The 71,644-nt window shown below is 39.8% G+C and overlaps 3 protein-coding genes across 6 annotated transcripts; all 3 read left to right on the top strand.

The window, feature by feature from the left end:
• The first annotated feature begins 18,554 nt into the window (after positions 1-18,554).
• slc25a48 (solute carrier family 25 member 48) lies at positions 18,555-30,932 on the top strand. Its single transcript, XM_026185045.1, has 7 exons — positions 18,555-18,991; positions 21,155-21,198; positions 21,734-21,805; positions 22,787-23,039; positions 24,830-25,120; positions 28,043-28,176; positions 29,529-30,932. The coding sequence occupies exons 1-7, from the start codon at positions 18,937-18,939 to the stop codon at positions 29,631-29,633; spliced, it is 954 nt and encodes a 317-aa protein (XP_026040830.1). The 5' UTR covers positions 18,555-18,936; the 3' UTR covers positions 29,634-30,932.
• A 1,948-nt stretch (positions 30,933-32,880) lies between these two features.
• On the top strand, positions 32,881-47,915 carry LOC113032241 (NLR family CARD domain-containing protein 3-like). 2 transcript variants are annotated; one of them, XM_026185024.1, is made up of 17 exons: positions 32,881-33,303; positions 33,412-33,520; positions 33,627-33,749; positions 33,828-33,938; positions 34,217-34,288; positions 34,394-34,525; positions 34,646-34,717; positions 34,954-35,061; positions 35,431-35,515; positions 35,637-35,850; positions 38,110-39,913; positions 40,020-40,193; positions 40,406-40,579; positions 45,640-45,813; positions 46,074-46,244; positions 46,357-46,403; positions 46,563-47,915. In XM_026185024.1, the coding sequence occupies exons 2-17, from the start codon at positions 33,438-33,440 to the stop codon at positions 47,144-47,146; spliced, it is 4,128 nt and encodes a 1,375-aa protein (XP_026040809.1). In that variant the 5' UTR covers positions 32,881-33,303; positions 33,412-33,437; the 3' UTR covers positions 47,147-47,915. The 2 variants fall into 2 exon arrangements, with proteins under 2 accessions (XP_026040809.1, XP_026040819.1); XM_026185034.1 differs by lacking the exon at positions 40,406-40,579.
• A 3,716-nt stretch (positions 47,916-51,631) lies between these two features.
• Positions 51,632-62,930, top strand: LOC113032224 (NLR family CARD domain-containing protein 3-like). Of its 3 annotated transcripts, none has more exons than XM_026184994.1 (10): positions 51,632-51,809; positions 51,916-52,029; positions 53,941-54,004; positions 54,161-54,371; positions 54,531-56,322; positions 58,126-58,299; positions 60,145-60,318; positions 60,840-61,013; positions 61,449-61,495; positions 61,622-62,930. In XM_026184994.1, exons 1-10 carry the CDS (start codon positions 51,697-51,699, stop codon positions 62,179-62,181), a joined length of 3,423 nt encoding a protein of 1,140 aa, XP_026040779.1. In that variant the 5' UTR covers positions 51,632-51,696; the 3' UTR covers positions 62,182-62,930. The 3 variants fall into 3 exon arrangements, with proteins under 3 accessions (XP_026040779.1, XP_026040796.1, XP_026040787.1); XM_026185011.1 differs by adding an exon at positions 56,447-56,616 and having other exon boundaries at positions 58,122-58,299; positions 61,449-61,685; XM_026185002.1 differs by lacking the exons at positions 51,632-51,809; positions 51,916-52,029 and adding an exon at positions 56,447-56,616 and having other exon boundaries at positions 53,626-54,004; positions 58,122-58,299.
• Positions 62,931-71,644: the final 8,714 nt, after the last annotated feature.

Genomic DNA, 71,644 nt, shown 5'->3' with positions numbered 1-71,644 from the left:
ATCTAAGCTTTGTCTGTCAGGCATAATGTGTTTCACTTTAATCTACGGTCCATAAAAAGACACAGGATACTATACAATTTTAATAAATGCCTGAGAATAAGAAGAGAAATGTGTGGAATGTGTTATTTATGCAACAGCATTGCGTGTTTTCCTAATTTCCTACCCCAGTGATCATACTTTCATGTTTTCAGTGTGACCCCTTGTCGAGGTTTTGTCCTTTCTGTTTTCCAGGACACGGTCATTAGTGCTGATGATATTCTCAGCAGACACACTCTCGGTAAAATAATAAGCAAACAAGAAAAGTATTCTTCTGGAAAGAGGAATATGTTGACCCAGAAAGCGCTGAGAATAGCAGCTAAATGCTCGCCGTGTGAAAAAGGATGGTCTCAGGCTGACATGTGAACAATCATTGTTTGTTCGAATACACGCTGAGCTTTTAAGGTAAAAATGGAGACTGGTCTAAAAACAGCCACCTTGGAATTTCTGTCTTCTCGCTGCCGGCAAATGCATGCGTTTTCCTATGGAGCACACTTTTATCCATCCAATTTGGCATCGTGTTTCGGCCCTGCTCTGCCTGTAAACACTGCAGCACTTAACCTTTGAGCACAAATGGCTCACACACCACAGCAAAATTCAACTTTGTGCTGCTTCCTTTTTCTTCTCTCCTCATCAAAAAGCCTCCTTTCCAACGTTGCGGCCAGCAGAGTCAACACATTACCCCCCCCCCCCCCCCCGCCCCACACACACACACACACATGCCCTGTGCACACTATTCTTCTACTACTGTCACTTTACATTAAGGATGCTCACCTCAAACAACCTGCTGGGGGCTGCAGCAGCAAACTGGTTTTACATCAACACATCTCTCACTCACACACAGACACACACACACACATAGATATTTGTTCCCCAAGCATATGTTTAATTTTCCTGCATTGTAAAATTCACATTTCCTATTAATGATGTATTGGATTTCAGGTCCTGAGTGACTGACAGTCTCCATCACACAGTGTGAGAGTAAAAGAGAAGCAAAGAGCAAAGATTAGAGGATTGATCAAATTTAAATTTTTACTAATTAAATAAGTTAAACAGTTACTGAGGCAGGTGGTCTTCCACTTGTTTCTCCTTTCTGTGAAGAATTGGAAAAAGTATATAAATGTATATCCAAAGACACTTCTAGAAATTTAAATTCATATCGCGCCAATTCATAACAGGAATCACCTCAAGGGTCTGGATAAGGTAAAGCTCACACAGTGTTGGGGAAAGCCCTAACAATCAAGCAACCCTGTATGAGTGAGCATTGCAACAGTGGGAAGGAAAAACTCCCTTTTAACAGGAAGAAACCTCTGACAGAACCAGGTTCGTGGGAAAAACAGAGGTTTGTAGAATCTGACCCTCGTGAAGGATGTAAATGCTCCTGTTCGCAGGTCCTAGCGAGCCTCATCCATCTGATTTACTGAATTCGTCTTCATAGGCTTAGGAACCATTATGCAGTGTCCTCTCATCTGCACTCACACCTTCCTCTGACACCTCTCAGCTGTTTCAGACAAACGTGTCTGCTGCTCTCAGAGTTTGACACGTCTTACAAAGGCCTCCGGTGCCATACGTCGCTTCAGTACTAATCCTACAGGAAATTAATGAGAGATTACCCAAGCAGCTTTGTTTTTTGCGGAGCTCCTCTAAGAGACAAACCGTGTGGTATTCATCTGATTGAAATCACACTCAATCAGCTTTTGTTTTTCTGTGGTAGAGAACAGAAAGCTAAGGTGAGATCCCACCTGGCTCAGAAGCAGCCGCACCTTTGAACACGCCATGCACATCATCACAGTGGAGGCGTGGCCTCTCTGAAGGGGCTGGCCTGTGAGTCAAGGACATTTATTATTACTGTTTATTGGTGAAAATTCATGATTGGAGTTGTGAATTATTGGCACCTCAAACAACATGTGTTTAATAATCTGAATGGTCACAAACTGAATACTAAAGCAAACACCTGGAAAACTCTGATATCAGGCCTCTCACGCTCACATTTTTATTATTTACTGACTAATTTTTACTGTGAAAAGAAATGTTGAATATTTTTCCTTGCAGTTTTCACTTAAATGCAGTTCTGTGGTCTGCATCCAAGTCCAAGGCTTCCATATTAAACATATAAATCACACTGTGACTTCCTTTTTTGTTTCAGTAGGTGCATCTTTTTGAGATAAACAGTTTAAGGAGATGAGAAAATAAGAACTAGAAGCCGTTTGGTTCAGAAAAACAGATCATTTTTCTTTCTCTTCACTTTTTATATCTTTGATTGGATGCTGTAAAAGTCCCTCTACGTTTTCTAGTCTGTTGAGTTAATGATCAGTTGAAGAACAGTTAAATTCATCGCCTGAGTTCTTACCACCAAGGAATGAGGGAAGACGTGACGTTGTGCTTGAGGAGTCGCTCTCCAAGTCGTTTTATCGGGCTTTCTCGCTCTCATGAAAGAAATTCCCTTCAGGACGGTGAATTTCTGAGCTCAGCTGCTAGCTCAGATCCTTTGACCTTGACTTGTGGTTGAAAAGATAAAGCATTCAAAAGGCAGCTGAAGTTTAATTTATACATGCCTATGGTAACAGGACAACCACTGACAAATATGAATAAATATAGATATAAGTTTAAATTAATTATCCACTCAAAGATCTTCACGAAAAATTATTTTTTCATTTCTAACATGCAGCATGTGAAACATTAAAATGATCTGTTTATAATACTTTTTTCTGCTGCTGTTGTTATCTTATTTGACCACATGAGAACATCTGAGGATCTTATTAAAAGTTCACTAATAGAGCCAAGCATTAGAGCCACAGGAATTATATTATTTCCCATTAATATAATTCCTGTGGCTCTAATGCTTTTAGAGTTGTTCACATACCCATCCACTAACTTTTCAATTTTTAATGTATAAATAGAAACTTTCTGCATTGGCATTGCAAATAAATCCAATTTTGCTCCAATTCTCCATGTATTTCACTTTGAAAAGTACAGAGTAATAGTAAAGTATCATCATGGAGTAAGTGTAGCATCTGTACTAACTAAGAAAATCCTCCAGCCTTAGATTCATACTGCTCCTGGAGAACTGCACTCAGACTTATTCATTCTAGAAAGTTCCCTTTTAAGCTGATATGGATCAAAGCCAGCTTTTACCTGCAGGGACAAAATGCAACAATATTCATGTCTGTGATTCCAAGGCATCACAATATTAGAGCCTAATGTTATTATGTTATTATCATAACGAACGTTATGACATTGTTTGTTCCGCTCTTGGGTTTGAATGCAGTTCAGACTGGTTTGTGCCACACGTGGAATAAAGGCTGGGACGTTTGGACGATCTGTGGAGGTTGTGCTGATTGTCAGCAGTCTGAGAGCAGATTCATTCTGTTAATGTGATTTGACATGTTTTTTCCACTGTTGGCTTGTTCAATAATAGATTAGAGACCACTGTAAGTTCACTTGGTACTTAGTTGCTGTTTCTTGGAGTGGGGAGAGCTGCTGTATATGTAGGCTGGAGCTTTGGCTCCTGGTGAGATTCATTTTGACAAGGGGTGGTGCTGAGGAGGCCACGGTGACTGAAAGGGGGTGTAGCCCAGTCCAGAGTCACTTTATCAGTTGTTACATTTAGTACTGGATGATCGTCTTGAAGTTGTTACTTTTTCATTTTAGCGTAGTTTATTTTTTCTGCACTTTTGGACAAATTGATAATTAAGAAGCATAAATAATCTGGTAAATATCTGGTGAAATGCAAGAAGACAATGAATTAATTCTGAGGGAACAGTAAGACTCCTGCACCGTCCGTGACCTGTAGAGGGCAGTCCCCACATTTATATGGAAAAAATTACAGGACAAAGTCTTAAAGTGCACACAAGAAATAAATGATTGACAATTATTATTATTAGAGATGCGATATTACGTACTGACCTAAATTACTGGATCGGATATCGGAGAGAAATAAAAAATGTAATCCAATCTGAAGTATCACAAAATCACCTCACAAAATGCGTTACTTGGCTTGGCGCATCGGAGCAGTATGTGTCACGTGATAGAGCGGCTGTTGTCTGCGAGACCTGTCGGTGGTCTGTTGGAGCCTTTGGAGGCTCGCTACCAATGTTCCCTCTAATTTTTCACATAAACTCCCCGAGCGGTGCCTTAGACACCTGTGAATAACAACAGACGTGTGCACTGTGGTCACGCCAGCATTGAATCCATCCAAGTTACATGGTTTAGTAAAATAATCAAATTACAGCATTTACATTTATGTTTGACTACTTACTGCTTTAGCCCACTTACAATGAAAATTTAAAAAAAATCTTGTTCATGACCTGTGTAGTAAGTTAACACTATTGGGAGTAAAAATAACTTGAAGTCCAATTTTGAAAACACAACTTATTTTTTTATATAAAGCTCTGACTTGTATTATGAGTATGAGTCTGTGGTCTGGGAGAAAGTCCTGTGACTCAAAATACAGTATATAATGACCAATGTTGGGCAATTATACAGTTACTTCTTCAAAAAAGTGACTGAGTTATGCAAACAACAGCGTTTTTTAAGTACTCTGTTTGCCTAAAAATGCAACCAAGGCATTTTTTTAAATAAACATTTCAAACTATTTACAGAACAATCAGGTGTTCTGCATCAAATTCCACATCAGCCACGCTGCTTTGCTAGCTAAAACACTATTTTCGGCACATAACGACGCTGTCACAGCCTGTCGACGTTGATTAGCTGCATATATACAAATGTGAATCGCATCATTGGCTGGACTATGGGATAAGGTAGCATCGTTCTAATCCCATACGGGAGCAGCCAGTCACTTACTGGCTAACACTGCAAGACAGAATTGTTAAAGTATTAATTTTAATTTCAATTCAGGTTAGATTTTTTTTGTGCGCAACGCAGATTTTCTGTGCGCAGAGACCGTGCCAGCAGTGCGCAATTGCGCACGCGCGCAGCTTAGAGGGAACATTGCTCGCTACATGCTTCCTAACCGCAGCATTTCATCTCGGCGAAAACTGTCCCAGAGAAGTAAAGCAAGTGTGTAAGCTCATCCCTGAATGTTTGGATAGTATTTACACGTTAAGCTTAACAACTGATATACAGGGAGTGCAGAATTATTAGGCAAATGAGTATTTTGTCCACATCATCATCTTCATGCATGTTGTCTTACTCCAAGCTACATAGGCTCGAAAGCCTACTACCAATTAAGCATATTAGGTGATGTGCATCTCTGTAATGAGAAGGGGTGTGGTCTAATGACATCAACACCCTATATCAGGTGTGCATAATTATTAGGCAACGTCCTTTCCTTTGGCAAAATAGGTCAAAAGAAGGACTTGACAGGCTCAGAAAAGTCAAAAATAGTGAGATATCTTGCAGAGGGATGCAGCAGTCTCAAAATTGCAAAGCTTCTGAAGCGTGATCATCGAACAATCAAGCGTTTCATTCAAAATAGTCAACAAGGTCGCAAGAAGCATGTGGAAAAACCAAGGCGCAAAATAACTGCCCATGAACTGAGAAAAGTCAAGCGTGCAGCTGCCAAGATGCCACTTGCCACCAGTTTGGCCATATTTCAGAGCTGCAACATCAGTGGAGTGCCCAAAGGACAAGGTGTGCAATACTCAGAGACATGGCCAAGGTAAGAAAGGCTGAAAGACGACCACCACTGAACAAGACACACAAGCTGAAACGTCAAGACTGGGCCAAGAAATATCTCAAGACTGATTTTTCTAAGGTTTTATGGACTGATGAAATGAGAGTGAGTCTTGATGGGCCAGATGGATGGGCCCGTGGCTGGATTGGTAAAGGGCAGAGAGCTCCAGTCCGACTCAGACGCCAGCAAGGTGGAGGTGGAGTACTGGTTTGGGCTGGTATCATCAAAGATGAGCTTGTGGGGCCTTTTCGGGTTGAGGATGGAGTCAAGCTCAACTCCCAGTCCTACTGCCAGTTTCTGGAAGACACCTTCTTCAAGCAGTGGTACAGGAAGAAGTCTGCATCCTTCAAGAAAAACATGATTTTCATGCAGGACAATGCTCCATCACACGCGTCCAAGTATTCCACAGCATGGCTGGCAAGAATGGGTATAAAAGAAGAAAAACTAATGACATGACCACCTTGTTCACCTGATCTGAACCCCATTGAGAACCTGTGGTCCATCATCAAATGTTAGGGAAAACAGTACACCTCTCTGAACAGTGTCTGGGAGGCTGTGGTTGCTGCTGCACGCAATGTTGATGGTGAACAGATCAAAACACTGACAGAATCCATGGATGGCAGGCTTTTGAGTGTCCTTGCAAAGAAAGGTGGCTATATTGGTCCCTGATTTGTTTTTGTTTTGTTTTTGAATGTCAGAAATGTATATTTGTGAATGTGGAGATGTTATATTGGTTTCACTGGTAAAAATAAATAATTGAAATGGGTATATATTTGTTTTTTGTTACGTTGCCTAATAATTATGCACAGTAATAGTCACCTGCACACACAGATATCCCCCTAAAATAGCTAAAACTAAAAATAAACTAAAAACTACTTCCAAAAACATTCAGCTTTGATATTAATGAGTTTTTTGGGTTCATTGAAAACATGGTTGTTGTTCAATAATAAAATTATTCCTCAAAAATACAACTTGCCTAATAATTCTGCACTCCCTGTATTGAGCCACCGCTGGACTGGCCATCGGAGTTCCATATTGAGGTGAAAAGGGCGCGATTTGTCACGTACTTCAGCTAGAATTAAAAAAAATAGATTTATAGAGTTATTCTGTCTTTGCTGCGCAGTTGCATCTACTTCCCTCATTCACTCCCCCTTCCTCTCCTGTTATTACTTCAAACATGAAACTGATCAATGATCAGCTGATCGGCTTTTCTGCCCAAGTCCCGTCTTTCTTGTTTGTTTATCGCCCACTTTGCGCTAGAAAGAGGAGATCAGCGGATAAACAGCGGCACGTTTAAGCGTGATAAGCTGTTGTTAGAATGTATTTAATATTACTTTCTAGTATCAGCTTCGGTTTGCTGGAGCCACAGCTGTAAAAGCTGCTGGTCATGATGTCAGTTTGGATATCATCAGAGCTGAACAGGTGATGGAGAAACAGGTTTAACTTTTAGGTGACATTAATGAGTTGAAGGGAAGTTATGAACGGTTTCTGACAGACAAATAACACCAGGATCCTTTTCTACATAGCTGGCTGCTGGTAACTGTGCAGGGGTGGGTCTAGCAAAGTTTTGCCAGGGGGGCAGGTTGGGCATTAACAGGGAAATGAGGTGGGGGGGGAATAAATATTTTTCAATGTTATGTCATTTAAAAACTTTGAATAAATAATTATCTGAATCTTACAACAAAATTGGTCACCTGATTAAATGTATAGAACTCCATTATTGTATATAGTAACTAATAAGTCTAATATACACCCTAGTAAGCTATAGTACTTTTTCCTTTGGGAAGGTACCATCTGTGCAGTCTGCAATTCTGTTGAAGAAAGATGTTGAATCTATTTAATTATAGTAGAAAAATAATTGATTCCTGTGCATTTGTTTTACACTTGCATTAAATTAAAGTTGATTACATCGATTAAGGGCAGGGGTGGTTCCCTAATATTTTTGCTGGGAGTTGGCAACCCTATTAGTTAGGTAGATAAGTACTCTTTAAAATACCAGAATAGGGAGGATGGTGTAGGTTTAAAATTATTAGATTGATCAGTGTTGCTGAACTATAAAATGTTTTGGGTGGAGTGTATTTTTTGCATACAGGTATAACAGAATAGCTTCAAACTTGAGTATGAACTTATACAAAATGCAGCAAGATATTTATAAAAAACAGTTTTATTGATTACAAAATACGCTATATCGGATTCATATCAGTATCGGCAGATATCCAAATGTATGATATCGGAATCGGTATCGGACATTAAAAAGTGGTATCGTGCCATCTCTATTATTATTATTTATTAATTATTATTGGCTAATGATCAATACACACATGTTTATTAATACCAACTGTCTCCCATATAAACAGTAGAGTATAAATATAAGTGTCCTGAGCTGTAAACATCAAACGACAGCATGCATCAGTAGTTTTGCTGAACTATGCTGAGGAGTACAGACCTTCTGTGTGTGTAAGGAAGTGGTTTGGACGATGACACTCGGGTGAATAATGTTATTACTACATGTAGTTTGCTGCATGATTAATATTATTATTATTATTAATTTTACGTAATATTAAAATGCTTACAAATAAAAGAAAAATGCCCAAAAGCTTAACAGATGTGCTCCATCTTTACAAGCTGCAAATGAAAAGTTGTACTTCTGTTTTTCTTTTATCAGAATTTTTTCTAATTGTTGTACTTTGTCTAATTCATGAATACTGTGCATACAATGATGTGTTTGTGTATAAATAATTTTTTAAGGAGTTTATTTGGAGAAAACCATTAAATATCTCTCCTTGTTACTGCGTCACTGCTGAGTTTTGGATCAACTGAGGGGGTTTCAGGGAGGACAATGAGAAATCACAACAGTCCAATCTCAAAGTAAGAAATGCATCTCTGCATTCAACCGGACTTGAAAGGTCAGCGTGATATTAAATGCTCATCAGAGAAGTTTGTGTGCAAACAGGTTCACTGTGATCAGTTGCATAATGGATGTGATTAGCAGTCTTTGTATGATGGAGATGGAAAATGAGTCTTATTTCTTGTTCCGTTGTCTTTTCTGTGATGAGCTGAAAGACATGCGTTGCAGCACAGCTGCCTCAGTTTCTACTATATTCCTTTGATAATAAAATATTTAGAAATGTAGAAAACACAGCAGCAAGTTGAGTTTCCTTGACGTGTAAATCTAAAGCTTGAGTTAGATTTCTGCAGGAAATTTAGGACCTAACTTATGTAGCAACTCCTTTTATGCCTACAGGGAAACTTCTACATCCTCCAAGTCACTGTGGTACACGTGGAAGACACCAGCAGATGAAGGTTATTTTTACCACCAGGGTGTAGAAACAAGCTGCCAACTGCAAATCTAGGGAAACATTCCCATTCAGCCCCATCAGACCTCTTCATATGTCAGCATGTGTGACTCGTTAAACTGTTTGTATCTGTGAGGTGTAGTGCACACTGACGCCTCTGGGGGGCATCTGTGTGAAATCTTTAGTGTTGATTATCTGATTTTAATTTCCTGCTGAGCGTTTTCTCTTTTTTTCTTTGCATTTTCCCACCTCTTTCTCTGTTGTCATTCCCCTGTTTTGAGGAATAATTACCTCCTTTCTATATATTTTTAATGTCTCACAGTCTGAGCCTCAAATAAAAAATTTACTCTGTCGCCTCAGGACTTGGGCTCATTAAACCATATTTCAGTCCATGTCATTTAGGAGTCTCACGGCAATGAGACTGCACCTCATTTTAGGTTCCGGTCTGCAGAGTCTGAAAACCACCCACACGTTAATAGAATTCATGAAAAGAGCCTTTTTCCTGTTTCAGCCGGACCGCTCAGACAGGAGGGACATAGAAGAGTCAGGATTGAATTTATTTAGGCTCAAAGTCAAATTTAATTTTGTTCTATAAATGCCATCAGGGGTTCATATTTTCTACAAAGAAAGTGTTATATCATCCAGTGAATTAAGTATCCATGAAAGGACATTAAAAGGAGCATGTAACCTTGCTCAAAGAATGAGTTTGTTCACATTACCATGCCATGAATTACATCCAGGGTTCATAAACAGTCGGGAGTCGTAAAAGTTGTAGATTAGAGCTCACAGCATATCGCATATCGAGTGTTGGGAAGGTTATACTTTTAAAATGTATTCCACTACAGAATACATGCCCCAAATGTATTTTGTAACGTATTCCATTAAGTTACTCAATGTGAGTAATGTATTCTGAGTACTTTGAATTACTTGACATATTGTCATGCTTTTTACAACTACATAAATGTATTATTTCTGTGTGATTTATTACTATTACTGAAGGCTACTCGCCACCGAGCTAACATTGTTAGTTCATAGACTGTTAGACTTAATGGATAACATTAACAACGTGCTAGCTGCAAATAATCATGTTCAGTTCTGAAAACAATACCAACTAGATTTTAAAATCTTAATATAAAATGAGTAACAGTAGGGTGGACATTAGGTAAGGCTGCACTTTTTGTAGTGATCTCGTTCTTTCTGTCTGCTTTCAGAACAGCAGCTAGCAGGTTGTAATGCAGCCTTCAGTAATAGTAATAAATAACACAGCAATCGAAGATACTCAAGTGGCAGATAACCCAGGTAAGCTACCACAAGTAAAACAAGGGAGCTGCAACAGGCTAACGTTAGTTTTTAAAAATGAACTTACTTCCAGATATTTCTTTAGGTTGGAGTCTTTTGAGAGAGCAGCTTGGTTGCTCAGATTTCATCCCTTTCTTCTTTAAATGTGAAGTGGTTTCTGATTTTCCAAGTAAGAAATGCATTCCTGCTAGCTCTGTTGTGCTGGCCCCGGGTCCGTGGTGTAACTGACACCAACAACATTAACAGGACGCTTACATTAGCGCCTCTTATTGTGTGGTTTTTTTGGGGTTTACACCTGCATGGAATTACCAAAATTAGAGAGGGGATAGCATAACATATGAAACATATGAATCCATTTATTTCAACAAAGTAACTGTATTCTGAATACCAGCTTTTTAAACAGTAACTATAACAGAATACTGTTACTCATATTTTGTATTTTAAATACGTAACGCCTGTACATGTATTCCATTACTCCCCAGCACTGATTGCACTAAAGCTATCAGCAGGGTCCTCATACACAAATTTAAGCACAACGGAACTAAATGTGAGAAATGAAAGTATTACTTTATGGAAAAGGTATTGATTACATTTCAGTGACTAAACTAAAATCTAAAGCTTTATTTTCTTAAAAACGTTGACTTATTTACTCACTTTACATTTACTTTACATTTTTGAGAATATAACAGAAAAATTCAAGCTGCTAAATTGAGATTTTGAGATAATAACCCAAAGTTTTGACTTGTTGACCACATTTTTGTTGTTTTAATAACTGAACCAAGCTTCTATACTGTAGGTATGTGCATGTTATGAAGCTATAGCTTCTGCATAAATAGAGAAAGGAACAAAAACAAAAAGCATTTTAATACTGCTTTTATTTGAAATAATGTCAATTATTAAGCGTTATTAGGCAATGTATGTCTATGCAGTAAGCGTGGATAAATTTCTTCACATTTCTTCCAATAAGGACATTTCTATACCAACATGAGTTTACAGGCAGTGTGCTTTTAAACCCATGCTGCTTCTTCAGGACTCCATGAGTCATAATGTGTATTACCATTACTTTATTTACTGGATCACTTTAGGAATTCCTCTGGAATCACATGTTCTGTCGCAAGAATGCTACTACGGGAGGCGGAAAAGGTCATCCGTAATTGAAAAAATGACATTGAAGAGGTAAAACAGAAGGATAATTAACTGGCCCCCTGAAACTCAAAGATGAAGTTATTCTGCCCTCTAGTGTCAGCAGGAGGCAGGTACATTTTACACTTATTTTTCTTTTCTATTATATAGGCCGTGACTTGCTGACGTTTACTATCATGTCACCGCCTCGCTCATCGAGCCAGTCACTGTTTAGTCTAAATTTAAGAGAATGACCAGTTATCACTTATATAACTCAAACACTTCAGCGGTTTTGTTCCTGTTCAGATTTTGTGGAAGTAAATGTTTTTGAGCCAAATCAGAGAGTGTTTGTACCGGTTACCAGGTCGGCTCACGCTGATGTGATTAACCTGGATGCAGCAGTGTTGAGCGCCATACATTTGATTGGAAGAACTATGATATAAGAAAAAGATTCAGTGGGTTAGATCATCTATTATAATCTCTGGAAGTCACATGATGCTGTGACACAATCCACGGTTTTTAGTGTAACACACACACACACACACACATATTTTCATATCTTAGTGAGGACATCTAATTGACATAATACTTTCCATAGCCCTAACCATAAAAAATGAATGCCTAACCCTCAGCCTAAACCTAACCATAACCTAAGTGTAATCCTGACACTAAAACCACATTTTGAACCTCAAAAAAATGCCTTAAACTTGTGGGGACGGGCATTTGGTCCCCATAAGTAGAGAGGAATGCCAATTTTCTGTCCTCACAAAGATGTCTAAACATGCACACACACACACACACCATATTTTCTATCTGTCTGACCATCTTCCTGGTGACCAGTCCACCTTTACCAGGTCCATATTATCCGTCCAGCTAATACAGAAGGAATTTAACGTTTTGTAATTTGGTCATTTGTAGTTTGATTCCTTCCAAAAATGTATTCAATTGGAAAATAGCATGTCACTTTAATTTGTTCTGTACATCTCCTTTTTTCTATGTTCTGATAGAGGGAGACACTTTTACTTTAGAAAACCTTTATTTTTCAAAAAAAGAATTCATACAATAGGTTTCGAGAATAATTGTGGTGAAGTCTAAAACCTGTTTTCTCTCGCTGAGCTTCTGTATTCAGAGAAACATGTCTGCATAAATTCCTTTTGCCATTCCCAGCAGTACTGAGTTTCGAGTTCCTGTGAATAAAGCTTTTAAAACTGCTGTCAGCCTCTGGTAAATGTGACAAAGTTGTTTGTGAGTCATAGAATTTCTCAACTTTCACAGTGAAGAAATGTAAAAATGAAGTGATCACTTTGTGTAGACACACTGAGAATTGCACTTTGTTCTCTTCATCACAATGAACGCGTGAAGTATTTTTTATTAAAAAACTATTTTTAAGACTGTGCGGTTAATATTTTTCTTCACCCTCCCCTGCACAGCATTACCCTCAGGCAATGGAAAGTTTTTGAGCCACTTGTCCAGATAATATACTGGAATAACTGCAGCTTCAACAAAACAGCCAAAAAAGTTTTCATCTTTCTGTGACAGCTGGCCTGGATGGCATTCATTCAAACCTGTGAAATATGGTTCAAATAATTCACTCTGTGTTTCTGCTGCCAATGAAAGTTTACCGGTCACTCATTTAAGATATATGAGACAATACCTCACACTGGCCAATAGCATGTACTCGTGGATACACAGGAACTCCAGAGGTTTTTGTTCAAAAATGTAATGTGCACCTCTGTTTCACAGTTTAGTATTACTGCTTTTCTAAGTTTCACACTGAATGAAAGCTCATTATATGATATGACAACATACATGACACAGCCGTGTATGAAAGCATGACAAAACAGATCAGACGTGGGGTACATTTATTCTTTATGGCAAGGAAACCCCTCTAAGTTTACAATACTAACCAACCTGTAGATTGAATTCAATTGAATTGGATGGATGGATGAAAAACAATGTTATTTATACAGCGCCAAATCACAACAACAGTTGCCTCAAGGTGCTTTATATTGTAAGGTAGCCCCCACAATAATACATACAGAGAAAAACAACAATCATATGACCCCTTATGAGCAAGCACTTTGTCGACAGTGGGAAGGAAAAACTGAAGGGCTCATTATTGTCATCCTCACAAACAACCGAGAACTGCACTTTGGTGTAACTTCGGCCAATAATGCATCTCTCCAGTTTATAACCCAACAGGTGTACACCTGCTACCTTCCTAACCAGCTTGTTTTACTGCTGCTTCAATGATCTATCAGTGCAGAAGTTCAGACTCAGATTCTACAAAGAGAGATGCTACAACAGCTGGGAGATGTGACTTCCTGGAGGACAGTTCTCCTCTACCAGCGCTGATATGAATGTTTGTCTGAGCAGTGACACCCATCATTCATGAGCAGGTACCCACGGCCTCAGAGAGAAATGTTGATGTCTGCTGTTTACAAGGAACCATAATGGGGCCCTGAGGTTGAGCCCACCCACCTTTGAGGAAGCTCTTTTCTGACACTCCTATCTTCTATCTCATTCGTTCAGACACCACGCAGAGCTTGTGTCTATATGTAAGGGTGGGATAAAAGAATCAGCCACTTCGCTCTCTCTCAGCCCTCCTCTCCCCTCACTTGGGGCAGTGTCTTTCATTTTACTCACTTTTCTAAGTTAACAAACCAAAACTGTCATTGTATCAAAATCTGTCCTAATAATACAACTCTGGAGATAAATGTTTGGGCTTTTCAGACTGACTTTTACGTGAAATGATGTAATGCTTGCCTCAATCAGTAGTAAAAGAGTGACAGGAGAAACAAACACACTGTTTTGTTTTTGCTTTATTTATTTTTTGGATAAGTCAACGGGCCTCTTGGCTGCTTCCTTGTTCCTTATTATTTCCCAAGCAGGTAGATCTGTATATTTTATTTGGCCCTGATATCACAGTGGATGTAGTCCCTGACCCAGCCTGATTATCCACTTTAAGTTCCCTCCTGGAATCGTACCAAAAACATCTGAGATCCTGTCAAATTAAAAGCCTCAGTAACTTCAACATATCAGAATCAATGGTTGCCTTGTTGTTTTGAGTTTCTCAACTTTAGGAATATTTTCTAAATGATGTTCCCTTTATTTTTACAGATGGACATTAATGGATCAGCACTGAGCTCATGTATGGTTTTTTGCATTTCAGTGAAAGCTGAAGGGGAGGAGGGAAATAGAGGAGCTGCTCTTTGCTGGTTGTTTTTTTTAAACCTTTGTCGGTCAAACTTGACTCACTTGTGTTTTCTGGTAATTTTCCATAAAGTACGAAAGCGCTGTGTCTCTGTTATCAGCGTCTTATCGCAGGGTGGAGCACATGTGGAGGTGCAGGAGGAAAGGGGGGAGTGTTCACCACAAAGACATAAGGTCATGTGATTTCAGGGGAAGTACATGTGTTTACAAATGATTTAACCCCTTCACATCCAGTTTACGTTCAGCTGGTTTCTGTTTTATCTTTTTTCTTTGAGGCTAAATTATATTTGTGTGTTCACTCCCAGCACAGCACAGAGTTTAAGCACATAAAGTTTAGATGTCTTCTCATTTGGATCCTTAAATTAAAGGACAGAGTATGAATGCTGTGCTCATTGTTACACTTGTATAATACACAAGAATGTTTCCTCAGTAATTTACATTTTTGTGACAGACTGAAGTTGATGTGTTTTTGTAGCACTTTGTTGTTGGTTTTTGTGTTCAAAGTTTTCATATGAATATTTAATATCTAACATCTCTTTTTTGTTGTCTGAGTTTATTTCCAGCTGTTGTTGAAAAATATTGCAGGATTTTGACAAAATAAGAAGGATCGATACAACGTTGATATCAGCCTCTGTTATAAAATAGAAACAAAGCTCCACTTTTGTCCCAGTAACTCACATCTGGTGCCTGAAATGTTGTTTTTCACCAAAGCAGTGAGCTGAAAAGTGGAGATGATTCCGAGCTGCCACCCTGTTTCCTTCTTAATAATTACAAGGAAGGTCAAAAGCAAAGGACAAAAGCCCGGGGAACTAATAATTAACTTCAGTTAACTTAAAAAGACCTTTTACAAGACAACGGACGAAAAGTTTCCTTTTCCATGCAGCTGAAGGGCAGAAAGATACAGGAGACAGAGGACACAACAATAATGCCGTGCAGTTTTGCCATATATCTCCAGTAGGAGTGATACAGAGAAGAGCAGCCAAAGGAGATCACCCAGCAGCCTGAACCTGCTTAACATAGAGGTGGTTTGAGTTCACATAATCCAGCCCTAACTATCAAAAAGGAAAGTTTGAAGCCTATTCTTAAAAGTAGAGATAGTTTATGTCTCCTGAATCCAAACTGGAAGCTGGTTCCACAGAAGAGGGGCCTGAAAACTGAAGGCTCTGCCTCCCGTTCTACTTTTAAATACTCTGGGAACAACAAGTAAGCCTGCAGTGCGAGAGTGAAGAGCTCTGTTAGGATAATTCAGGATTCTGAATTATAGGAGAAGGATTTTGAATTCAGTTCTGAATGTAGCAAGGAACCAATGAAAAGAAGCTAATATGAGAGATAACATGGGAGCGACCTTATAACAGTGAGTTACAATACACAGGAAGTTGTTTCTGCTCATCTGGATGTTGGATTTTCAGTGGAAGAAACATCTGAGTGACTTCATCAGTCTCAGCTGACTGCAGGTTTCCCCAACCTTATAAACAATGCTTCTGCATAACGGCTGACACCAGCACCATGACTAAAGGTCAAGTTTCATGGTCATTAATATGCAAATTGTTGTGACCATTGATTAGCAACCATGAATAACATTCCCAGAGAGCTGGCTATAATCACAGCATTGTAAGTTTGTGACAGATTTCCCTTCTCCTCAATTCAGAGATGGCCATTATCATGTAAACGCTGGAATACTGTAAAGTAGTAATAAATGCATGAACTAGTTTTTCAGCATCACTATGACACAGGATGTTTCTCATTTCAGAGATATCGCACAAATAGAAGAAAGCAGTCCTACATATTTGTTTAATATGTGCATTGAAGGACATATCCTGCTCAGAAAGGACTCTGAGGTTCCTCACAGTGTTGCTGGAGGTCAAGCTATCATCTGGATTAAGCATCTGGTTAGATACCATATTTCTAAGATTTTCAGGGCCGAATACATTTTCACTTTTATCTGAACTGAGATGTTTTGTGGCCTATGCGATATAAGTCCGTTTTTTTAATACGTTGTGCATTCAGCATTGCACCTTTTGAATAGCTCTGTGTTGTTCTCTAAAGAGCTTGGAAAGAAAAGCGTCTGGACTTCTTTAAGTTGCTTGAAGACGTTTCACCTCTCATCAGAGAAGCTTCTTCAGTTCTAAGGTCAAATGGTGGAGAGTCCCAGATTTAAGTCGTAGTGTCCCCCAAGGGGGTCATGAACCCCCTGTTGATCCTTTACTTAATCACACAAGCCAAGGTGTGAAAACGGGTGTAGGTCACAATTAGTGTTGGGAAGGTTACTTTTAAAATTTATTCCACTACAGATTACAGAATACATGCCCCAAAATGTATTTTTGCAAGGCATTCCGTTGCGTTACTAAGTGAGAGTAACGTATTGTGAATACTTTGGATTACTTAATATATTATCATGCTTTTTACAACTACATGAATGTACTATTGCTGTGTGATTTATTACTATTACTGGCATACCAATGCCAACTAGAGTTTTAAATTTTAATATAAAATGAGCAACAGTAGGGTGGAGGCTGCACTTTTGCAGCGATCTCGTATAGAAAACTATTCCGCGCGTATATAAAACAGGTCCACTGCTCCAAACCGTAAAGGCGTAAAACCGTAAAGTGACCTCTAGCTAATACGTCGGGTTGTAGCTGAAAACTAGCTTTACTTTGTTGTCTGGGTCAAATTTGCTAGCGAGAGACAGAGAGAGGCGTTGAAAGGCTGCTGCAACGGAACTTATTGTTTCGGAGGAAAACACGAACAAACTGTACAGTCCATCGAGTCTTTATAGCTTACATACAACTGGGCGCGTCAGGCCCGGTGACAACTCGTACTTTTCCACTGTCCTTTTTCTCTCTCCTTGCACTCACAGACACATAACGGGTACGGCAGTCCATTCTCCATGCAGCACGGACTACACTGCCTATGAGGCTACATTCTTTAGGGCTATGCCTGTAACACTCTGCCTATTACCTTCTTATTAAATTATTTTTGTGAATATTTTTTTTTATATTTCTTCATGTCATTTTGTGGGCTACAAATAGAGGTGACATGGGCCGCGAGATTGAGACCCAGGCATTAGACCCTCTTAATGCGCGTTTTGTTTAGGTTTCCACTGGCGTGGAATTACCTGTTTGTCCTATGTTAGGCACAGCCTAACATAGGACAAACAGGTAACTGTGTTCTGAATACCACCTTTTTAAATGGTAACTGTAACGGAATACAGTTATTCATATTTTGTATTTTAAATACGTAACAGCGGTACATGTATTCCGTTACTCCCCAGCACTGGTCACAATCAGCCAAGGATGAGCCTGCTGTGAAACCTAGCCCCACCGTATCATGTGACGTCTTGAGGTCAATGTATTGTTATATGATTTGAGGATCCTTACCTTATAGTATAAAGTTCATCGAGGTGACTGTTGTTGATGCCACAAAAATAAAACTGAAATCATATTTATAAGCAGTTTGTGTAACTGCAGTCTTCAATTTGTAACCCAGGGGTGGGGAAACTCCATGCCTCAAATGGCCGGTGTCCTGCAGGTTTTAGATGTGTCCTTGATCCAGCACCGCTCATTTAAATGGCCAAATTACCTCCTCAACATGTCTTAAAGTTCTCCAAAGGTCTTGTAATGAACTAATTATTTGATTCAGGTGTGTTGAACCTGGAATTCCCCACCCCTGTTGTAACCCTTCTTGTTTTTAAAGAAATCAGATCTTCATCAAACACCTTCTGTGATGTTCTCTTTATTATTGTTTTTTTTTTTTAACTTTTCCCTTCAGCAGACAATTTTTATCCAGCTCAGTCTGTTTGAGTGCAGCTCTGTTTCACAGCTGTGTCACTGATCACACTCCACCATTCATATATATGAAGTGTATAGAAGATCAATATAAGCACAAGCTGCTTTAATTACATCCATGATGATCATTTTACAGCACATACAGGAAGTTACTTTTTCTTGTCGGTCTTTAAGAGTTTTACTCTTATTGGGCAGGCTGAAGTGAAGTAGGAGAAAGGTCAAAATGTGCAGCAGTATCTGTTTTTCTGCTCAGCTTTCCTCATGGCTCATTTCCATCCCGGCCTCTCTATAGGCCGCATAGCTTTGGATAGCTCACTCCTGATTGGCCAGCAGAACGGCCTCACAGATTCAGGCTTTGCTCTGATTGGTTGCTAGTGACAACTCCCGGAGTTACCTTCTATAAGCCGTTTTTTTGCCTTCTTGTGAAAAAAGTTTGGGCCGATACGTGATCAGCGGGAGCAACCGGCAGCAGTAAGTGTTCTGTCCCGTGGAGAGCGCGCAGACTGTGAGATTACTGGCGTGGGGCGCGCAGAGCAGCTCCGAGTGGAAGATGCAAACCTCCAAAAGTTTCCGCGTGGATGATTTCATCGCAGGATGGATTGCAGGTGAGTTCCTCAGTCAGACACTCCGTCAATGCGTGTTTTCAGTGGATCTTTGTGGGGTGTGTGGGGGCGAACTGAAGATGGCATGGGTGGGAGGTGAAGGGAGGCTCAACAGCGCGTTTGTTTGGGTCCAGTGAGCTTCACACAGAGCTCCACAGATACGCACAATCCTCCGTTGTTGTACTGTAAAAACACGTTTATCAGGGGAAAAAACGTCATGAGCTCCGCGTGCATCCTCATCCAGATAAACAGTGGAGGCTCTGCGCAGACTCCCACCCCCACCCGAACCCCTCATGTTCCCACAGTGTCACTGCAACGCAGGCTCACCGCCTCCGTTTACTCGGAAAGCTGCTCGCTGAATGCTCTCTCCCCTCGGTCAGTCTACAGGATTCAGTCTGCGCACGTTTTTATTCTAAGGACAAAAATTCGCCTTTTCCAAGCTTAATGCGTGCTGTGTCAGGGCTAGCCGCTAGGGGCTTTATTTTAATTATTCTATGAAACTGAAATTATAAAAAGATGTAAAACAAAAAAGCACAAAGCCCTGCAAAAACACATTATGTTTAAGCTGTCATATAGTGATATTCTAAATCCCAGCTGTAATACAAAACACAGAAAAACCCTGACATTGTTAATATTCAGCAAGTCTGGTTTGGATGGGAACTAGCTCCAGCTGAAAAGCTAAGACAGTCTCTGGGCTTATTAATTAATTTTGATAAGCTTTATTTTGCAATGTGAAGCCATGCTGCCAGTTGGACATTGCATTATTATGATGTCAGAGTCACAGCCGTGGAGCTTTTGCAGTCACAAAGAAAAGATTACACAACGAGCTGATGCCGGAAATCTATGTAGACCTACTTCTTTTCTCCAAATGTTCAGCTGAAGCAATAGCAGTGATCCTATCAATAAAAGCTTTTTGGAGGCCGATGATGAACTCAGAAAAACCCCACAAGTTTGGTTCAAGTGCAGGACTTCTAATCTGATTTTAAACTACAGTGTCCAGGGGCGCGTTGCATTTTTCTGTCATCACCAAGATTTCACGTTTTTTGGCTGCTTTGCAAAATGCAGTTAACTTTAAATTTAAAAAAAAAAGAAAAAAGAAGAAGAATAGAAAGCTAGAAATAGACCTTAAAGAATATCTCACAGATTTCCCTGAATGTTATAAAATGTTAAGAAACATGTCCGGCCTTATTTGCAGCTTCACTTTGTGTTTCACTGCCTTCACAGCAAAGGTGAACTGACGTTTTTAAAAAATATATATATATAAATTTTGCTGGGTTACACTGCTAACAAAGCACTAATATGAAATCACTGTGATTTTTAATATTTGCAATATGTCGACCAACCTTCCAGTTCTATAGCAGTATAACCAGAATACCAGCAGCTGGCAGCCAGTTGAGTCTAGTCCCCTGAAGTTGTGCTCGATGATAAAGAATCTTTCAGATTGGTGGCAGCATGCTGTCAGTCTGTTTGCATTCATAAATTAGACAGAAGTTATTTAAAAACCTTTAAAAATCCAGTCAGACTGTGACTGTTTGCAGAAAGGTTTGCTTCTATCGGCCCACCTGTGCCGTCACCATGTGATCTAAGTCTTGCTCAGTGTGCAACACCTTCAAGCTGTGGGTAATTATTTAGTCTCCACACTCCAGTTGGTCACAGAAGGTGGAATAATCATGAGGTACCTTCATCAAGCTGTGTGTGGATGGTTTTGATGTAATGTTACGTTTGCTCTGCTTCCTGATGGCGGTGCGTGCAGCAAACCCTCTTGTTTTTTTTTTATTTGATATTTGGTGTCCTTGCATTGATACAATATTCATGTCCTGATGACCATGCACTCCTGGTTCTTATCTGGGCAACAACTGAGCGAGATCCTGTGGCATGTATGTTGTGTGTGTTTGATACCCACTCATGCACACACACAGTAGCTCACGTTCCCCCCTGTGATGGCTGCTCATTTGAAGTAAACTTTAAGCCCTGACTGCAAACATGCAGGTCTGATGTCCTGCAGTAAAAACAGTTTAAGACGCTTTAGTTTTTGGCTGAGACACGTTGCCTTTCAGCATGTTGGTTATGAGTAAAACTCTTGAGATTTTTGTGGAAAGTTGTCTCTGTTTTTATCTCTCTGGCATTTTGTGCTTCATTCCTCTTTTCTTTCTGTTTTGGCTGCAGGAGCTTCCAGTGTGGTTGTTGGCCATCCGCTGGATACAGTAAAGGTATGTCAGACCTCTGGAATCATTTTACTACAGCATTCCTCCACTTTTGTGTTATAGCTGTTATAAAAATGATCAAGCCTGCAGCTCATCAAGTCATATACACTCTGTTGCACATTCCTTTGGGCCACTTTTTTTTTATTTATGTCCTTATCCATCCTACAAATCAGGATCTGTGTTTGTATGACACACAGAGTCAGTTTCTTCCCTATAATTATAATTGAATTGATGTTTTGATGTCACATATGTCTTTTGCCAAAAATAATTTAGTATGTGTAGCAGCTAAGGAAGGAAGCATTTATCAGAAATGATCTGAATGTGCTCAAAACCAGTGTGAGTGTTATGAACTGTCTTTAGTCAGAGATGTGTGCAATGACTCCAAGGTGAAAAGCCTGAATATTTTTGTCCAACAAACTCCAAAATAAGAAATCTGAAAACCTATATTTCACATTCGGGGGGAAAAAACCCCCCAAATCAACTTTATTTATTCTTCATATGGAAATTACTTGTTTGAATAAAGTCAGTGGCACTGTTTCAGACTCGGCTCCAGGCAGGGAATGGCTACAAAAACACTCTGCACTGCATCCTCACCATCTACAGGAAGGAAACGGTAAACATTCAAACTTCTTCTCTTTCCTCCATTTCTGCATCGCTCCAAACAGTATAAACGGTAATAAGTTATCTGACATGCTTTGAAAATATGCTTTTCATTCACCCTGCAGTATATTTAACCAAATGCTTTGTTGGCTCTGTTGTGTGTTTTAACTTGGCTGAAGCTATGGCAGTACAAATGCTGGGCAGCAATCAGAAACTTGGATATATTGTATCTGTCCCAGTGTTTTTCCACACAACTCCAGTCAGTACATCAGAGTCCCTCAGAGCCAGGGTTAGGACAGATTTATAGGATCTGGACACAAAATGTGGTCCTTCAGAGCCTAAGATCGAGTTAATCATTTCATTATAGATTGGACCTAAAACCACGTTCAGCTCAGAGCCAGCACTGCACAATATGCAAACATCCACAGTCATTCTGTCGCTTTAAGTTGTTTCCACAGCTCCCAGTCGCTTTATTTCTCCTGTGACCCAGTTTCCCAGCTGGATGCTTTAAGCTGGACCTTTTGTTTACCACCACCATGAAAAGCTTAAACTAGCTGAGTGATAATAGCAGCTTATTTTACAGAAAAATAATCCATTTAGGTGAGGCTAAATATGTGCAAAAGGTTGAATTTAAGCTGCATCTATCGGTTTTATCTCTTTGGGGTGTCATATGATAAGAAGTTTTCGGTGTGTCCGTTACAAATCACAGGCCTGCTGCTCTCAGAGGTCACATGATTTATTCAGCTATGTTTTATTCCCAGCATATGTCTCCCCAGACTGTAACCGCCTCCTCAGGTTGGCCCGAGGAAAGGTTTCCATACTATTTGGCAGCAGCTGCACCCTGTATTTAATTCTGTGCATGTCATCAGTGTAAACGCCTCACTTACAGTTCTTTACTGTTCCCTCCACACTTTTCCTGCTTTTACCCGTGCATATGTATGTTTTTTTCACATGTTGTGCTGACCTTCTTGCTTCCCTCTCGACTCTTTTTCAGGTCACAGGATTCTTTAAGGGCATGTCTTTCCCCCTGGCCAGCATCACGGTCTACAACTCGGCCGTGTTTGGCTTCTTCAGTAACACTCAAAGATTCATAAGCAATTATCGCTATGGTGACGGGCAGCATCCCTGCAGCATGTTGGACCTGACCATGGCCAGCATGCTGACCGGACTGATGTCCGTGAGCCTGGGAGCTCCAGTGGATTTGGTTAAGATCAGACTCCAAATGCAAACGCAGATGGTTCTAGCAGGTAACGTGGGGATCACTTTTTTCAGGTTTTGATACAAAAACCTTCTGTTTTTGTATCTTAGCCTTGAAAAAAAAGTTGCTCTTTTTAACTTCTCTAAGATTTTGGCACATAGACAGCACACGCCCAGATAAAAAGCAGCCTTGTCAGCATAGTAACAACTTTGTCCCAAATACACCTCTGTCAGAGGAAGCTCAAATAATGGCTTTGTTTTTAATCCTCGTTCTTTTCTAAAATTTCAAAAAGAACAAGTTGACTAAGGATCGCATCAAAGAGAGTTAAGCTGTGCCCTTTCTGCTCGTTAATTACAGGCCAGCCACAAACTGCCATGTGGCGTTCATCAGATGACATTAATACATGAAATGCTGACACAGCTCCAGCTTCTGTTCTGCAATGTTTCCTTCTTATTACACCATGAGCTTTTGGGGATACAAAGTTCTCGCCGAGCTGCTGTCTTTGATAGTTACACTTCACCAGCTGGTTGCAGAATTGTTGCCAGTAGGAGTACTTTTTTTTTTTTTTTTTAAATAGTTTACTTTTTTATTTATTATCTAAATCGAGCAAGACCTATCTAGACTGAGTGTCACGGTAACATAGCCTCAGAACTCAATATGAATATGTCCTGATGACACAGACATCAAAACATGCTTCAGAAAACATTTCTGCTCGTGTCATCTTTTCTATAACTACATGCTGATATTCACTGATACACAGAATAACATTACAGCATCTATAAGTGTATCAGGATGTTTGACAGCATATGGTAAATATTAATAAAGAACGTTTAATATGAAAGTGGCCATAAACAGCTGCCAGAGAGGTAACTGTTCATCTAAAAGAGATCTGAGGAGCTGAGCCATTAGAAGAACACAGTTTCCCTTCAGTTCTACTTATTAACCCTTTATCCCTCATATGCACCGATGCAGTGCTGGTAGAGGGTCCTGGTCTTTAAGTGTGCTGTCATATTGTGTACAAAGATTTTTCTTTTCTAACAAAATCGAATTTTTCTGTGTTTGTAGCATTTTTAGGACCTTTGAATGATGGATTTAAGGACTAAATGTCAATTTTCTCCACAGTTAGGAACCCATTCTTGCATGAATACAAAGTCTGTCGTTATATTGTTTCTTGGTCTTGTGATTTCTGGCCTGCGTCTTTCTGTTAAACAATAAAATAATAAAGCCGAGCACAGAGGGATTCCAGTCAGACATTTATAGCTTTCTACATGTTTACAGTGTTTGGCAGGCTCATACATCTTCCACCGGTCACTGGGATTAGTCACATTTCTTTCATTATCTTCCTCAGTGATACTTTGGACTTGACTTTGAATAGAGCCGACTCTTTTATGATGGAGCAAAGTGTCAGTGAGTTCAGCCAGGATCAGGAAACCATTTCACTGTAAACTCAGCATTCCATACTGCGATTAGCATGACTGACTTACTAAGCCCGATACTTGGTATGATCACCGTCACTAAAACAGAAAGTCATTTCACTCTAATGTAAAAGGACTGCTACATATTAATGGTATTGCGTTTGTCGGTTGGTTCTTTTCCACGTGATATGGAAAGACTCGAGCACCTTCCTGTGTTTCAGACACCAACATTTTTGGACTGTGAGAAAGAAACAAAAAAGTTTGAAAAACGTTCTGCTGAGACTGAAAATCCCCTGAAGTTGAAACACCTTTGCTTAAAGTTCCCAGAGACGAGGACACGGAGAGGAGAACAAACTGGATGAAGCAGATCCCTAACTAACCTGCTCACTGACTTCACTCTCATATACTTTTGTTTTTTAAACAGAGAACCTCCACCTTGCGGGCAACATGTCGAATGGCACCAACATCCGTCTGCGCTCCGTCAGCATTCCCAGCCAGCAGCAGCTGTACCGAGGGCCCATCCACTGCATCAGCAGCATCCTGCAGACCGAGGGCCTCCAGGGCCTGTACAGAGGAGCCGGAGCCATGATCCTGAGGGACGTACCTGGATACACGCTCTACTTCATCCCTTACGCCATCTTCTGCGACCTGCTGAGGCCGGACAACACTTCGAGCCCACATCCATGTTCCATCTGGCTGGCAGGAGGACTGGCAGGTAAATGTCACCAAAACAAAGTTTCCTATGATATTTTCAGTGTCATTAGCGTTGTTTGAGTTATTGGTGACTTTAGACGTCAGTTAAATTTATGCCTGTTGCCACAGACCTGTGAGTCAGATGTACAGGAAAACATTTGTGGAAGTTCTTTCCTCGTCCACTCACCGCTGAGCTGGGTGATGGGTCACTGTGCACCAAATTAACAACAAAGGAGAAAAGGAGTGAACAGACAGCTGGCCGTACTCAAAGTGCTGATTCTGGGTCTTTGGGAGGAAGCTGATGACTTTGTTAGGACAAACAGTAGCTAACATTAACCTGGGATGTCAATGCAGCAGTTCTGACCCTTTAACGAGGGGCGTGGCAACGCTGTCCTGAAGAGCAGCGTGTTGAGTCAGTGCTAACATGGAGGTTAATGAAGTGCGTGTTTCTGATTGAAGTGGCAGTTTCAATGTGAGCCTGACTGGACTGGATGTGATGTGGCAGCGCTGCAGCGGTAGAAGAATTAGACGAGCCTTAGGTGCACAGTCAGAGCACAGTTAAACCTGCTATTAAAACCTTTGTTATTTATTTAAGGTTTTATTTCAGAGTCCAACACGTTTGAAAATGTTTTGAGACCTTCACACACTCTGAAGTGTCTGCCTTAACCTTAACATAACCTTGTTCTTCAGAGCTGTCCTTCTGTTAGTAATGAACCAGAGGGGGTCGATGTCAGCTGAACATTTGAGAATAAAAGCGAATAGATCTTAAGGTTTTCTTCTTTCGTATTTTTGCTAAAACCTCTTTATATTTCCCTACTTGTATCAGTTACACTGGCAGAACCTCACAGAGATAATAAAAGTTAATTATTAATAAGATATAAGTAAACTCCTCCGCTGATGCCAGTCGGCATTAAACCAAACTGTTGCACAACCAGAGCCAGCAGTAACCCCCAATTACAAGGAATTTGGCAAGAAATCAAGAACTTCTGAACAATGGTCAGAAATCACTCTTGGTTTGTCAAATGGGACTAGAGCACGGACAAACCAGTAATTCCATTAAGTGATAAATCGTTGAGTATGTTACTTTTGTTTTTTTTCCCTTCTATCCTATCAGCGTTGTAGAAGCCGATTCTTGACAGTTGTTGTTTTTTTTTTTTGGTTTTTTTTCTTCAGCTTTATGAACTGATAGACTCGGATGAAACTGTACTGTAGAACAACAGCTGACACCGTTTTCTTTTCTTATATAAAATGACAGAAAACACATAAAGTCTGAGATATTTTTAGTTTGGGGTCAGATCAGTGCTATTATTGATACTTATTGATCAATACTTTTACATAATTAAATCACTGTAGCATCTATTCAATGACCAAAAAAACTAAAGTTGCACATTATCTTTGCCCTCGCTCCTCTGATTCAGTTATTGATGAAACGTCGCAGCTCTTCAGTTGCGTCTTATTTTAACAATTCATGACACTGAGGCTAAAATGTGATGAAGTCCTTTTTAAACTTGGTTCAAGCTGTAATGTTCACACACTGTTAACAAGGTATGAACTGGAACGGCCTCAAATGTGGAGAATCATTGCCTCCGACAGTTTGGCTGTAAATAGGTCACTGTTATTATTCGGTTCAGAGGGTTTGGGGATAAAATCCAGACCTAAAGGTAACTTTGTTTTTTCAGTACCTTTATTTTTCCTTTACTTTCCTCTGCTGACACACATCATTGTCCTGCTGTGTCCCAGACCTTCTGCTCTGTACATAAACACCAGTATTGATCCGAGCAGGTCAGACTGAGCTGTGGGTGGTTTCTGTTTGTCTGACCGGCCTCTGAATGACGTCCGTGGGCTGTTATTAACCTGGCGAAGACTGTACATGTGACCTTATCTTTGTTCATTCGTAGGTTCCACAGAACTGCAATAGCAAGAAATCAATATGAGCAAACACATCTGAGGCCAATCAAGTTCTGGCTGGTGCAAACGGATGCATGGAGTCAGAGGCTGGAGTTTCAGGGTTGTTTGGTCTCAGAGGTTAAAGCAGGCTCCACATGCAGACCAGCCAGCTGTGAACATCTGACTGAGTGAAAAATGTAGTGTGAGAGCTTCGGTCAGCTGGACGGCATAAATCTGAAATGCTGCCATGTTTAGCCTCCCATTAGGCCTGAATCCGTCGTAGTTGAACTAAAACTCGGACAATATCCTGATGATTTTTCCTCCAAACCTTCAACAATGAGTTACAGTAAATGTTTTAATTATGTTCTGTACGTCTTAAAGTCTAAATGACCCTTAAACTCGTGTATCAGCTGATGTCAAGTCATTTCTTCTTTACTGCTGGCTGTGTGAGTGAATCTATTACAGATGTTATAAGGAGCGCCTGAACGCAGCATGTGAAGTTTGTGCTGAGCCCTGTAACCCTCATTTAACCTCCTAGGACTTGGCGTCCACATATGTGGACATCACATTTTGGGTTATTTTGACCAAAATACTCAATTTTGCTCTACATGGGCCTGATATCCACTTACGGGGACATTATACTGCTACTGTTCTATCAAAATTTTAAACAAATATCCTCATATGTGGCTCTTATTTTTCTTAAAAACAAAAATAAGGTAAAAAAATCTGCTAATTTTTTTGTTTTTGCATTCATCGGGCCCCAATATGCCCAATATCAAAGGGCAATTAAAAATGCATGCTGGGGAAGAGTTCGGGTCTTAGGAAGTTAAAGATCCTCTTTTTGGCAAAAGTAAAAGGTTCCAGGAGCTGAACTGTGATCTTTGGACCTACACAATAAAATGACAAAATCTCAGTATCAGAGGAGACTTTCACAGTCTGAGATTTTGTTATGTGTTTGCTCTAGTCCTTGTCTGGTTCCATATGTGACTTCCACCTGGTTTAGAGTCCTTGCACCATGACATCAGCAGGAAGTTCAGAGCTCTCTCCTCTTTCTCAGGGTCCATTTCCTGGGTCACAGCCACACCAACCGACGTGGTAAAGAGTCGAATGCAGGCTGATGCTCAGCTGCAGAGGAAGTACAAGGGAGTTTTACACTGCATCATCCACAGCTACAAGACAGAGGGAGTACAGGTGAGTAATGACTTCAACCAGCCAAAACTATAAGAACACTGTTTTTAAGCACCTCAATCTGGCTCCACACAAACAGCAAAAACACAATGCAAACTCAGCTACCCGCTGTGTTTGGACACTTAGCTGTGTCCATGTGAGCTTTGTATCTGAGGATCCAGCAGAGCACACAAGTTACCGCAGCTTGAACACTGAAGCTTCTGCCTGAAGAAATCAACCAAGATGCACAAAGTTTGTCCATCAGAGACACTGTAGTACCGATCTCAGGGCTTCCTGAACGAATGTTGTGTGTGCTTGGGTCAACACGTTGTCCCTGAAATCGTATCAATATCTATTTTAAAGAAAAAAGAAATTTTACAAACATCTTACCAAACTGAGCCTCAATGACACGCCTCCACATGGGTAAGTCATGACACTCCCTGGGCATCAATGGGCCATATAGCTGCTACAGACATCTGTCCAATAAGCAGACTGAATGCTCTCACATGTGTGAAGTTTGAAGTTCACTTTTTGGTTCCTCAAATGTTTCTGCTGAAAATATTTAAATTACAAGGAAAGAATTCTCTTCAGATACTTGGCATGAAACCTCTTCCCCAGCGAGGCTTAAAAGGCCTGTTACACCTGCCTTTGTCACCGCCAACACCAAAAGTGATGTCAGAGATGCTGCTGAAAGTTGCCCTTTGGTGTTCCCACTCATTCTGCACCTCCAGAGATTTCTAGACCCTAACATGGACAACAACAAGAATTATATTTTAGGATTAAAAATATTTCCATGAAAGAGGCCGTTCATACTGCTGATAATTGCAGTAATTATCAGTATTGTTAGTTTTGGGCAGCTGTGGCAACAAACCTTACTTTGGGTGGTGGTCTAATAATTTTGCTAAGACCTGTACAGGATGAAAAAGTGAAACTCCTCATTGTAAAAAAATATCCTCTTATAAAATAAAACGGGCCACATGCTGCAGAACCTTATGTGGGGTTATGTCAGGTCAGCATTTGTCACACGGCTGGTGTCCTGGCCTGAGACGAGCAAATGTTGCATCTGTGTGTCTGATTCGTGCTGTTCATAATGTCAAAGGTTGTAAACTGTAGACAAGCTATCGCAGTGTCCAGAAATCAGGAGGGGTCAGGTTCTGAGAAAGTAAACTGGACTGTTGATGTGAACAGAGGTCAGTGAGTTGGGTTACTACAGGCCAGCGTCCCCAAAGAAAAATCACTGCGGTCTGTGGGCTGTGTTCACCTTCACTCATGTTTCCTGTCAGCGCGGCACCAAAGATCTGGAATGATAACAGATGTGTGTAGACAGTTTAACATATTTAATTCCAACTTTCTCTTTTTTTTTTTTTAATGTTCAGGTGTTCTTCAGGGGAGCATCAGTGAACGCCATCCGAGGCTTCCCAATGAGCTCCACCATGTTCCTGACCTATGAACTCTCTCTGCGGTTCTTCAGGGGTCTTTAGGACACATTTTACTAATTAAAGGAGTCACACTGAGTTACTTGGAAAAATGAGCACAAAGCAAATAGAGCCCAGCGTCTCTGAAACGAGAGACTGGTGACAGTGTAAGTCATCTGATCAAACCTTTAGCTCAGTCACACAGACAGTTTTATCACACCGGTGGCCAGCGATGTTACGCAATGCTGCTTGAGTTATTCAGAGATTAAAGATTTTAGTGTTGGTGCTGCAGAGTGATTGTGTGGAGCTATTTTTATAGTTTTATAAATTGGATCAGTTTCAGGTGGATTGCAATTATTGGTCAAATCAAAAAGTATCTTCTTGTTATGTGTAGTATAATAGTTGAATGACATGTTGATGTCAGAATTTTACTGAAGTTGAATTTTTCTTTGCTGCATATTTACCAAAGAACTCTGTGTGTTCCTCCGAGGTTTGTTTTTGGGGCAAGTCTGAACTTCTGTGAAAAAGACGGTCAGTATGGAGGTGATGTGCACAGTAATATTGTGTTAATACACAGTAGTGCACTGTTAGCATGTGATTGGTGATCTGTAGGGAAAAGAAAGGAAGTCCGGTGATGAGGAGTAAAACTGACATAGTGTAGTCATCAGCGCATAATGTTTCATACTGAATACGATCAGCTAAAAGATTTTTAAACAGATCTCATGTATAACTTAGCTATTTCACTTTGTAACCTCCACATGTAGAAGTGTTTATCTGGCCTTTATGTGCTGCACTTTATCTCAGAGAGATAAGCTCAATTGACCAAGTCAATGTGAAAAGATGAGTTTGACATTTTCAACACAAGCAGAGGGTCAACATATTCTGTTACCTCTTAGTTGTAGGTTTAATTTATGAACTGGATGTACCTTACATATATTCAAAATGATTAAACGCATCATTTTAATGAGTTTTAGATGTTCTTTCTTCTGCTCTCTTGTTCTGTACTTTAAAATCCTGTTTATGTTGAAAATGGCACATCCACAGAGTCATAACATGAAATGTTGCCTTCCATGCGGACTGTATGTGTGTTGCACACTAACGTCCTCTTGTACATTTGTTTGTGTGTTTCTTATATTAAGAAAAGTGAGTTTTACAAGTTTATAATTAAACGTCCTGCTAACAAACTTTCCACAGACTGCAGTTAAAAGCTTTGGCGTTTCGCTCTGAAGTCAGATTAAAATTATAACAGGATTTATTGTTTTTAAAACCCTGACATGTAAATATGTGTAAATATGTTCGCTGCCATTCCACATGACAGGGAGCCAGAAATTTCTTATTGTACATAAATAAAAGCTTTTAATCACACTGCTCTCCTTTTCTGAATCGGCTCTTCTCAGAATAATGTGACATTCATGTGACAGATCGTCTACTTAGAGATAGGGGCCTGCTGTCAGATAAATACTCCGTGATGTCGACACGTGCTACGAGAGCTGATTTTCATGTCATATCTGAGGCCTAAAGCGAAGACTCTGGCTTCAGTAGAATTGCAGACAGACGTTGACTTTCTGCCTGCGGTCGGCTGATAAGAACCTGGAGCTCTAAAGTCACTCTCATAACTACAGTGAAAGCTGTTTGTTATTTTCACCTCAACTTCCCTCTAAGGGCTCACAACACCCACTAGAGGGCAGCATCTAGCAACACAACTCAATGAAGCGGCTATTCGCACAAATCTTCCCACGATGCACTGAGTGTTTCTTCTTAATCTGTGGCTCTCTTCCATAGCGTGCCTTTGCCCCATCCCTGATACTGGGACTGGTTTCTTTCTGCTAAAAATAGTTTTTCCTTTCTGCTCTCATCAAAGGTTGATTGGTCGAGTTTTCTTTGTATTACTAACTTGCAGTATAAAGTCCCTTGAGGCAACTGTTGTTGTGATTTGGCGCTGTATAAATAATATAAAATGAATAAATTAAATTGAAACTCTGTAGTCAATTTGTAACAGTAAGAAGGCTTATTTTTAGTCATTTACACATTTTTCATATAACAGTTTAATAATGAACACTGTTAATGTAAATCGTTCTTCTTTGGAACTTCAAGCAGAGTTTCTATTGCAGCAGGTCCTCCTTAAGAAAAAGAAAAACCGCCTAATAATGAAAACAGCTGCGTGTTGGTGTCATTTAGGGTGGTACATCGCCATGTTGTGGAATAAACTGTAATCAACCTTTGTAAATACTGCATATCCCAGCAAATACTGCATTAACGTTATGCTGCAAGAACTCTGCAAGTATAACTTTATTTTTTTTTTATAATTATTATTATGGAAAATCTTCTGGTTAGCAGATAAACAATACTGTGCACAGTTTATGGTTTTTGACTTGACCAGTAATATTCATGCAGTGTTGCTTTGATTGTGGCACAGATGCTCATGCATGTAGTTAAAAAAAATATATTATTAGTTTATATTATTAGTTATTATATTTGTCTCACTTCAAGCAATAATGGGTTCATAAATTCTTGCTTTGACCTGGCTGACAGGCAGTGGGGGGAGCAAGAGAATTTTAATAGGGGCTGGCAGCCTGAGATTATTACTGATACAGCACAGAGACACATAAAACAAATCTGTAATATTATTTAAAACATAAAAACAGATTTTCCTTTAATGTGGACTCAGGTCAAGTGGATACAAGCGGACGAGATCGCGGATACAAGCGGCAGAAATAAGCTTCCCCCGAAGGGTGGCTGGCCTCTCCCTTAGAGATAGGGTGAGAAGTTCGGCCATCCGGGAGGAGCTCAGAGTAGAGCAGCTGCTGCTCCACATCGAAAGGAGCCAGCTGAGGTGGTTCGGGCATCTGACAAGGATGCCCCCTGGGCGCCTCCTGGGTGAGGTCTTCCAGGCATGCCCCACCGGGAGGAGGCCCCGGGGCAGACCCAGGACACGCTGGAGAGATTATATCTCTCGGCTGGCCTGGGAACGCCTTGGAGTTCCCCCAGATAAGCTGGAGGAGGTGGCTGGGGAAAGGGAGGTCTGGGCCTCTTTGCTTAGGCTGCTGCCCCCGCGACCCGGCCTCGGATAAAGCGGATGAAGATGGATGGATGGATGGTGGACTCAGGTCTGGTAGGATACAGCACTTAGTTGTTTTGGGTGTTGGTGTTAGTGTGGCAGACGCAAAGTTCAAGGAGAAGAGACGATTTGTCTGCTTGACTGACAAATAAAACCGGTGAAACTATGAGACACACTTTGACTTATTGTGGCTGCAAAATTTTAAATTTTGTGGGGTTTTTTTTTTTTTTTTTTTTTTTATCCTTCCCTCTCTGTAACTTCTGCCTTCATTTTTAATGCACGTCTCAGGAGTTTGCTGTGGACACTGAGAAGAATAGTAGCACGTGGAACAAAAGGAAAACATTTCTACACTGTGAAGTGTTTGGTCAAACTGAGGCACTCGGTATAAACTGTAGGCAAAAAGTTTCATTTTTAAAGTTATGAACAAACTTTGATGGAGTGACATGAAGCACAGTAAAGTAGCTCTTTTTTATGTTTTTGTGGATGAATTTCTTGGCCCATTTAAAAATCCTGCCTATCCTGCCCACTCCAGCCTAGCAGGGGGCAGTATTGCTCCTACATGTTTAAAAGAATAAAAGAAGAGTCGTAGCAGCCTGCAGTGACGTCATCGCTTCCTGGTTATTATTTACTTTCATTTTATGTCTTTGTGAAGCTGCAGATGATTGTCTCCGTGTAGAGGTGAGTAAGGCCTACGGTTCACTGCTGGGCTCTGACTCTGATTTGCTTCACTCAGAGCGGTGAGTTTGTGACACTCAGAATGAGGAGAAATCTTTTTTTTTTCTGCAGGTTTCTGTGCTTCAGCTGACTCTGTGATGTCGCTGTGTGAGAACAAAGTGGAGCTTCCTCCTCCCTCTAAAGCCACTCTGTGTGGAGACGAGATCACCAAAGCTCAGAGGTCAGATGACTTTCTTTACTGCCAGGGACTCTTCTGCATGCTACAGCTCTGCATTTAAATCACTGCACCATCATTTTTATTCACATGTAAAACTGTGTGTGTGAAGCCCAGAGAAGCAGCACAGACCCCACACAGCCCACCGTGAACCTGAACCCAACTGTATGTCCGTGATGAGCGACCAATCAAATGAGCGCTATATTGATTTCCAACAAGGAGCACAGGAAACAAAGTGAGTTTTTGTCAGCATTAAAACTTAACAGTTACGCTGAATATGTGACCTTTGAAACATTTATCAATATTTTATCAGGATACGTCAGAGAAAACAATCTCCTAAACCTGAACTCGTCTGTGTGTCTACGATGAGCAGCAGCTCAAATGAGCGATATATTGATTTCAAACAAGCACCAGTGGAGACAAGGTGAGTTGTTTAAATTTAAATTTATTTAGGCCAAAAATCTATCAAATCTACCTGCCCTTTGTGGAAAAAGTACTTTCTCCTAAACCTAATAACTGGTTGTGCCACCCTTGGCAGCGTAGACTGCAGTCAAGTGTGTGCCAGAAACATGTAAATTTTACAAAGAAAAGGAGGCAAATACTTTTCAAACCACTGTATTTATTTATTATATTATTTTAATCTGTGACAGTTAAACTGAATTTGTGACCTTTGATACATTTCCTATTGTTCCCCGGACCCAGCTGTGTGTCAATGATGAGCGACCAGTCCAATGAGCGACATATTGACTTCAAACAAGGATCACAAGACACAAAGTGAGTTGTTGTCAGCATTAAAACTTAACAATTTATTCTCTATTAAAATGTTTTACAGTTAAGCTGAATGTGTGACCTTTGATACATTTACCGATATTTTATCAGGAAACATCGGAGAAAAAAATCTCCTAAACCTGAACCCGTCTGTGTGTCCACGATGAGCAGCAGCTCAAATGAGCGATATATTGATTTCAGCCGAGATACAGAGAACAGTCAGAACCTGCCTGCTAATGAAGGGTAAGGATGGAAAGCTACCAGAAATATTTAACTGGACTTTAGCAAATAAAACATTTTAACCAGGAGTTAATTAACTTCATGCTGTTCATTATAATTATGTGTTTTCTTGCCCATATGCAGCTGGTTATCCTTCATAAAGAACTGGATCATGGATGCGATCGTGAATTTATTACAAAGATTATTTGTGAAACAGTAAGTCGTTGCATTACATCTTACTAATTATTCACTGTTTTTGTCTCTATAGAGCTGCAAGGAGACGAAGCATGTGGTTGAGAATGTTGTGACTAAAAGAAACCTGAACATAGAGATGTAGTGGTAGCACATCTGTCCACCAAGCCAGACATCAGCTGTTTACAATAACATCTGTCACTCACTGCAGCCAAGGGGCATCTTTTCTTCTTCATTTAACCTTATCTGCTGTTATTCAGGTTACAACAGATACCAGCATCTTCTGAACCTGATTCATCAGCACCCACAACGTGCGATGAATCTGTTCTTCATAACTCCAGCGATGAACTCGACTCTGTTAACGAGGCGTAAGTACTTCAGGATGATAGTGAAAACTGAATACTAGCGCTCATCTTAGTGAAACGTTGAAGTTTCCAGTATAACCAGTCGGAGAACCTAAAGAGGAGCAGTAGGAGGTTGTAGATGACTTGCTTCAGAGAACTTCAGAAGTTTACAGTGAAGGAGGGGGAGTTAGTGCAAGCTGTTAGGACTAGACCCAGCTGAGGATGCTAAAAGCTACAGAAACCTGTTAATTCTTAAAAGCTTCAGCATCACTCACTGCTCACAGTCACTCACATTCACTGTTTGAGACCAAATGTTACTAGATGGACCTTTGCCTTGTGGTTGTTTTTGTGTGAACAGATATGATGGGAGCTAATTTTTCCCAATTCTTCCAGATTTGACGAGGAAAGTACAGAGGCTCCAAGTGATCAGCCTGCCCAGCAGCATCAATCACATCCGGACTCAGTCTTTATCTTTATGGTGTGTACAACAACTTCTTTTACATGTGTTTTATTCTCAGTCATCTCCATGCTGCACTTGTGTCTGATGGTCATTGTGATGATTTAAATCTGGTTTCATTAATTGTTATATCCTGTTCAAGCTGCTGGAGGACAACATTATCACTTTTGTGAAAAATGAGCTGAAGAAGATCCAGAAGGTGTTGTTTCCAGATAACTCAGAGAGTCAGATGGAGGAAGAGATGCTGCTGGGGGGCGAGGGTGAAGAACACAAGAACAGAGAGGCATTGGTGAAGCTCGCCCTGCATTTCCTGAGGAAAATGGAACAGAACGGCATGGCTGACTATCTGCAGAACAGTAAGTAAAATGAGCCTGATCAGTAAATGTGACAGATCATTGCAGTCATTTATCAGTGTTTTCATGGATGAGCAGTTGACAGAAATTGCACATTGTACTATATTTGATCTGTTTGGGTGCAATTATTTAAAAATTCAGTTCCTGAACCATATACCGATTCTGTCTTTTATTTAGAAAATTCCTCACTTAGCACATTAGCACTCATCACATTAGCAGTTTTGGTCCTAACCCCCCCCCACAAAAAAACCTAATAACTGATTTTTGTGAGTGTAGAAATTCTTAAATAGGGCTGTGCAATATCATATTGTCTATGGTAAATATAAGTTAGTATGTGATAAAAGGGTCGCATCATGATATAATTTCTACAGCAATGCAATTTAAGTTCCCTAGTGCATGAGACAAACCCAGGCATGTCTGCAAACTGTCAGCATCTAATAGCAATATAGTACCAAAGAAACAACGCTGCCCAAAAAATAACAAAGGAACAGGTTAATTCAACTTCTGGGGATTGTTTCAACTGCTTTGATGTTCAAGAAATAACAACAGGTGTACTAGAAGGGGAACAATGAGGCAACACCCAAAAGGTGGAGAAACTGACATTTTTCTCTCCTCATCCTTTCTGATGTTTTCTTTTTTCACTGGTTTTGGATTTGGCTGGGGTCAGCGTCACTGGTGGTCCATATCCAGACCATTCAGAGACCTCCTATGCACTGAGTGGTCTTAGTTTTTTCACTAACTATGGCTGCCCCTCTCTGAACCTGGTCTCAGTTTTTAGTTTACTTCCTGTTAAAAGTGATTTTTTCCTTCCTACAGTCACCAAGTTGTTGCTCAAGGGGGCCGTTTGATTGTTGGAGTTTTCTCTGTATTATTGTAGGGTCTTTACCTTACAGTATAAAACAGGGGTGGGCAACTCCAGGCCTCGAGGGCCGGTGTCCTGCAGGTTTTAGATGTGTCCTTGATCCAACACAGCTGAATCAAATGGCTAAATTACCTCTTCAACATGTCTTGTAGTTCTCCAGAGGCCTAGTAATAAACTAATCCTTTAATTCAGGTGGGTTGAACCAGGGTGATATCTAAAACCTGCAGGACACTAGCCCTCGAGGCCTGGATTTGCCCACCCCTGGTATAAAATATAAAGCGCCTTGAGGTGACTACTGTTGTGTTTGGCACTGTATAAATAAAATTAAACTGCTTGGCGGGACATGGGCCCCCTGGCACTGTTGGGCCCCTGCTGCGGGGTGGATGGCACTTGGGTCTCGGGTCTGTGTGCCTGGAGCTCAGACTGCTCTGGTGGAGCCTGCGGGGCTCTCCTCTGCTCTTCTCTGAGTAGGGGTTGCGGTTGTCCCTGCAATGGCTGTCCTCGGGCTCAGGCTCTCTCTCCCTCTCCTTCTGTTAACTTTTTGACAGTTTCTCTTTCTTGTTATGTAAAATATGTTTCATAATGTGATATTATTGTGCAGTTCCTAAAGAATTACCAGTTTTAGTTACTTTAGGTGTTGTTAAAATAAAGTATTTAGCAGTTGTTTTATACTGAAATTTCCAGTGAAAACACTACCTGAGCTACATTTATGCTTACGTGTCACTACTATTGCGCTGCTGCTGCTGGTACCTTGTTTCAGTAGATTTAGACTTCAAATTAGGTGGTCTATAATTGGTTACAGTAACACATTAAAAAAGAAGGATATGAAATGTCCTTTATTTACTTGCACTTATAAATTGCGCTGCCTGCAAGGATCAATAAAATGTTCAGTATCTTTTTTTAAGGAGTTTTGTCACATGACACCATGCAGAGGTTGCTCAAGTGTCATCCACCACATTGGACTTGAATCACAGTTGCTATGGAAAAATGTGAAAATAACCTAGGTTACACTCTCATTCCCAAAATAGGAACTGAACATTTTAGATTAAATGAGAATCTCTTCTAAGTGTATCCAATAACACTAAACGAACAAGAAATTATACTACACTGTTTTTTTGGGGTTTTTTTTTTTTCAAATTCGTTTTTTTTTTTTACTTTAATTCTTAAATTACTGGTTCATTTACTCTTTTATTGATAACAAGAGAAGAACCATAACAGCATATTCTGTTGTACTTCATTATATTTCTGCTACCTTCTGAATTCTTCTGCCATTATTATCCCAAGATGGGAAAATAACAGCACCTACTGTTCACAAGGCATATACAGTACTGTTACAACTGTAAACTTTGTGCTTTTATTTGGTAGATTTTTGCTCACTGATGCAATTTCTGTCCATTTAGAACTTTTTGCTCCACAATGTCAACGTAAACTTAAAAGTAATCTGAAGAAGAAGTCCCAGTGTGTGTTTGAGGGGATCGCTAAAGCAGGAAACCCAACCCTTCTGAATCAGATCTACACTGAGCTCTACATCACAGAGGGAGGGACTGCAGAAGTCAATAATGAACATGAGGTCAGACAGCTCACAACAGCATCCAGGAAGCCAGACAGATCAGAAACAACAATCAGACGAGAGGACATCTTTAAAAAGTCACCTGGAAGAGATGAACCAATCAGAACAGTGCTGACAAAAGGAGTGGCTGGCATTGGGAAAACAGTCTTAATTCAAAAGTTTACGCTAGACTGGGCTGAAGAACAAGCTAACCAGGACATCCAGTTTACATTTCCATTTACATTCAGAGAGCTGAATGTGTTGAAAGAGAAAAAGTTCAGCTTGGTGGGACTTGTTCATCACTTCTTTACTGAAACCAAAAAAGCAGGAATTTACTGGTTTGAACACTTCCAAGTTGTGTTCATCTTGGATGGTCTGGATGAGTGTCGACTTCCTCTGGACTTCCACCGCAGTGAAACTCTAACTGATATTACACAGTCCGCCTCAGTGGGTGTGCTTCTTACAAACCTCATCAGGGGGAAACTGCTTCCCTCCGCTCATGTCTGGATAACCACACGGCCTGCAGCAGCCAGTCAGATTCCTCCTGAGTTTGTTCAGATGGTGACAGAAGTCAGAGGGTTCACCGATGAACAGAAGGAGGAGTACTTCAGGAAGAGATTCAGAGATGAGGAACAGGCCAGCAGGATCATCTCCCACATCAAATCATCACGAAGCCTCCACATCATGTGCCATATCCCAGTCTTCTGCTGGATCACTGCTACTGTTCTGGAGAATATGTTGAAAACCAGAGAGGGAGGAATATTACCTAAGACTCTGACTGAGATGTACATCTATTTCCTGGTGGTTCAGTCCAAAGTAAGGAAGATCAAGTATGATGGTGGTGCTGAGACAGATTGTCACTGGGGTCCAGAAAGCAAGAAGATGATTGAATCTCTGGGAAAACTGGCTTTTGACCAGCTAGAGAAAGGAAACCTGATCTTTTATGAATCAGACCTGACGGAGTGTGGCATTGATATTAGAGCAGCCTCAGTGTGCTCAGGAGTGTTCACACAGATCTTTAAAGAGGAAAAGGGGCTATATCAGAACCCAGTGTTCTGCTTCATCCATCTGAGCGTTCAGGAGTTTCTGGCTGCTCTTCATGTCCATCTGGCCTTCATCAACTCTGGAGTCAGCGTGCTACCAGAGGAACAAACAGCATCTCAGACATCTGAAACGCCTAAAAATAAGATTGTAAAAACAGACTTCTACCAACGTGCTGTGGACAATGCTTTGCAGAGTCCAAATGGACACCTGGACTTGTTCCTCCGCTTCCTCCTGGGTCTTTCATTGCAGTCAAATCAGGATCTTCTAAAAGGCCTGCAGACACAGACAGAAAGCAGTTCAGAAACCAATCAAAAAACAGTCCAGTACATTAAGATGAAGATAAGTGAGAATCTGTCTGCAGAAAAAAGCATCAATCTGTTCCACTGTCTCAATGAACTGAATGACCGTTCTCTAGTGGAGGAGATCCAACAGTCCCTGAGTTCAAGAACCCTCTCTGTGGATAAACTGTCTACTGCCCAGTGGTCAGCTCTGGTCTTCATCTTACTGTCATCAGAAAATGATCTGGATGAGTTTGTCCTGAAGAAATACTCTGCTTCGGAGCAGGCTCTTCTGAGGCTGCTGCCAGTGATCAAAGCCTCCAAAAAAGCCATGTAAGTACACAGACAGGTACACATTTATTGAAAACAGGAAAGCAGCATTTCTTTTGTTTCAGTATTTAAAAATCTGTTTGTTTGTTTTTTCACATTCTGTTTTTAGACTGACTGACTGTAACCTCTCAAAGACAAGCTGTGAAGCTCTGACTTCAGTTCTCAGTAACCCAGTCTCTAGTCTGCTTGAGCTAGACCTGAGTAACAACATACTGCAGAATTCTGGGGTGAAAGCACTTTCTGTTGAACTGGGGAGCCCACACTGGAAACTGGAGACTCTAAGGTATGGATAAATAATATAAATAACTGATATGGTCAGATCAGACATGTAACAATCTTTAACCTGTGAAAAAACAGGTTATGGAATCACAATGAGTGTCATGTGTCCTCCCTCTTTCATCCCTAACTAAGCACCATCCTTTACAAATTTTTCAGCTCGGGATACTGAAAATAGAAAATGAAAATAAATTGGACTTGTGTTTTCTTGTTCGGCAGACTGTCAGGCTGTCAGATTACAGAGGATGGCTGTAGGTATCTTGTCTCAGCTCTCAACTCTAACCTTACCCACTTGAAAGAACTGGACTTGAGCTACAATAATCCAGGGGACTCAGGAGTACAACTGTTGTCAGATGCACTAGAGCATTCGTTACGAAAGTTAGAAACTCTGAGGTCAGTTCTTATGATTATTTTTAATTTTTCTCTTTTTGGTATCTTTGTTTCCTTTTTGAGGATTTTCAGTGTGTGCAAAAAACTCTGCTCTTTACATATTCAATTCAATTTTATTTATATAGCGCCAAATCACAACAGCAGTTGCCTCAAGGCACTTTATATTGTACAGTAGATACAGAGGAAAAACCCAACAATCATATGACCCCCTATGAGCAAGCACTCTGGCGACAGTGGAAAGGAAAAACTCCCTTTTAACAGGAAGAAACCTCCAGCAGAACCAGGCTCAGGGAGGGGCGGGGTCATCTGCTGCCACCGGTTGGGGTGAGAGAAGGAAGACATGATGAAATACATGCTGTGGAAGAGAGACAGAGGTTAATAACAGATATGATTCAATGCCGAGAGGTCTATTAACACATAGTGAGTGAGAAAGGTGACTGGAAAGGAAAACTCAGTGCATCATGGGAATCCCCCAGCAGCCTACGTCTATTGCAGCATAACTATGGGAGGATTCAGGGTCACCTGATCCAGCCCTAACTATATGCTTTAGCAAAAAGAAAAGTTTGAAGCCTAATCTTAAAAGTAGAGATAGTGTCTGTCTCCCGAATCCAAATTGGAAGCTGGTTCCACAGAAGAGGGGCCTGAAAACTGAAGGCTCCCCCTCCCGTTCTACTTTTAAATACTTTAGGAACAACAAGTAAGCCTGCAGTGTGAGAGCAAAGTGCTCTAATAGGGTAATATGGTACTACAAGGTCATTACGATAAGATGGGACCTGATTATTTAAGACCTTGTATGTGAGGAGCAGGATTTTGAATTCAATTCTGGATTTAACAGGAAGCCAATGAAGGGAAGCCAAAACAGGAGAAATCTGCTCTCTCTTTCTAGTCCCTGTCAGTACTCTTGCTGCAGCATTTTGGATTAACTGAAGGCTTTTCAGGGAGTTTTTTGGACATCCTGATAATAATGAATTGCAGTAGTCCAGCCTAGAAGTAATAAATGCATGAACTATTTTTTCAGCATCACCCTGAGACAGGATATTTCTAACTCTCGAGATGTTGTGCAAATGGAAGAAAGCAGTCTTACATATTTGTTTAATATGTGTATTGAAGGACATGTCTTGGTCAAAAACGACCCCAAGGTTCCTCACAGTGTTACTGGAGGCCAAGGTAATGCCATCTAGAGTAAGAATCTGGTTAGATATCACATTTTTAAGATTTTCAGGGCCAAGTAAAATGACCTCAGTTTTATCTGAATTAAGAAGCAGAAAGTTAGCGGCCATCCAGGTCTTTATGTCTTTAAGACATTCCCGCAGTTTAACTAATTGGTGTGTGTTATCTGACTTCATGGACAGATAGAGCTGGGTGTCATCAGCATAGCAGTGAAAATGTATGCTATGACTTCTGATGATGCTGCCTAAGGGAAGCATGTATAATGTAAACAGAATTGGTCCTAGCACTGAACCCTGTGGAACTCCATAACTGACCTTAGTGTGTGAAGAGGACTCTCCATTTACATGCACAAATTGGAGTCTATTAGATAGATATGATACAAACCACTGCAGCGCAGTACCTGAAATACCTACAGTGTGCTCTAATCGTGCTAATAGAATATTATGCTCAACAGTATCGAACGCTGCGCTGAGGTCTAGCAGGACAAGCGGAGAGATGAGTCCACTGTCAGAGGCCATAAGAAGATCATTTGTAACCTTCACTAAAGCTGTTTCTGTGCTGTGATGAGCTCTGAAACCTGATTGAAACTCTTCAAATAAGCCATTCCTCTGCAGATGATCTGTTAGCTGTTTGACAACTACTCTTTCGAGGATTTTTGATATGAAAGGAAGGTTGGAGATTGGCCTATAATTAGCTAAGACTGCTGGGTCTAGAGATGGCTTTTTAAGTAAGGGTTTAACTACTGCCAGCTTGAAGGCCTGTGGTACATAGCCGATTATTAGAGATGAGTTGATCATATTTAGGATTGAAGAATTAATTAATGGCAGGACTTCTTTGAGCAATTTTGTAGGAATGGGGGTCTAAAAGACATGTTGATGGTTTGGAGGAAGTAATTATTGAAGTTAACTCAGAAAGATCAATTGGAGAAAAAGAGTCTAACTTAACATCAATGGTACTAAGAGTAGCTGTAGATAATATTACATCTGCGGGATGATTATTGGTAATTTTTTCTCTAATGATAAAAATTTTATTTGTGAAGAAGTTCATGAAGTCATTACTAGTTAATGTTAAAGGGATGGTTGGCTCAACTTTTTGTTTTTGGAGCTCTGACTTTTTGTCAGCCTGGCTACAGTGCTGAAGAGAAACCTAGGGTTGTTCTTATTTTCTTCAATCAGTGATGAATAGTAAAATGTTCTGGCTTTGCGGAGGGCTTTCATATAAAGCAACAAACTATTTCTCCAGGCTAAATGATGATCCTTTAAATTTGTGACACGCCATTTCCTCTCTAGCTTACGAGTTATCTGCTTTAGGCTACGTGTTTGGGAACTATACCACAGAGTCAGGTACTTCTGATTTGAGATCTTAGTTTTCACAGGAGCTACAGTATCCAGAGTCGTACGTAGTGAGGAGGTAAAATTATTAACAAGATAATCGACCTCTGTTGGAGTAGCGTTCAGGTAGCTGCTCTGCTCTGTATTGGTACAGGGCATTGAAGATGATAACTGTAGGTGGATTATATTCTTAAACTTAGTTACAGCACTTTCAGAAAGACATCTACTGTGATAAAGTCTACTCTCCACTGCTGTGTAATCAATTATTGTAAATGTAAATGTTATCAGGAAATGATCAGACAGGAGAGGGTTTTCAGGAAACACTGTTAAATGTTCAGTTTCTATGCCATATGTTAAAACAAGATCTAGAGTGTGATTAAAGTGGTGGGTGGGTTCTTTTACATTTTGAGAGAAGCCAATTGAGTCTAATAACAGATTAAATGCCATGTTGAGGCTGTCACTTTTAGCATCTACATGATTGTTAAAATCACCCACAATAATTATGCTATCTGAGCTGAGCACTAAATCAGATAAAAAGTCTGAGAAATCAGACAGAAACTCTGTGTAAGGTCCAGGTGGACGATAGATGATAACAAGTAAGACTGGTTTCTGAGGTTTACAGCTGGGGTGGACGAGGCTAAGCATCAGGCTTTCAAATGAATTAAAAGTCTGTCTCAGTCTTTCGTTGATTGATAGGCTGGTGTGAAAAATTGCTGCCATACCGCCCCCTCTGCCTGTGCTTCGAGATTTCTGGTAGTTAGAATGACTCGGGGGTGTTGATTCATTTAAACTAACATAATCATCCTGCTGCAACCAGGTTTCTGTAAGGCAGAGTAAATCGATTTGCTGATCAATTATTAAGTCATGTACTAACAGAGACTTGGAGGAGAGAGACCTAATATTTAATAATCCACATTTCACTGTTTTACTCTTTGTTTCAGATGTGGATACTGTATTGTTCTTTCTTTGTGATTTTTTTATGTTTAAGTTGTTTATTGCTGGTTTTTAGTTTTTCGTCTGTTTGGGAGCTGACACAGTCTCAATGGAAATGGGGTTTTAGGGGGGTAACAGGAGGAGAGAAGCTGCAGAGAGACTGCAACTCTGCTTCCTGGTCCCAACTCTGGATAGTCATATTTTGGGGGGTTTAATAAATTTGTCCATATTTCTAGAAATGAGAACTGCTCCATCCAAAGTGGGATTAATGCCGTCTCTCCTAACAAGACCAGGTTTCCTCCAGAAGGTCTGCCAATTATCTATGAAGCCCACATCGTTTCTGGGACACCACTCAGACAGCCAGCAATTTAAGGAGAACATACGGCTAAACATGTCACTCCTGGTCTGATTGGGGAGGGGGAGTCTGACATTGCCACAGATTTTCATATAGCCACAGATTTATTGAAGGGGGGATGCCTTACAATATAAAGTGACTTGAGAACACTGTTGTTGTGATATGATGCTGTATAAATAAAACTGAATTAAATTGAATGTTGTGACTTTGAGGAATAGCTGTGGGAGTAAAACAGCACAGCAGAAAACTTTATCGATCCTTTAAAAGCAGATACAAGTACCAACATTTTTATATTTGGCCATCTGGAGCCATTTGAGTTACTTCATGATTGCTAATGGCATATAGAGCACTTAACCACAGTATACATGCTTGCATAAATCAAATATATTTATTCAATTTATGGGTACATGGTTTTCTTAATTCAGTTATTTATACAAGACATTATCTAAAAATTCTCTCAGTGCCTTTTAAATCACAAGGTATGAATTCTGAACTAGTGCTGTCCCCTGAAAAGTTCAGCTTACTGTGCTTTACCCTTACCTAATTTGATCCTGTGTAAGTTGTCTGGGATGTGATTTCAACAAAACATCTACCTGTATTTGTACATCACTATGACCCTCATAGAAAATTATGGGAAAAAATGTATTGTACAGTAGAGTTTGTAAATAATCTGAGCCTATTATTTACAAATAATCTGAGACTTTTAAAGTATCTGTATAAAAATGTATGATTTGACAGTAAGATAACTTAAAAGCCAATTTTGTTTTCTAATATGTTGCGCCAGACCCTAAACACTGCTCAAAATCTACTAAGGGATTCATGCAGAGGAACAAGTACAATGTTCTGGAATGGCCATCTCAGTCCCCAGACCTGAATATTATTGAAACTCTATGGTGTGACTGTCCATGCTCGGAAACCATCAAACCTGACTGAACTGGATATGTTTTGTAAAGACGAAAGGTCCAAAATACCTTCAACCAGAATCCAGACTCTCATTGGAGGCATTATTTCTGCAAAAGGAGGATCTACTAAATATTAATGTAATTTTTCTGTTGGGGTGCCCAAATTTATGCACCTGCCTAATTTAGTTTAAGTAACTATTGCACACTATTGCTGATCCAAACAACCAATGATTTATGAAGGAAAAACATGAAAATTATCAGGAGTGCCCAAACTTTTGCATACCACTGTAGTTGATAAGATTTTATGCTCATTTTTAGATTATTTGTTTATTCAAACCAATCATTGTGTCCTATTCATTATTGTCTTTTCAGACTGAGTGTCTGCAACCTGTCAGAAAAAAGCTGTGAAGCTCTTTCTCCAGCTCTCTCCTGCCAGTCATCGAGTCTGAGAGAGCTGGACCTGAATAACAACAACCTGAAGGATACAGGAGTGAAGGCACTGTCCACTGGACTGGAAAGTCAACACTGCAAACTGGAAACTCTCAGGTTAAGATTAGCCTCTGCAATCAGTATTTACACTGTGAATTAAGATGACTGTTTCTCTGCTTACATTGTTATATTATAATATTTATTTTTATTACGTTTTCTATTGGGACACCTGATTATTGGTTGAAGTTAATGGTCTGGATTATAATTAAAGAAACAAAATGTGATGATAATAATCAGCTTAATTAAATGATAGATCACAGTACGTCAGCGTTTTGTTGCTTTATTAGCTTATCCAGCCTCATTTTGTGTGCCTCCAGGCTTTCGGGCTGCTTGATCACAAAGGATGGCTGTGCTTCTCTGGCCTCAGCTCTGAACTCCAACACCTCTCATCTGAAAGTGCTGGACTTGAGTTACAATCATCCAGAGGATGCAGGAGTAGAGCTTCAGACTGGAGTAAAGGATCAACGCTGGAAACTGGAAAACCTAAGGTCGATGAGATGACATTATTGTTAATGACTGAGCACAATGGGTGTTGATACACTGGATGTAATTTCTGTTTTTGCATGTTGAAAGATATGGTGCTGATATTTGTCATTTCAGGGTGGAACCTGCTGGAGCAGAGTGGTTGAAACCAGGATTGAAGAAGTGTAAGTGTTTTGTTTTTTTAATTCATAAAGATAAAACAGTAAATATTAAGCTGTCTTTATATTTTGGTGTCATTCTCTTAAGATTATCACTGATATTGTGAAGTGTTAAAGGAACAGCTGGTAGATTAACTCCAGCTGCATTGTCTCTTTTCTTGACAGATCTCTCTAAACTTACAGTCAACACAAATACAATAAACAAAAATCTCAAACTGTCTATGAATAACATGAAGGTGACACATACGAGAAACAACTTCATATATCCCGATCATGCTGACAGATTTGTTGACTGGTGTCAGCTGCTGTGTAAAGATGTTTTACATGGTCGGTGTTACTGGGAGGTGGAGTGGACAGGTGAGGTTGACATATCAGTAAGTTACAGAGGAATTGCAAGGAAAGGAGAACGAAAAAACTGCAGATTTGGAGAGAATCCTCAGTCCTGGAGTCTGGACTGCTCTAATGCCCGCGGCTACACTGTGTATCACAATCAGAGAATATCAGTCATTCACCCCTCATCCTCCTTGTCCCGTTCCTGTGGCCCTAAGCGAGTAGCAGTGTATGTGGACTGTCCTGCTGGCACTCTGTCCTTCTACAATGTCTCCAGTGACTCTCTGATCCACCTCCACACCTTCAACACCACATTCACTGAACCTCTTTATCCTGGCTTTGGAGTCTGGCACCATTCATGTGGTTCCTCAGTGCGCCTGTGTTCTGTGCAGGTAGAAGTATCTCCTTCTGTTAGATAAGCTGTGTAACTGCAGATGCACAGACAAATCTGTAGGCTCTCATGGACTCAGAATCACGTTTAACGTCTACATGAGGGATTTCTTAAGAATTTAAAGATTGTGTCTCATTATTGCAGTGATTCTGTAACTTCTGAGTGTCTTTAGTGTCTTATGTGAACAATTCTGACCTGCCTGGTTGTTTAAAGATAGATGTCTTTCATGTTCACTCTCACTTTTTGTTTGAATATTTGGAGCATCTGTGTATGTTTTATAGTTTCACTTTTTTTTTTCTCTGAAATGAGACAAAATCAAAAACGTAAACTTTGAAGACCAAATGAAACTTTAAACGTTTATTTTACAACACTAGTTTATGTACATAGTATACATGCAGTATTATATAATTGATATAGAAGGGTGTGTTGTAGATATGTATAAATCATTTTAATTAGTATTAGAGGGGAAAAAAAACAACTCTTGAAATACACCTTCTGTCTTTGTGCTGTCTTGTTAGCACAACTGGTATTAGAAACAGACAACTCTGGAACGTATGTCGTTTTGTATTCAACACAAAGTGGGTTTCCTTGCCACCAGCAAGTTTCAAACAGTTGTTCACTGGTGTTACGGCCTTAGCTGGGCCTCCTCCTGAAGGTGCCTGTGTGGGCGTGTCACACTACCTCTTCTGCCTGAGGTGCCACCTTTCCCTTTTACACAGCTGACTCACGTCAGTAATTAAGGAGATTTAAGCCCAGGGAAAGGTGAGCTCTGGGCCAGAGTGCCGTTGCAGCTAGTGAGCTGTGCGTGTTTGTAGCTAGTGAGCTGTGTGTGTGTTTGTGAGTGGTTACAGCTAGTGAGCTGTGTTATTGTGGTTTGCAGCTAGTGAGCTGCTCTCCTTCTTTTTGGCTTACGTTTTACTTTATTGACCAATGCCTGAGTTTTGTTTTTCTTAAATGGTGATAGCGGCTTGTCCGTCTCTTTTAGTTGAGTTTGAAAGGGAACTTTAATAAAACTCTTTGATTTAACCCTTTTGCCTCCTTGACTCCTTTTTCTGACCCGGTCACTTTTTGTTACTTTCCCCTCACCGCCTAGACCCCTCAGGGGAACGTAACACTGGCACAAACTGCTCAATCCAGAAAAACTAAAACTTTGTGAAATTCACCTCAAATATAAATGTGTTTGTATGGATTTGAATATTGCAAACAGAAATAATGTCCCAGGTTGAAGCTGAGTTGTTGTTAGCAATAAAAGACTACTTGCATAAATACACTGACATCTCAATGCAATAAAGGTTTCTTTAAAAAAGAAAAAAGTGAGTTAAATCACTTTTTTTTTTTTGTAAATTCAATTGCTTTATTGCAATTATAGGACAAAACTCCAAAAACAAACTTGCAAAAAAACAAGCTGAAACTAAAACTAAACTCTAAGAAACCTGGAGACAAGAGACTAGGAGCACAGAGGGAAACACACACAGCATGAGGGGGTGACACAACACTGACAGAGAGAAAGACAGGGCTAAAATACACTGAGGGATAACAAGGGAATGGGACACAGGAGGAGAGCACAGCTGGGACTTATCACACTTGATGAGACTTTTTTTTTTTTTTTTTTTTTTTTTTTTTGCCTGTCCCCTTTGGCTCTTTTGCCATCAGAATTATTGTCTAAAGGCAAAGAAAGATGCCCAACGGATTTACTTTGCCAAATGGACCATCCCAGCCTTGCTGTAATGGTCTATTTGATTCACCTTTTGTTTATTTTATTTTCACTTGCTAAATACGGGACAGACTTGACTGGGGAAAAGAAAGGGGAGAAAGAAAGAGGGAAAGAAAAACAGCGGGGAAGAGGGACGGGGATAAAGGGCAAAAAACAAAAACCAACAAAATAAGCAGACAAAAAAAATACATATAACAATCACCTGGATCACCTGTTGAGAAAGAAAAAAGAAAAGCAGAAGAAAAAAAAAAGAGCAACATAATAAACAACATCACGATGATCTATGTGATTATAACAGTAAATATTAAACATCATTGTGCAGCACGTAAGATCGACAGCGCACAGTGTGCTTTGAGGTAGGAGCCACAAAGGGTGTAGTTTGTGTGTGTGAGCACCCATGTGTACACCTGTGAGCATGAGCACGCTTGTATTTAAAAGGTTCCTTCATGTAATGATCTGCTAGAGGGTGTGGGGAGCCACAGCTCCGTCCTCCAGGGCATGAAGCAGGTATGGAGGAAATCAAAACTCCAGACATCCAGAGGCCCTCAGAACATAAGAGACCAAGGAAGATCAACAGAGGGGCAACCGCGCCACTATCCCAGAAAGAGCTGAGGAGAGCCCCAGATGAGGGGTCACTCAGCAGCCACGGAGCAGAAGCCAGGGGGGGATTATATATATATATATATATATATATATATATATATATATATATACACACACACACACACACACACACACACACACACACACACACACACACACACACACACACACACACACACACACACACACACACACACTGTGGGGCAAAAAAGTATTTAGTCAGCCACCGATTGTGCAAGTTCCCCCACCTAAAATGATGACAGAGGTCAGTAATTTGCACCAGAGGTACACTTCAACTGTGAGAGACAGAATGTGAAAAAAAAAAATCCATGAATTCACATGGTAGGATTTGTAAAGAATTTATTCGTAAATCAGGGTGGAAAATAAGTATTTGGTCAATAACAAAAATACAACTCAATACTTTGTAACATAACCTTTGTTGGCAATAACAGAGGTCAAACGTTTACTATAGGTCTTTACCAGGTTTGCACACACAGTAGCTGGTATTTTGGCCCATTCCTCCATGCAGATCTTCTCGAGAGCAGTGATGTTTTGGGGCTGTCGCCGAGCAACACGGACTTTCAACTCCCGCCACAGATTTTCTATGGGGTTGAGGTCTGGAGACTGGCTAGGCCACTCCAGGACTTTCAAATGCTTCTTACGGAGCCACTCCTTTGTTGCCCGGGTGGTGTGTTTTGGATCATTGTCATATTGGAAGACCCAGCCTCGTTTCATCTTCAAAGTTCTCACTGATGGAAGGAGGTTTTGGCTCAAAATCTCACGATACATGGCCCCATTCATTCTGTCCTTAACACGGATCAGTCGTCCCCTTGGCAGAAAAACAGCCCCATAGCATGATGTTTCCACCCCCTTGCTTCACAGTAGGTATGGTGTTCTTGGGATGCAACTCAGTATTCTTCTTCCTCCAAACACGGCGAGTTGAGTTTATACCAAAAAGTTCTACTTTGGTTTCATCTGACCACATGACATTCTCCCAATCCTCTGCTGTATCATCCATGTGCTCTCTGGCAAACTTCAGACGGGCCTGGACATGCACTGGCTTCAGCAGCGGAACACGTCTGGCACTGCGGGATTTGATTACCTGCCGTTGTAGTGTGTTACTGATGGTGACCTTTGTTACTTTGGTCCCAGCTCTCTGCAGGTCAATCTCCCAGGTCCCCCCGTGTGGTTCTGGGATCTTTGCTCACCGTTCTCATGATCATTTTGACCCCACTGGATGAGATCTTGCGTGGAGCCCCAGATCGAGGGAGATTATCAGTGGTCTTGTATGTCTTCCATTTTCTGATGATTGCTCCCACAGTTGATTTTTTCACACCAAGCTGCTTGCCTATTGTAGATTCACTCTTCCCAGTCTGGTGCAGGTCTACAATACTTTTCCTGGTGTCCTTTGAAAGCTCTTTGGTCTTGGCCATGGCGGAGTTTGGAGTCTGACTGTTTGAGGCTGTGGACAGGTGTCTTTTAAACAGATGATGAGTTCAAACAGGTGCCATTCATACAGGTAACGAGTGGGGGACAGAAAAGCGTCTTACAGAAGACGTTACAGGTCTGTGAGAGCCAGAGATTTTCCTTGTTTGAGGTGACCAAATACTTATTTTCCACCCTGATTTACGAATAAATTCTTTACAAATCCTACCATGTGAATTCATGGATTTTTTTTTCACATTCTGTCTCTCACAGTTGAAGTGTACCTCTGGTGCAAATTACTGACCTCTGTCATCATTTTAAGTGGGGGAACTTGCACAATCGGTGGCTGACTAAATACTTTTTTGCCCCACTGTATGTACAATGTCAATTATTTCTTTTTCCTCCACTGATGTGAGGAACATTGAGTTAGGGTTCCTATCAATCAGGTTTTCACTACAGTCTACTGATGGACTCAGGAATTTGTTCTGCCAGTTTTGGTCCAATATTTACAAAATAATGATTAAAGCTGTTGACCTTATCAGCAGTGTTTTCCATAATATTGCCATTGTCGATAAAGTATTGAGGATAACTTTGTTGTCCAGAATTATTTTTAATGATACCGTTTAAAACATCCCATATTCCCTTCATATTATGTTTATTGTTGTTCAACATACACGTATAATATTGGTCAACTTATTTTTGTATTTTTTATATTTATTTATATTTATTTATCTTCTCTGTATCAGAGCTCAGCACCTGATTATCATTCACAATCCCTGCTCTGTGTGTCCTTTGTATTGAAGCCTGAGCAGCAGCAGCAGCAGCAGCAGCAGCACATGCCACACTCTAATGGACCTGCTGGACCTGAAACTGGAAATAAACTAAATTCTGTGTCCATGAAAACTGACCAGCCAATGGAGTCTTATTTTAAAAAAATTGCTGATGGAAGGTAAATTTGGAGAGGAATTTTAGACACAATACTTTTTTTTATTTTAAAAAAATTAATATTTACAGAAAGTCATTTATTAACATTTATCATTGCTTTTTCATTTCAGGATTGATCACAGACTACAATCTTCTGGATCTTCACCCAGCTGTGTCTCCTTCAACAGCAACAAGTCAAAAAGCATGATTTATAAGTTTAAAAAGCAAGATCCTGATGAGCTGAAGTAAGCTGTCAGTAAAATGTCTCTGATGTGTCTTTGAATTGTTGTGTAATGGTTCTTACATCTGGTGACAGGGCAGGAGAGCTTTGCTAATGTACACAACTAACACACACATAGACACACACACTGATATTAGGAATCCATATTTCCTGCTGTCAGAAAGCTTCAAGCACAGTGTACGTTTTAGTTAAAGATACAAACTTTTTTTAAATCTAATTTGTCTCTCATGAGCCTCCTTGATCTATACTTCTTCCCTCACAGTTTAAAACTCAAACTTTTTGGAGTCATAATGTCTCAGGGAGATGATGATATAAGGATATTGTCATAATCTTTCCACCAATTGAACTGGTTTGGTCATCATTTGCTATTTCTCCCTGCTTACAATACAAGGATAGACAAACTGTGTAGAACCAGGAGCAGTTATTGCACCCATAGAGGAGGATAACAAATTAACATGTGTTAAAATCATTAGGCATTTCTAGTGGTTCAAGGATTAGGTGGGACAGCATAATGTCAAGCTTGGTCCGGATTCATTGATTTGATGCTATGCAGATCTTTGCAGGTAGACATCTACATGTTGTAGGAGCAGCGTAAATTTAAAAAAAATATATATCAGTTGTAATGCTTGTCCTTTTGTTTCCCTGCTGCACAGAAAACATGATTAACCCTTTAAGACCTACCATAGAACCAAGTTCGCCAGAGCTTATATTATATTTTTACATGCTGTGGAGCCATTTTTGGGAGCATTTCAAGTTGCTATACATCAATACAACCATTATAGCCCAAACTTTAATAATATGTCTGCATTAGGTGCATAGTAATTACATAAATTGCAAAAAAGTGCAATAAACTACAAAAAAATTGAAAATCGTTTTTGTTTTTTTAACATATATTTCTAGTTAGAGAAATTTAAGAGGCTTATCCCTCAAAACTGTAAATACAAAAAAGTTACACAAACTAGTTTCCCACCACAGGAAATTTATTTTGAGTGTCTTCATAGTTTTATTTTTGAAATACACCAATTTTTATATACTGCAGGAAAAACGAAAATAAATATTATAGTGCAAATTTGCAAAATAACAGCATATGCATCAAAATAAACTATTTCCAGCAGTGCAATATGAGTCTTAAGCATCCCAGAAATGACACAGAAAGTCATAAAGTCAAAGATAACTTTTTAAAACACATAACAAGTAAAACACAAGCTCATAAGGCCCCGATCGTAAAAAACTACATTTCCGCAAAATGACGTCACTTCCGGTTTCGGGCAGGTCATGCGGTCATGTGATAGTTCGCGCTGATGGACGTAGGAAGTGTTACAAACAGCTGATGGATCGGCGAAGCGTGTTTCTGGAATATCATGTTTTTGTTGCTGCAAGTGATTTTTATGCAGTTTTTGCAAAGCTATATGTGGAAGGAAACTGTGACCTAGGACAAGCTGATGGCATAAGATGTAAGTACAACTCCTCCAGTTTCATATGCAAAAAAAATTATTGCGCTAGCTTACTTGGTTGCAGAGCTACCGGGATTTAAAAATAGTTACGCAAAACAGAGCGTGCCCGCTCCGATCGGCTGTAAAGGGTTAACTGTAGCAATTATGTTTTGTAGTGAAGTTCTTAAACAGTTCAGTGTGCTTCTTTGAAAGCTGCTATAGCACCTTGTTTTCACCCTGAAAGGGGCATGGACGTTCTGATTTTAGGGCGACTCTAATAAGTTATAGTGCTAATAAGTTATAGTGCTAAATAATGTTGGCAGGCACATCTTTGTAGAATCTGGACTCTATAGATGTGGGACCTGGAAAAGTAAACCCTTATCAGAACAAGGAAAAAGGTTTACTTTTTTTAAGCATTTATTCCTATTTATGCTATTTAATGAGAGATAATATAAGCTAATTATTTTATGGTTCATCCACAGGATTGAGGACTGGGAGAACTCAGAGGATCAAAGTCATCAGTATGACGTGGACTCCAAATTTATGGTTTGTCCATGTTAAAACTAATATTTTAAATATGGTCAGTTCACAGACATACCCATGCTATATTTTGCAAACCTGTGGTTTGCCAGTCTGGCCACCATAGATCTGATGTGTGGCTTCATTAGTCTAATTGTATTCTTCATTTACGTTCTATTACAGCAACTGGAGGACAATATTATCCCTTTTGGGAAAAATGAACTGAAAAACCTGCAGAAGAGTGTGAGTCCAGATAACTCAGAAGGCAATGAGTGTGAGGATGACAGATTTTTGGGGTGTGACGACAAACAGCAGAAAGACTCATTTCTAAGGAGCACGCTGCACTTCCTAAGAAAAATGAACCAGGGGAAGCTGGCTGACTGTCTACAGAGCAGTAAGACAATCTTCCAAAGATTTACCCCACTGAATGAAGACTAAATGGCTGATCGACTGATAGATTCAAATACTCATGCTTTAGGAGAATGCATAATTGGTGGTAGGTTTGATGTACCTTTGTACTTCTAAAAATCCTGCTTTGTGTGTGTTCTTTCAGAATGCCATGCTGCAGTTTGTCAGCATAAATTTAAATACAGTCTGAAGATGAAATTTCAGTGTGTGCTTGAGGGCATTGCTAAAGCAAGAAACCCTACCCATCTGAATCAGATCTACGCTGAACTCTACATTACAGATGGGGATACTACAGAGGTCAATAATGAACATGAAATCAGACAGCTTGAAACATCATCCAGGAAAGTAGACAGGCAAGAAACAACAATCAAACGAGAAGACATTTTTAAAGGTTTACCTGGAAAAAAGGAAGAGATCAGAACAGTGCTCACAAAGGGAGTGGCCGGCATTGGGAAAACAGTCTTAACTCAGAAGTTCACTCTGGACTGGACTGAAAACATAAGCAACCAGGACATCCAGTTCACATTTCCATTTACTTTCAGAGAGCTGAATGTACTGAAAGAGAAAAAGTTCAGCTTGGTGGAACTTGTTCATCACTTCTTTACTGACATAAAAAAAGCAGGAATCTGCAGCTTTGATGAGTTTCGGGTCATGTTCATCTTTGATGGTCTGGACGAGTGTCGATTTTCTCTGGACTTTCACAACACTGAGATCCTGACTGATGCTACACAATTTGCCTCAGTGGATGTGTTGCTAATAAACCTCATCAGGGGTAATCTGCTTCCCTATGCTCACCTCTGGATAACCACACGGCCTGCAGCAGCCAATCAGATTCCTCCTGAGTTTGTTGACATGGTGACAGAAGTCAGAGGGTTCACCGATGAACAAAAAGAGGAGTACTTCAGGAAGAGATTCAAAAATGAAGACCAGGCCACAAGCATTGTTTCCCACATCAAGTCATCATGGAGCCTCCACATCATGTGCCATATCCCAGTTTTCTGTTGGATCACTGCTACAGTTCTGGACGATGTACGGAAGACTAGAGAGGGAGCAGAGCTACCAAAGACTCTGACTGAGATGTACATCTATTTCCTGGTGGTTCAGTCTAAAGTAAGGAAGATCAAGTATCATGGTGATGCTGAAACAGATCCACACTGGAATTCAGAGAGCAAGAAGATGATTGAATCTCTGGGAAAACTGGCTTTTGACCAGTTACAAAAAGGAAACCTGATCTTTTATGAATCAGACCTGACGGAGTGTGGCATCGATATCAGAGCAGCCTCGGTGTACTCAGGAGTGTTCACACAGATCTTTAAAGAGGAGAGCGGACTGTACCAGGACAAGGTGTTTTGCTTCGTCCATCTGAGTGTTCAGGAGTTTCTGGCTGCTCTTCATGTCCATCTGACCTTCATCAACTCTGGTATTAATGTGCTGGAAGATCAGCTAAAAATGCCTTTATGGTCTAAACTGTTTAAAGAAAGAAATTATTTAAAATATCTCCACCAGAGTGCTATTGACAAGGCCTTGGAAAGTCCGAATGGACACCTGGACTTGTTTCTCCGATTCCTCCTGGGTCTTTCAACTCAGACCAATCAGGGTCTCCTTCAAGGCTTACTGACAGACACAAAAAGACATTTTGAGAGCAATCAGGAAACAATCCAGCACATTAAGAAGAAAATTGGTGAGAATCTGTCTGCCGAGAAAAGCATCAATCTCTTCCACTGTCTCAATGAACTGAACAATTGTTCTCTTGTGGAGGAGATCCAACAGTCTCTGAGATCAGGAAGTCTCTCTATAGATAAACTGTCTCCAGCTCAGTGGTCAGCTCTGGTCTTCATCTTACTGTCATCAGAAAATGATCTGGATGTGTTTAACCTGAAGAAATACTCTGCTCTTCTAAGGCTGTTGCCTGTGGTCAAAGCCTCAAGAAAAGCCGTGTAAGTACACAGGTACACATGTATTGAAAACAAAGTGTATAGATATTTGAAATTAGTGAATAGTCTTCTCTGTGAAACAGAAAATAAGGCTAAATAAATGTCTTTCCTATGTTGTTTTACCTAGATTGACTTTCTGCACCCTTGCAAAGAGAAGTTTTGAGGCCTTGTCTTCAGTTTTTACTTCTGAGTCTTCTAGACTGAGAGAACTGGACCTGAGTAACAACAACCCCCAGGATTTAGGATTGAAGATATTATCTGCTGGACTTGGGAGTCCACAGTGTATGCTAGACAATCTCAGACCAGATGGATATAGTTCTGCCTTACCTAAAAGAAAGAAAATCCCATTTTGCAGTTGATTGTGGAATTTTTAGTAGTGAGGAAATTTTGCATCTGGATTGGACAAATGTTTGTCGTACCAGTCTACATGCTTAGATGCTTAATTTTATACACCTGTGGCTATGGAAATGATTGAAACACTTGAATTGAATGATTTAGATGTTTGACTGAAAAGTTCTACCGCCCAACACCCATTTCACCTGACCTCTTTGGCACTTCCTGTGGGTGGTGGGCTTACAGGACAGGAAGCCCATATTGCTTTTTTGGGCTGCACCCGGCCAGGCCCCATGGGCTAAGGCCCGACCACCAAACACTCTCCCTCCAGCTCCTTCCTTTTTAGTCTGTGGGACTTTGGAGGCTGCTGATAGGTACTGGTAGTCCAAGCAGAATGTGGAATAGGCGGTAGCTGAAGCAAAAACTTGGAGCTTGGTCTGATCTTTTGGCAGTAAGTCGAACTTATTCTCAGTGGGTGTCTGACTCAGCCCTTTGTCACTGAATACATTCATAATTTTTATGGACAGAATTTCTAGTTGTAGCCAAGTGACAGAAGGCTTCCACTTTGGTGGCCTCAGAATCTCATCTCTGCTTTTAGAAGAGGATGTTGCCTTGTTGTTGTTGGCCTCAGGTGGTGGTCTCGAGCTCTCACTGGTGTGATTTGCAGCAGAGTGTGATTTGCAATCCGGTCCTCAGCCAAAAAAGGGTGGAGTGCTCACTCCAGGTCAGAGATGAGTTTCTGCCCCAAAGCAGAGGAGTTTAAGTATTTCAGGGTCTTAAACTCCTCTGCTTGCGATCCTTGAGGAGAGAGGGGACTGAAGGGAGAGGGGAGTGAGAGATTGACCGAGGTATCAAGCAGTCAGAGAGTGATGGGGATGCTGTACCAGTTTGTCATGTAAAGAGAGAGCTGATCACAACAGCAGAGCTGTCAATTTAACGGTTTATCCCTATACTCACCTTTCACCACAAGCTCTGTTTATTGACAGAAAGAATGATATCACAGATACAAGCAGCAGAAATTAGCTTCATGTAAAGGTGGCTGGCGTCTTCCTTAGTGATAGGGTGAGGAGTTCAGTCAAGAGGGTTTCAGAGTAGAGCCACTACTCCTCCACGTTGAAAAGAGACAGTTGCGGTGCTTTGGCCATCTAATTAAGATTCTCCTGGGCACCTTCTGCATGAGGTGTTCCAGGCATGTCACACGAGAAGGAGGCCCCTGGGGAGACCAAGGACACGCTGGGGGAATACCTACCTTTTTTTTCATATATTATCTCACACGCAGTTATGGTCTCTCATTGATAATTTTATGCTTTCATGATTTTCGTGTTTTCTGTTCTTCAAACAATAGTAATGTGGAATATGTAAGAGTTAGTGCCACTTTTAGATAGATTAGACAGGTAGATAGGATTACATCTTATTCAAAAACGACTGACATGTCACTTTAACACAAATATTACTATTCATCATTTTCTTCAGGCTGAATGGCTGTTTCATAACAGAACGAAATGTTGGTTCCCTGGCCTCAGTTCTCAGCTCCCAAACTTGCAGCCTGAGAGTGCTGGACCTGAGTAACAACGACCTGCAGGATTCAGGAGTGGAACTACTGTCTTGTGGCTTGCAGGGTCCTTCCTGCACGCTAGAAACTCTCAGGTCAGATTGCAGTACAGTGCTGCTCTAGGGAAAACAGTTAGGGGAAAAGAAGTTGTTTCAATACTATCTCCAGTATCACCAATAAAGTCAATTTAGTTAACCGTTTGGAGCCGGTCGGAGCGGGCACGCTCTGTTTTGCGTAACTATTTTTAAATCCCGGTAGCTCTGCAACCACGTAAGCTAGCGCAATAATTTTTTTTGCATATGAAACCGGAGGAGTTGTACTTACATCTTATGCCATCAACTTGTCCTAGGTCACAGTTTCCTTCCACATACAGCTTTGCAAAAACTGCATAAAAAGCACTTGCAGCAACAAAAACATAATATTCCAGAAACACGCTTTGCCGATCCGATCAGCTGTTCATAACACTTCCTACGTTGGAATAGACGTCAGCGCGAACTTTTGCATGTCCGCCATTACCTGCCCAAAATCGGAAGTGACGTCATTTTCGCGGAAATGTAGTTTTTTTTTTTACCATCAGGGCCTCAGGGCCTATACTGGTGCTTTTAAAAGTTATCTTTGACTTTATGACTTTCTGTGTCTTTTCTGGGATGCTTAGGACTCAAATTGCACTGCTGGAAATAGCTTATTTTGATGCATATGCTGCTTTTTGCAAATTTGCAGTATAATATTTATTTTCGTTTTTCCTGCAGTATATAAAAATTGGTGTATTTCAAAAATAAAACTATGAAGACACTCAAAATAAATTTCCTGTGGTAGGAAACTATTTTGTGCAACTTTTTTGTATTTACAGTTTTGAGGGATAAGCCTCTTAAATTTCTCTAACTAGAAATATATGTTAAAAAAGCAAAAACGAATTTCAATTTTTTTGTAGTTTATTGCACTTTTTTGCAATTTATGTAATTACTATGCACCTAATGCAGACATATTATTAAAGTTTGGGCTATAATGGTTGTGTTGATGTATAGCAACTTGAAATGCTCCCAAAAATGGGGCATGGGGCAATCCGCCCTAACTCGCTAACTGAGATTTGCCGCGTTAATGCGGTTATGGCGTTAAGTTCATTTTAATGAGATTAACGCTGACAGCACTAATATAGACAGTACAGTCTGACATTATACAGTCATCTGGTGTTTAGCATGACTGTGATAAAATAGTTCTATTAACCCTTTAAGACCTACCATGGAACCAAGTCCGCCAGAGCTTATATTATATTTTTACATAGTGTGGTGCCATTTTCAGCAATTATACAGCAATTATACAATTATACAGTTATACAACAATTATAGCCCAGATTTTAATAATATTTATTAAAATCTGGGCTATAATTGTTGTATTGATGTATAGCAACTTGAAATGCTCCCAAAAATGGCACCACACTATGTAAAAATATAATATAAGCTCTGGCGGACTTGGTTCTATGGTAGGTCTTAAAGGGTTAATAGAACTATTTTATCACAGTCATGCTAAACACCAGATGACTGTATAATGTCAGACTGTACTGTCTATATTAGTGCTGTCAGCGTTAATCTCATTAAAATGAACTTAACGCCATAACCGCATTAACGCGGCAAATCTCAGTTAGCGAGTTAGGGCGGATTGCCCCATGCGTCAACATGTTTGCGCGGTTAGCTCGTTAATGCATTAGCACTGTGCAGCCCCATTAACAGGACAATGCGTGCTAACTCGCTAACAAAGATTTGCCGTGTTTTGCGGTTATGGCATTATGGCACTAGTCTATATATTTCTTTACTGTCTAGTATTGACTATACCGAAGGTATTTAATTGGGCTATTTATTTTTACAAGTAAACACCCCAAAAATGTGATAAGATCTTGATAACTTGTTTCACTTAAAATGTTATTTCTCTTATTGTCTCTTTAGACTGAGTGTCTGTAACCTCTCTGAAGCAAGCTGTGCAGCCCTGTCCTCAGTTCTTAGCTTGCAATCCTCTCGTCTCAGAGAGCTGGATCTGAATAATAACAACCTGCAAGATTCAGGAGTAAAATTGCTGTTGATAGGACTGAAGAATCCACACTGTAGACTGGAAACTCTCAGGTCAGGTTTCTCTAACCTAATCAAATGGTCATCTTTAAATTTAGTATAATCTTTTTGTGTGTCATACCAGTTGCACATCTATTCTGTTTCTTCCTATGGTACCATTTTTCAGGTACCTTTGTTGATTTCAACATCTCAACAGTCTAGTCCAGTCTAAAACACACCTTGGCACATTTCTATACAGTGGCTTTTATTATTGTTTAGATATGAATCTATTTCTCTGAGAGCAACAGCTCTTTATCATTAAAATAAATTAAAATATTGTATTTATGTCAAAACGGAAAATTTATAGTGTTGGTCAGCTTGTTTTAATACTAGCCCAAAACTCATTTATGACATATAATATAGGCAGCTTTAACCTTCCCGCAGTTGCTGCACTCTTCATGCCACTTGGCAGAACAGATCCATACTGCCAAATATGAATACTTGCAGATGAAAATAGCAATGGTAATTTAACAGTAATGGTCACTGCATTACAGAAAAAAAGGGATAAAATATTTAATTTCTTTGTGTGTTCTCAGGATATCAGGCTGTTTGATTACAGAGGAAGGCTGTGCTTCTCTAGCCTCAGCCCTGACTTCTAACCCCTCTCATCTGAGGGAGCTGGACCTGAGCTACAATCACCCAGGAGACTCAGGAAAAAGGCTGCTATCTTCTGGACTTGAAGATCCCTGTTGGAGACTACAGAGTCTCAAGTATGGAAAATGTATTGCACTCAAAGATAATGACAAAGAGGAGAAAAAAGCTAAATAGGTATAGCCATAAGTAGATTAACTGGATAGTTACTGTATGAATGCTTCATTACTTTATTAGAAGAAACAAGGCAACAGATTTAGTGTGTACAAATTGTGGATCTGACCTTTATTTGTAGAGCGACATTTCATGTACTTCATGAAATAGTAAAGTGATGATAACAGTAAAAATAAATGAATGGTAACTCAAAGAAGAACAGATCAAATAGACTTTAATCCTGTGTATTCAGCTTGTTTACAAGTGTTCCATACTGATGTAAAATGCATTTGTGAAGAACACAGTTATTACTCCAACACTGGCAGTAAATAAGTGAAGTGTGTGGATGAAAGTGCATTGTGAAAAGACTGTGTTGGTCCTGACAGTCCTCCTCCTTTCAGGTTGGAGCCTGCTGGTGTCCAGTGGCTCAGACAAGGTCTGAGGAAGTGTAAGTATGTTTTAAAATGAGTCAAAATTAAAATGACCAAAACTTACTGTGGATGAAGATGATCTCCAACGTTAGTTTTCATGAAAAGGTAATAATGAGCAGATTATGTCCTTTTGTCTTCATTAGATTTCTGTGAGCTCACAGTCAACACAGATACAGTAAACAGAAACCTTAAACTGTCTGACAACAACAGGAATGTGACATATGTGAAAGAAAATCAGTCATATCCTGATCATCCAGACCGATTTGACCAGAATCATCAGCTGCTGTGCAGAGATGGTCTGACTGGCCGCTGTTACTGGGAGGTTGAGTGGAGTGGAGGTGTGCATATATCAGTGAGTTACAAGAGAATCAGCAGGAGAGGAGAAAGAAATGACAGTTGGTTTGGAGGGAATCCTCAGTCCTGGAGTCTGTTCACCGATGGTGGTTACTCTATCTGGCATGATACAAAAGGAACATCCATCTCTTCCTGTTCCTCTTCTTCCTCTGTCTCTGGCAGAGTAGCAGTGTATGTGGACTGTCCTGCTGGCATTCTGTCTTTTTACAGAGTCTCCTCTGACAAGCTGATCCACCTCCACACCTTCAACACCACGTTTGATGAACCTCTGTATCCTGGGTTTGGACTCTGGTCTTGGTCTTACTTATCACTGGCTTCCTCGGTACGTTTGTGTTCTTTGCAGAAATAATTCACTTTTGTTAAATAAACTCAGACTGTTGACTGTGTCACACTGGTCAGGATCACACACAGCTACAGACCCAGTACTACAGAGCAAATCCAGATGTACATCAAGTATATCTTTTCATTACACAGATTCACGTTTGAGCTGTCTTTCAACTCACATGTGACTGAATGTTGTTCTTGTGTCCTTAAAAGCAAAGGATAAAGACAGTAAGAGTTATAACTGCTGCCACCTGGTGATTAGTCACTCAACAACAAAATGCATTTATTTATTGTTTTCCATTTTGACGAGACAGATAGGCTTACTGAGTTTGGTTGTGAGCGTGTCCTGGAAAGAAACAGATTCCTGCTAATTATTACTTAGTAATATCAGAGTCTAAAGATTTCTTGTGTAACACGTTTAATGAACGCACTGGTACTTGTAGTATTTTTCTACACTAACTGAGCATTCAAAGTGAGTTTCACTATTAGCCACATTCACTCACAAATATTCATGCAGCGCTTTAATCTATGTTTATAAGCACTTTTTATCTGTCATGCACAAACTGACTGCTGGCTGCACTGGATACCCCCTTATACATTTATTAAAGGAGGGAATTAGCAAAACAGTTGTTGTAACCAGGCTGTAAACGTGTTTGTTATGTTGTTACCATGTTGTAAAAATGTTAATATTTTCATATTTTTTTAACAGTATACTTGTAGAGGTGTTTTCAAAAAGTACTTGTATAAAATGTAAATGAACATAGAAAGCAATCCGCAAACTATTTAAACATAATATTTATTAAAGATAAGATGAAAACACATAAAATTCTGAGGAAGTGTAACTTTTTTTTTTTATTGTGTGGAAGCATCCACACTATTGAGTTCCTTCTTGATGTTTCCGTACACTTTTCGCCGTGGATCTACTTCCACAATTTTTGTGCTATTTTCACCGTTCAAATTTTAAACTATTCTGCTATTTCTGCTAATGACGGCTATGTCTTTTGGTATTTTTCACTATTATACTTTTTAAAATATTAAGCTTTTTTTCCTTTAATTTGAAATGAATGGGAAACTTCTGCAATTCTGCTAAAATTTGCTTGTTTTTGAAACTTAACTACTTCCTCATATTTTCACATAGAGCAACCATTCAAACTTTAAAATGTTCTCAAATTATTGGGCTATTCAGGTATAAATCAGCTTTTTCAAATCTTTTACCGTTTTACTTTTATGCCTCTTAAAGTTTTCAGTTGCAAAATTGTGATTTTTCACAAAATACATGCGTCGTTGTGGTTGCTATGCTCTTGGCTTCCAGTGTGCCACTGAAGGTTTTGCAGTCTTCTCTTCATATCCGAACAACGTCTTGCTACTTGCTCAATTTCCACTCAACTTCCACAAATTATACATCAAAACGTAGGTATTTTTGCTGGCTTTCAGGAAATGTCCCCATCATTGTTGTGGGACTTATAGAATTTTTGCAAATCTCCTCAGACCAACACAAAGTCGGAAAACTCTCCATAGAAAGTCAATGGAGAGTTTGTTCAAAATCACCGCTTGATTTCTGTAATGAGAGGCATATTCGAATCGTCATATCTCCTTAACGAAACAAAGTTAAGACATGAAGCTTGTCCCAGTATATCTTCAGACACTCCTGACGCTCACAATTCAAGAATTTCTTTCTCACCTATTACCGTTCTGAAATGAGTTAGACTTGTTTGAGGGTAGGAAATTCGTCCTTCGCTCAGATTTCTTCAGATTTCAAACTCTGGAAATGAACCACTTTTTTCTCTCGTCATAACTTTTTGTTGGATTGCCACAGAGACCTGAAAATTTCCATGACTGTTCACCAAATCCTGCTTTCTCTTACGGTGAAAGAATGATATCGATGCTCCAAATAGATTTAGAGTTACAAAGCGTTGTTTGAGGGCAGGTCAAGGCAATTTTTGCTTCGCTCTACTCAGTTATGGTGCATTACAAGTCAAATATCTTTAATAATTCATATTTTAATGATAAATTGTTAACACTTTAAGATTCCCCCCTCTCTTCTGAACAAAACGGTGTAAGAATGACCGCTCTATCCCCTACGGTTAGGAAATTATGGTCATTTGTTTGAGGGGAGTCCTCACTATGAGAAATAGACTGCAAAAATCCTGTGTCTCTCTCTGTGCTGCGTGCACCTGTTTTGCTGGGAAAAAGTACACAGCCTCTCTGATTGGTGGATTCAAATTCAGCAGCTCCCAGCCTGCTTGACTGAGCTAGAAACTTGCTTCTCTCTCCGTGTGTGTGTGTGTGTGTGTGTCAGAGAGAGAGAGAGAGAGAGCCTTTTTATGGGATGATCTCATTGTAAGATTTAAATTCAATATATTTAGACTGGTTGACTGAATTGGATCTTGTGTGTGTGTCTCTCTGTGCATGTGTGTTTCCTTATGTGTACATATTTGTGATTGTGTGGCTGTTATATATTTTTTTGCTGATTTTTTTCATTTAACAAGTATATTTGAGGGACCCTCAACATGTTCAGCATTTTTTCAGCTGTCCATTTTGCTTTTCCAATTTTTCTGTTTAAGTTATTACTATTGCGCTAAATCATACTATTTCTGCTATTTTATAAGATTTGTGCTAAATATAGTATTTCTGATTAATTATAGTTTTTCTACCAAATCATAGTACAGTATTTCTGCTTTTTATAGGATTTGTGCTTAATATAGTATTTCTGCTAAATGTAGTATTTATGCCTAATCATAGTATTTCTATATATTTCTGCCAGGTCCCCAGCCAATCCTCTGTGAGGACTAAGGCATTCAAATTTACATATCAGGGCCTGCGCGGCTTCCCAGCCAGCCAATCATATCTTAGGGATGAGATGAGACATTCAAATTTACAAATCAGGGCCTGGACGGCTTCCCAGCCAGCCAATCATATATGTGGGCTGAGGCATTCAAATTTGCATATTGGGGCCTTCGTGGCTTCTAAGCCAACAAGTCATCGATGTCATATATCTCTAAAAATTCATATTTTAATGATAAATTTTCAACACTTGACGATTCCCCCATCTCTTCTAAACAAAACGTTGTAAGAATGACCGTTCTGGCCAATACAGTTAGGAAATTATGGTCATCTGTTTGAGGGGAATCCTCACTATGAGAAATAGACTACAAAAATCCTGTCTCTGTGCTGCGTGTGTGCACCTGTTTTGGCGGGAAAAAGTACACAGCCTCTGTGGATTCAAATTTAGCAGCTCCCAGGCTGCTTGACTGAAACCTGCTTCTCTCTCCCTGTGTGTGTGTGTGTGTGTGTGTGTGTGTGTGTGTGTGTGTGTGTGTGTGTGTGCATGAGAGAGAGAGAGAGACCCTCTTTAGGGCAGCAAATATAATATATTCAGACGCGTTGACTGGCATAGACCCTGTGTGTGTCTCTCTCTCTGTGCATTTGTGTATACATATTTGATTTTGTGTGTATCTGTTAGCTGTTCCTTCTTGTTTTTTAAATTTATTTTTATTTCTTTTTTTTTTTTTCCACAGGTGAACAACAATTAGTTTTGTGGGAACTTAACCATGTTCCGTTTTTTTTTCAGCTTGTCATCTTACTTTTCCAGTATTTTCACTTAAGTTATTACTATTCTGCTCAATCATAGTATGTGTTCTAAATCATTGTTATTATGCTATATTGTAATATTTCTGCTAAATCATACTATTTCTACTATATTATATTTTTCTTTCTAAAAATAGCATTTCTGCTATATAATTGTATTTCTGCTATCTTATAATATTTGTGCTAAACCAGAGTATTTGTGCTGAAACATAGTATTTCTGTCAAATTATAGTATTTGTGCTAAAACATAGTATTGATTTAAAATGACAATATTCATAGTTCATCACAGTGTCTCTGGTAAATATATTTCTGCTCTGTTGTACTATTTTTCTAAATCATAGTGTTTCTGTAATGTTTAAGTATTTTTGGCTAAATATATTCTTTCTGTTATCTTATACTATTTCTCCTAAATTCTTGTATTTTTGAGAAGTTATCATGTTTCTGGTAAAATACAATATTTCTGCTAAGTTCTGCTATGCTATTGTATTTCTGCCAAGTATTTTGTTTCCTCTAAGATATTGCAGTTCTGCTAAGTTATTCCATTTGCTTCTGCAAAGTTTTTACAATTTCTGCAACTTTTCAGCTTTTTCAGCTAGTTTCTGCATACAGCTTCAGCTTTAAAGCATCCACACTGCATTTTCGCAGGAAATGCAAATTTTTCTAGTTCCAGTTTGAATGGGGTGAATGTTGGCCTCTTTTGAAAGGACTCGTCACACAATTTTTCCAATTTTCTGCTGTTCATTTCTAATGAGTTCATAGCGTGAGTTGGCATGAATTGCACCATCGGTTGGTTTCCTGTTCTTAGCTAACAGGAATGGCACCCAGTGTGATCTAATGCTGCTGTAGCCCATCTGCTTCCAGGTTTGATGTGCTATTTGTTTAAAGATACTCTTCTGCATACCTTGTGTTATGATATCATGTGGTTTTATTTTGAATATGTTAAAATAATACAATAACAAAAAAGGAAAATGACAAGTTCATCATATATTATTGAGATTTCTACATCACACAGAGGATAAATACTGGGTGAGAACACCCAGTCAAAGCCATATTTGTTCCCTGTATATTGCAAAACTAGAGTCATTGCTCTAGTTTCTCACCAAGTTTGTTCCATAGCTTCACTCCCAATCCAGTATCATGGCAAAGCGTATAATAGACACGCTGGTCCACAGTGTCCATTTCCCAATGAGGCTAAGCGTGAGCTGCAAAAGTTGCAGTAAGCTGCAGTACCAGCAGAGGGAGATATTTTATTTCAATCCAACATGAAAATAATCACGGTTACACATTTAAAGAGACAACACATTTACATGTATATACACATTAGCCACATCTACAGTTTCATGCCATGATACTGGGATTTTACTGTTGTATGGACACAGATGTTTTAAACTGAACTCCCCTCAAATCAACAGTTTTAGAATATTGTCAGTGAGCACGTTGTTTTTGGCTTTAAACATAATTTGTGTGGTTTGAAAATGAGCCAGATCAGTAAATTTCAGTATGTTTGATTTCAAGAACAGGCTTTTGTGTGATCTCTGTGACCAGTATTTAGAATTATCCTCATGGCCCTTTCTTGCAAAATGGTAAATGATGACAGTGAACCATTCATCATTTGAAACCTCTGAACAGTAATTCAAATTTGGTGAAATTAGTGGTCAGTAGAGAATGTGGAGTAATATGAGGTCCCAAATGTAAATTGCTTGAAATAATGAAATGCTTTTTGAAACTTTGTTATACATGTCATGATCCTGGGTCATGTTGACCCAGCATTCTTAGTTTTCGTGTGTTTTGTATTTTGTTCTTTATTTTTGCCTTGGTTCCTAGGTTGTTCTGTTAAGATGTTCCTTATTGGATTTCCCCTTGTGACTTTAACCCCTGTGTGCCCCTCTGTGTATCTGTGAGCCCTTGTCTACACTCCTTGTGTTTTATTCCATGTTTTCCCCAGCCCGTTATGTCTGTGCTCTCTCTCTCTCCTCCTGTCTGCACCTCTGTGTACTTCCTGTTTTACTTTGACAGTCTCCCATCAGTGTTTTACTCATGCCGTGTCTCGTTATGATTATCAGTGTCACCTGTGTTCCCCGTGTGCTCCTACTTCCCTCGTTAACCCTCTGTGTATTTATGTCCATGTCTCCCTCAGTTCAGTGTCGCGTTCTCCTTCATTCATGGCCGTGTGTTTCTCTGTGAACCAGTGTGTAGTTTTGCTCTCTAACAATAAAGCTGTGAATTTTGAGTTCCATCCTGCCTCTGTGAGTTTGCGATTGGGTCCTCATCTTACCTGCACACAGCCGCATTATGACAATGCATGTATTTTATATGAGATTTATAGCTTATACCATCAATCATCACACCAAGAAGGTTTTTTTCATGGAATCTTTCAGGGTCCACACCATCTACAGTATCTGTACATTTCCAGTCTTGTGAGTTTCTTTTACAATTCCAAAAGAATTAAGATAATTGTAGTTTTACTGATACCGATTATCTGTCATTATCATTAACTGTTTATGTATTTCATAACGAAAAACCTAGTGGTGTGCTGTTTATGCAATCCCATGTGTTCTCCTGGCAGCCAAATACATTCATTATTGAGAATTAAAAAAACAGAAATCTCTTGGTAAAGTAGCTAGTTTAGTAAATTTCAGCTTCAGCCTGACTCGTGTAGTTGCTGGACTTTGCCTTTGTTGGGCAGTTTAGCTTCATATTTGTCTATGAACTCACACACCGTAACTGTGCTTGCAGACTCTGGCTCCATTGTAACATCTAATTTAATGAAAGCTTGAAAATAATATTCATGCTCATGGTGAATGTGGAAGAACCGGCATCTGCATGATGCTTTTATCTTAAATCTGGTTAATATACCATATTTTTAAAAATGAACACATACGTGTATCTGGAAAATATATGCTTTATAGATATCTAAATTATAGACGTCTATATAGCGACTAGCAAAAAGAGTAGAATACCCACACTACGATACAAAGCATGTGCTCCTAGCTCAGAATAAATAGCCTGAAGGATCCTCACAAAGGCACATTTCAAACAAGTAGATGTGATTATGCAACCTCTGTTTTTGCCGTTTAGAGTGTCCCCATTAAATATGAACATTAGCTAAAATAAACAGATAATCTCCCACTCTCTTTCTGCATCTGTGCATGCCTTGAGTTGAGTTTTTCTTAGAAGGCAGAAAAACACTAAACCTCTTCTCTGCTGTCTGTAATTTCCAGAGACCGAAAGACTTTTCTCGTTAAAGGGCTTTGAATGACAAACAGCCCACACGCACTAATCTGTCAGGGAGTCTTTTATTCAGGATTAACAAAACTGTAAAAGAGCAAATCACTGCTGGTAATTCACCCATTACAATACACTGTGGAAGCAGCAACAGCAATGCGGAGAAGCAGGGTGGAATTACTGGAATACAGCAGGCGACTGTTTGTCTTGAACAGTGTGAATCTGTTTAAATGTAGAAAGTGCGAAGATGAGGCTGCATATGCAAGCTAAACTACCAATGTCTCTTTCATAAACAAAATGACGAAACCAAGAACATTTAGTATTAATGCTTTAGTGCAAAAGTAAAAGTTGCCTTCTATTTAAGGGCAATAGTCTGATGGTCTACAGTGAAGGTCATCTGATTTACATTTATGGGCTTTTAGCTCATTGCTGCTCACCAAGTAAACATTTTTTTTGTTACGTTTTTTCTGTCTAAAGCAAAAAAAAAGGAGAAAAAATACTTATTGGAAGCTTTTTAATCAGCAAAATTTTAAGGGGTCTACAATAGTTGTGATGCCCCCCAGAGATAGTGACTGCTGACTGCTTAGCAAAATTTTCAGTTTTTCACTACTTTCCAGCACAAATTCCAGCTTTTTCAGCTGTTTTCAGCACAAACTTCAGCTTCTTAACCTCTTTTCAGCACAATTTTCAGGTTCCTTATCTCTTTTTTTTTGCTGTACATTCAGCAATTTTTACCTCTTTTCAGTACAATTTAGCTTCTTCTGCACAGTGCACATTTTTTCTCTCATCATATCTTTGTTTGAGACCAGAACTGTATTGGCGCAGTGGGATGCGCAGCTGCCGTGAGATCCGGTGGCAAAGGTTCAAATCCTACATGTGACATTTGCTGCACATCTTCCCTCCTTGCACTCTCCCTGCTTTCTTGACACTCTTCAGTGTAGTCTTTCAAATAAAGCAGTATTCAGCAAACAGTTCAGCTTGTACACAGTGTTTTCAGCAGATAGTTCTCCTTCTTCTGCTGTTTTCAGATTCCACTACACGGCATTCACACTGCATTTTCACTGGAAATGCAACTTTTTCTAGTTACAGTTGCTTTAATATCTAAGTCAAAGTGGACAGCTCTGTCTGGTTCCCCTCTTTGGGACATAAGATCACTGGTTCTAACACATGCCTTTAGCGAGCTGTATAGATAGACGTCTGTGAAGTTTGGCAGTCATCCAGGTCATCGTAGTTGAGGCAGCTTGGAAAAAAAAGGTCCTTTCCAAGCTCCTTAGACAGACAGATAGATAGATAGATAGATAGATAGATAGATAGATAGATAGATAGATAGATAGATACTTTATTTATCCCACAAGGGAAATTGTTGCAGCAGCATGATGAAGTGTCAAAATAGTGCAGTCTACAATAAACAACAAGTAAACAACACAGTTTAAATAAAAGTGCCACAAAGGCCTGGTAAGGGCTTTATACTATGAGATAAGCAGCTTCTAATGATTTAACTAATACTACAGTCTTTTATTCATAAATGGGTTCTTTTTTAAAACAGTAAGATATTATTTTAAATCTTGGTTTTTGAGTACTGTATTTCCCGGACTACAAAGCGCACCTGAATATTAGCCGCATAAGCTAAAATCAGGGGAAAATCCTGTTTTGTACATACATTAGCCGCACCTGACTAAAAGCCGCAGGTGTTTCAATGTTGACTTATCATATGTAAGAGAATATGCACAAAGCGAATTGTCAGGAAAGAGATGGCTGTTTGGAGACACACCCCTTTTATTAATATTTTGAAAAACAAGTTATGGGTACATATTTGCATAACTTTTTAGGTATATGTACAAGTAGCGGTAATTACAAGTACGAAACATGTACTGTGCTTCATAAATGAGTAACAAATGTAGTACATAACAATAACCTACAGCACACCAGTGTCAGATACGAACAGGCTCAGGATGGCTTCATCATCCACTCTCAGCTTCTTTCCTTCGTTGTCACTTTCAAAACCAAAGAAATCCTCGTTGTTAGTGTCGAACACCCTCAGAAGGGCCGTGGCGGTGTCCTCCTCTCCATCATGCAGCAGTCCAGCCCTTCAAATCCGTTGGTGATCGTGGATGTTTTCACACTTTTCCACGCTGTCAGATTCCACCGGTGGAGTTGAGCATAACTTGCTTTTCGCAAGTTTATCGCCGCTCATCATCCACGACTCCCGCTGAACGTGTAGCGCTACTTTGAAGTTTGTTTTTCACGCTACTTGTACAGCACTATGTTGCCTGGCGGATGGACATGTGACCAACATACCACTCTTGAACCCCGATACTGTGTGTCTGATCACATGCCCTTCCGCCAGGCAACGTAGTGCCGTACAACAGCGGAACAAACAAAATAAATTGTCTTACGATATGACAAAAATCATGGACAATCCACAGAAAAGCCGCACCTGACTAAAAGCCGCAGGGTTCAAAGCTTATGCAAAAAGTAGTGGCTTATAGCCCGACAATTACGGTAATGATATATTAAATCTCCAGGTTATTCATATATTTGTATATAAGGAACCCCGTTAGCTTCCACAATAGCAGTTGCTAGTCTTCCTGGGGCCCAAGCCATCAAATATAATCTAATAAAACATTACACAAAGTACATGAAAATATATCCACATAATTAGTAGGGGTGCAACG

This window comes from Astatotilapia calliptera, chromosome 2 (genome assembly GCF_900246225.1).
Source record: "Astatotilapia calliptera chromosome 2, fAstCal1.2, whole genome shotgun sequence".
Taxonomy (NCBI): Eukaryota; Metazoa; Chordata; class Actinopteri; order Cichliformes; family Cichlidae; genus Astatotilapia; species Astatotilapia calliptera.
Note: the sequence above shows the minus strand (reverse complement) of the source record. Positions and strands in the feature narration are given on the sequence as shown.

Excerpts from the sequence above, each read along its gene's own strand:
- slc25a48 (XM_026185045.1), top strand. The coding sequence starts at position 18,937 with ATGCAAACCTCCAAAAGTTTCCGCGTGGATGATTTCATCGCAGGATGG. Across the intron at positions 25,121-28,042 it reads GCTGGCAGGAGGACTGGCAG|GGTCCATTTCCTGGGTCACA; the intron begins GTAAATGTCACC and ends CCTCTTTCTCAG. Across the intron at positions 28,177-29,528 it reads ACAAGACAGAGGGAGTACAG|GTGTTCTTCAGGGGAGCATC; the intron begins GTGAGTAATGAC and ends TTTAATGTTCAG.
- LOC113032241 (XM_026185024.1), top strand. The coding sequence starts at position 33,438 with ATGTCGCTGTGTGAGAACAAAGTGGAGCTTCCTCCTCCCTCTAAAGCC. Across the intron at positions 34,718-34,953 it reads CAAAGATTATTTGTGAAACA|GTTACAACAGATACCAGCAT; the intron begins GTAAGTCGTTGC and ends GCTGTTATTCAG. Across the intron at positions 35,516-35,636 it reads ACTCAGTCTTTATCTTTATG|CTGCTGGAGGACAACATTAT; the intron begins GTGTGTACAACA and ends ATCCTGTTCAAG.
- LOC113032224 (XM_026184994.1), top strand. The coding sequence starts at position 51,697 with ATGCCACACTCTAATGGACCTGCTGGACCTGAAACTGGAAATAAACTA. Across the intron at positions 51,810-51,915 it reads AAAAAAATTGCTGATGGAAG|GATTGATCACAGACTACAAT; the intron begins GTAAATTTGGAG and ends TTTTCATTTCAG. Across the intron at positions 54,372-54,530 it reads GGCTGACTGTCTACAGAGCA|AATGCCATGCTGCAGTTTGT; the intron begins GTAAGACAATCT and ends GTGTTCTTTCAG.